Source organism: Lynx canadensis, chromosome C1, assembly GCF_007474595.2.
Source record: "Lynx canadensis isolate LIC74 chromosome C1, mLynCan4.pri.v2, whole genome shotgun sequence".
In the NCBI taxonomy this organism is placed as follows: Eukaryota; Metazoa; Chordata; class Mammalia; order Carnivora; family Felidae; genus Lynx; species Lynx canadensis.
Window position 1 is genome coordinate 6,271,734 of NC_044310.1, and position 69,363 is coordinate 6,341,096.

Genomic DNA, 69,363 nt, shown 5'->3' on the forward strand with positions numbered 1-69,363 from the left:
TGGCCAGCGCCCACCCCTGTTACTGCCGTGAGCTTGAGTCTGAAGATGCTCTTTCTTGCCAACCGGGTCGAGGGAAGCAGCACCGAAGCTTGCTTTTGTTCCGCTCAGACCTTGTCAAGGTCACCGATGACCTCCGTGTGGCTGAACCCAGGGGCCGCTTCCAAGTCTCCCATCTTGTTTGACCCATCAGCATCATTTGACGCAGCTGGTCCTTCCCTGATCCTGGAAACTCTTTTTTCCTTTCCGTTTGGGTTTTTGGACGTCAGTGTCTTGCTTCTCACCTACTTCACTGACCGCTCCTCAGTGTCTTCCTTTTCTAGCCCCCACTCTCTTTGTGTTGGGGAACCCCAGGACTCAGTGCACCGACACTCCCTCCCTGGGTGATCTCGTCCAGCCTCGCGGCTTATCGATTTCATCCGTACACTGATGACTCCCAGGTTAATATCTGCAGCTATGACCTCCAGGCTCTGATAGCCGACAACCAATCGAAAGTCTCGAGGGTATGTAATGGAAAGCTAAAAACATGATATAGACCAAACTGAAGTCCTGACTGCTCCTGGCCTCCCTAGGCTGCTCTCTGAAGTCTCTCCCTTCTCCATGCAAAGCAACCCCAGCGCTCTGGCAAAAATCCTTGCAGTCCATCCTCGACCGCCGTTTCTCTCCCCCCAACATCCAGTCCATCAGCGGAGCCTGCTGGTTCCACCAACATGCGGCCAGAATCCAGCCCCTTCTCTGCTTTTCTCATCACGTTTATCGCTTCCACGCTTGTCCGAGCCACTGTCATTCTCTTGCTTGGGTAACTGTCACAGCCCCCTAGCTGGTTTCCCTGGACCCTTGCTCCTGAAAGCCCGTCCTCAGCACAGCATCCGAAGTGACCCGTTTAGAATAAAGTCTAGTCCCGTCTCTCCCCCAAAGTGCCTCCTCACCTTACTGAATCAAAGCCAAAGTCCTTTCTGCGGCCTAAAAAGTTCAAATGATCCTGGCCCCAACTGACTCCTGACCCCATTTCTCATTACTCTTTCTTTCTCTCTCTTTCTCTCGCTTACTCTGTTCCAGCCGCACTTGCCTCCTCACTGATCTTGGAGCACACCAAGAAGTCCTCTCCCCTGCCCGGAGGCCACAGGAACCAGACTAGGGCCCTGGCGCCAGCGCTCGCCATCCTTAGTCACCATCGTCACCATCACCAACGGTCAGTGAGAACCAGAGGCTGTAACCACTAAGCCCATTTCCATCGCGGGCCCCCAATGTGACATCAGAGACAACAGTACTAAGGAGCACCCTCGGCCATGGTTACAACACCCATGTCCTACAGCCCAAGGGCCGTGGAGGGAAAAAGTGGCAATTCTCTCCTAACTCAGAAAATATTAGCATAAGCACTTTATTTCTGATGCAGTAACTACATTATTCTACTGATCGATCAAAAAGAAAAAAAAAAAAAAAAAAAAAGAGGAAAAGTGACCGAGCGCCAGTAGGAAATGTGGATTGTTCTACAGAAGAAAAGAATCATCTCATTGAAGGGGGTGGGGCCTTGACCTAGCGGAGCCGAGGGTGGGGGGGATGCTAGGGAAATGCCAAGGATAGGCGGGGCTCTCATAAAACCGGGCAGATGGTAAAAAGAGCCAGGAATTGGTGGAATGGACCACCCACCGAAGGTAAGTCTGCTCTAAAGCATAGCTGAGCTCAACACAGAGTCAGAAAGCTACCCTCATCCCAGGATGTATAAGTATTTCCAACATGAGGACCCTGAGGCTGACTCCCACCAACGATGCGGCTCCTTGTCCCTAGGGGACCCCCTTTATCTCTACGCAGCCGCACCCAACTCACATCCTCAGTTCTTTGGCAGCTTCTGCCAAGTTACGTGTTTGTGGTCATTGCCCCATCCGTCGTACGTGTTTGTGGTCATTGCCCCATCCGTCGTAGTTAGCAGGGGATCAGCCTCACCCACGTCTTTCTATAAATAGGACGGACGCTTAGCACAGCCCTCACAAGACCGTGTGGCAAGCATCTGGGTTTCTGGCTGGAGGAGATAAAGGCACTCACCGGACTTCTTCGCTGGAGCTGTGTTTCTCCCCTAGCCTGGAAGGAAGGCCTTGGGAGAGCAGCCACGGTTGGCCTTCGGGAACCTAGAGAAGCCAAGACGCGATGCAGGTCAAACCGAATGCAGGGCCAGGTGCACAGGGAGGGAGCCTGTGGGTACCTGTGGGCCGCGGTGTCTCTCAGCGACTTTCTCACCCAAGGGTGATTTTGCCAACGGGACACCTTCCCTTGAGTCAAGTCCTTGCGGTTCTCAGGAAATGTCTGACAGAGCCGGTGACTTCCAGAGACCCACGCGCCCTGGTGTCTCCGACAGAGACAACTTCTAAGGCGAGAGAGAGAGAGGTGGGTCAGACCTAACACCAGCATGGGGCTCAGGCTGCCAGGCTGAGCATAGGCTCCAAGTAGAGGCTCCATGGTGACCTGGGTCCCTTTGAGCCCGTGGGGTAGGCTGGTGGGGTAAAGGCAGTGGGGGGGGGGTGCGGGGGAAGGGGGTGGCAATCAAAGACAACCTTGGCCAAGTTCACAATTTTATCATAAGCCAGCCCTATCTTACCCCTCCTGTTTTGAAGATAAACCAAATTGGCACTTAAAAAAATTTTTTTTCCCCCCAGTTTACTCCCTATTGTGAAATAAGCACATTTGTGACACCAAAGGAAGCTTGGTATCTCTGGGACCTTGAACAGACTATTTGCAACATGTGGGCTGCAGGGCAAGGTGACCTTTAGACCACAAAGGGGCAATGGCTTGAGTGTGGCCCAGCCTTTCGGAGGACACGAGACACCCAGGCCACTGCCACATTGTAGGGGACCTGGGAAGTTGCAAAATGAAGAAGTGTCAAAATAGGGTTAAAAAAATGCATATTTCAAACACTTGGTATTTTAAAACAGAATGCTTTTAACAAACACACACCGCCCAAACACGAGAGAACTGTACTGTTTGCAAGCATGGATACAAAGAGTCTGCAAATTCTTTTGAACGTGGAACCCACGTTCTATGATAGACCCCGAAGCAAGACACCCCAAGAAAGCAACCAATGGGCGCTGACCCCGGCATTGGAATCTGAGCCCCAGGACTGGATGAGTCCACTAGCCCTGCTTCCGAACTCGAGTGATCTATCACACTGGCACAACGTCCCAGCATCCACTCTTGACCAGGAAAAGGCAAGATCAGAACTGTCGAATGTATCGCTGAGAAGTGACCCCTGTCCCTTGGTGCTTTGCCACCGTATTTCCATATGGTGAAATTGCTACTGATTTTTAAAGGCAGGGACTACACCTTACGCGGTTTGTACCCCAATTCTCACATCAGTGGGTGCCTGACGAATATTTCTTGGGTTGAAACAATTTAGCAGAAGGCGTGATCAAGAATTCCTTGGGAGAGATACAGTAATCCTCGCTTATCCGCTGGTCATACATTCCAAGAACTCCAACGGATGCCTGACACCTTGGATGGTTTATCCAAACCCTGTATACCCTAGGTTTTGCCGATGCGTGTGCACCTGTGTTAATGTTTAATTTATAAATGGGGTACAATAATAGCTAGGGATATAGTAGAACAATTATGAGACTATAACCGTAATCAAAGTTATGAACTTGGTCTCTCTCTGTCTGTGTCTCCTTGCCCTGGACTCATCCTTGTGACAAGGGGAGATGATACAATGCCTACATGATGAAAGGGGGGAGGGGAATGGCTAGCCTTAGGCTACCTTTGACCCTCTGGTGATAGATACCTCCGAAGGAGAATCTTCTGCTTCAGGACCATAGTTGCCTGGGTAACGGAACCGCAGAGAGCGAAATCGCGGATAAGGGGGACTTCGGTAATAATCTGACACTGGCATGCCGTCAGAAAGCCGTGTGTTGCCGATCGGGGCCATTTGAGGCAGCCCCAGTCAAATCTCTTGGTTAACTTTCCCCATCTCCGGCAAGTCAACGTAAACACCACCTGTATCTTCATAAAGGCGTCTGGCTTCCGCTCTGCAGTATCTCCGTCAATAACCATATGCTGCACGCACACACACGCACTTAGAGCATCAGTCTCGTACTTGCCCTAAACTGGAGAACTGAGGAGCTGCCACCTACGTACGATCACGTGCAATCTATACAACACATTTTACCAGAGACGGGAGAGGTGATCTCATGATACGGGGAAACGGGCTGCCTTCTCTCTAGACCATTGCACTAACTCACCTCCAAGTAGCTGAAGGTCATTAGCACACAGCATTTTCCTTGTAAGGGTGTTCGGATCAGTCCTGCTCGCAACACCAAATCAGCATTAAACAAGTGGAACTGTCAGGGGAGAGAGGGGGAGCTCATCGGACAGCAAAGTGAGCTGAGACTCTCAGTAGAAGCCCCCAACCGAGGTGGGCCATAAGGAAAGGCTGGTAGGATAAGAACGAGGCAAACCCGGTGGCGGATCCATGGGGACCCCTGTCTGGGTTTGCTAACGCCTTTCGTCACTTGCCCGAGCAGGGGTGGGCACGACGCCTGACCCGCAACCCGAGGGTGTCCTGCAGGTCCTGGAGGAGGCCCAGGAGGCTCAGTTTGGTGTTGCTGCGGGGCTGTCCCATCTGTCCTTTGCCACCTTATTCGAGGATGGCCAGCCCTCCCCGCTTCTATTAATTGAGACAAAATCCTGAAAAACTCTTCTGCTGAACGCATGGAACCGAATAAAACCCCAAACCCCATTCCGCAACCCGCCAGCACCCTCCTCTCCCCCCCACCCCCCACCCCGCAGTGAGCCGCGAGCGGCTGGGCTTCCTTCCCGCGTCCTCGGGCGCCCTCTGCTGGACAAAGCCTGCGTTACAGCTCTGGTAGCCACCGGACTCCAGGGGCCCGATTTCCCGGAACTGAAAAGAGAATCGACTAAAAAGCAGCCCCGTGTTCTTTGCCTCTGGCACTTTGCCCCGTGAGAATTGTACACCAGGGGTGCTGTAACCCTGCTCAAAGGCAGAAGCCAGGGCAGAACTACCCTGATGGCCAGGAAGTTGTGCCCATGGTCCTCAGGAGCTCTGGTCTGTGTTACCTCCTGGTGCCCCCTTTCCTTACCTTGTCCTGTTTCACCTGAGTTGGGGCGCCCCATGGGTCCAGTGCTGACGATTCCATCCTTGTCCCTCGTGCCAGGTCCATACATCTCCCGGGGGCTCCCAGGTCTGCCTTGAGCCTCCGGTGTCCTTGGGCAAGTCGGTAATCTCTGGGCCTCCCTGTCCTCAGCTCTGAGCCTGGGGCTGGCACCAGATGATTGCTAAGTATCTTCCATTTGCGAGGCTAAAGATCACATGCAGAAAGACGGGTTCTGATCCTTAATCAGATTTGCAGTGAATGAGAACAGCAGAGAAATTGCTGACTCCGCATTGGGTAGAAAGCAAGAAACGGCCAGTGGGCAGTGCGGTGGGTCAGGGTCTGGCCCTGGAGCCCCAGGATCCCGGCGTCACCTGGTCCTCCCTGCCTTCAGGATCCTGGGTATCGTCGCCTTGCCGGGGTGGACACCCCCGGTTGAAACCCAGGCCCTCCGTTTACTCTCATGACCTTTTCCTGCAGGAACCGCAGGGACTCCGCTGGCCAGTTGGCTGTGCCTGGAGGGTGCAGGCAAGTCCCCTGGAGAACCGCCTGTCCCCACGTCCTTGACAGGAAGACTGGCAGCCGCAGTGCTGTGCCCGTCCCAGGCTGAGTAGGGCTCCTGGTGTCAGTTCTGGGGCAGCCGTGGGCCTGGACGGCCCCCCCCCAAAACTGGTGGCATCAGCACAGAGCAGGATCTGCGGACCCCATGACCCCTGCCATCTCCTCCTCCCCCTCCCCTTCCCCCATCTCCTTCCTTCTCCCAATGCAATGCAGGCTCCGAGGACAGCCTCCGAGGTGGGGACACGAAAGACAGTGGTGGCCACCAGCACCCAGGCTCTTCCTGTGGAAGTCCAGGGTCCAGGGCCGTGAGAGACACCGGTCTCTGAATGGTCCCACGACCATGAGCAGCCCCGGAAGAGTAGGCTTAGGTGCGCAGCGTGACATCACTTCCCATCTTGCCAGGCGACGGGGCGTTTGCCAGGAACAGGCCCCCGGGGACCAGTCGAGCAGCACTTTCGTGCTGCTGGCATAAAGGACGACCTGTACCAGAGGCTGCTATTCTGGGCAGAAGGTGCTGTCTGAACCCCCTGGGGCTGCCCTCTCTGTCCCCCCCAGGCCCCCGGCTCCTGCCATCTCAACCTCTCCCATCACCCAGGAGGGTCAGCGGCCGCTGGACCCCGCCCGCATTTGCTGGCGAAGCTTCCCTCTCTGCAGGATTTCCTCAATGTCCAACTTGAACCTTCTGCCCCCAAGTTCATGGCACTGGGGGGAAAGACCTCCCAGAAATCCCGAGCGGGAGCATTCAAGAATGTGAAGGTCCCTTCGCTCTCACACCCAAGAAGATGCCTGGGTTGGGAGGCCCTTCCTTACCCCCCCCCACCTGGGAAGGCAGCCTCGCTTTCCAAACTGGCATCCACGACTGGGAGGAGGAGGTCCGGAGCCGGGGCCCCGATCACCGCTCCCCTCGGCTCATCTCGAATCCTGCACCCTCCCAACCCTTCCGAGGCGGCAGCACACATCTTCCTCTTCTGTGCAGACTTCCACATCATGCCCCCCTGCTCGGGGGGCGCTGGGGATCCGGGCGCCCGTGGAAACGGCCCATCCGAGGATGCATAAAGGCGGTCCGCGCAGGAGCCCCCTTTGTCGTCCTTCCCACCGGGGAAGGCCGCCCGCTGCCCCGGCCGTCAACTCCGATGAAGTAGAGTCGCGAGGAAAAGGTGGTATAAATAAAGCCAGAGACTCCCTCCGCGCACCAATCAGGACCCGGTCCTGGGCCGGCGCCGGCTGCGCGCAGCCGCCGGGAGGTGGCCGTCGGGACGCGAGCGAGAAAGAGGAGCGCCAGCCCGCCAGCCAGCCGGGGCAGTGGCGCAGGGCCTCTGCCCCGCCCGCTGCTGCAGCCCCGCCGCGGCCAGCACTGCTGACTTGGCCCGGGTGGCGGGGAGGGGGGAGGGGGGAGGCGGAGGGGGGGTGCCCGCAGCCGCAGCTTGGTTCCAACCGCCTCTGCGCCAGGGGGACCTGGAGAAGCGGCGGCAAGGGCTGGGCCGGCCGAGGCGACGGACAGGGTGGGAGAAGGGAGAGCTGGAGAAGCCCTGAGTCAGCACTGGCGCATTGCGAGGAGCCCGGGAGCCTCCGACCGCCCGAGACGGAAGAGATACACCCCCTTCCAGGCGCGGCCCCCACCTGCCTCAAGGACCAGCTAGCCTCATTTCCCCTCGACGATTACTGGACCACAGTGTGCCCTGCTCTAAGGACGCCGGGGGATGGAGAGGGAGAATTCTCTTTAAGGAGCAGCCCAGGCCCACAGTCACCCCCTAGATGTTCCTGTGGGGTCAAGTACAAGGCCACGGGGATCTGACCCGTGGGAGGGCGGGGGAGAATCCTCTCCTCGCTCCCACCGTCTTAACAGCCCCGGGGCGAGCGGGTCTGACATGGGGGTCTTGGGGGGTGAGCGGCGATCGTGGCCAATCACGTGGGCTTTTCCGCCTGGCGAGACCTGGCGAGCGCTGGCCCCTGGCCGTCCTCGGACGGCTCTTGTCTTACCTCTTCAGCAGCCGGCTCCCTTGTCGGCCGCCTGAGACACGAGGGCACCCAGGGGCCTGCAGGGGCGGAGGCCCTGTCCCCACCTACCCGTCCCTGAGGGGCTCCTGACCCCTCGGCTGCTCCTTCCCTGACTGCCTTGCTGTGGTCACTCTGGCCCAGATGGCACCTGTCTGCGAGAAGGGGTCTCTTGCAGTGAGAAGCCCCTCACACGGCTCACCCGGGCAGCGTATGTGGCTCATTTCACAAGCCCCGGCGACGTCCAAGTGCCCGGCTCAGGGTCACCTGCTCCCCCTCGGAACACATGTGCGAAGGGCCTGTTTCCCCTGACCTCCCCGTAGGGGACCAGAGACTGGTCCACTTGGATGGCCTGCCGGGGGGGTGGGGGGCACAGAGGCACTCCTTTGCAGCCATTGACTAGAGGCTTTTCTCTTGGCTGATTCCAGATAGAAGGGAATTAATTGCACATCTAAAAGATGCTCCTTTGTCATCCAGGCCGGGGCAGGGGCGGGGGGAAAACCCCGAATGGGAGAGGGGTTTGCCAGAGTTCACCAGCTCTGTTCTCCTGTTCCCCAAGGTGGCAAGGCCACCGACACCTTCTCCCGCTGATGAGGGAAAACTCAGCAAGGTTCGTCCAAATGGCTCATCCTAGCAGCTTGGGGGGGGGGAGGGGGAGCCCTGCCTGACGCACAAATGAGGCTGCATCTTCAACACCGCACACAGAATGCGTGACCTCGAAAGACCCCGGAATGCGGGACACTGGTGACTCATTTTGGGGTGTACCAGGCTAGGAATCTTTCACATCCAAGAATGCTCATCCGGAAAGATAAAGTTGCTCCGTATCCCCGGTGGGGTGGGGGGGGGGTCCTACAAACACTGCCTCCCCCCCTCCCCCCCGGTAGATTTAGAAGCAGAGGTCAGAGATGGTTTTAAATATATAAGGAATGTATAAAAACGGCCGGAGCAAGACAGAGGGCTCTGAAGGACGGAATGGGACCGGCCGAAGCAGAGAGGTAGAAAGACATTCCTAGTTTGGGGGGTGGGATGCTTTCACCGCAGAGAGCCTTTCCTTTTCCAGTCTGGGTGATGACAGCCAGGGCCCTGTAAACTATTTGTCCGTGAGCGCGCATTTCCCCAAATGCCCACGGGGTTTGATCAGGGCACCTGTCGTGCCCCAAGGAGCCGTGACTCTAGTGCCCGCTGCCCGAGGGCCGGCAGGGTTTTCTCAGGATGAGCCCTCCAGTCTGGCTCCTGTCTACAGCAAGAAGGAGGACACAATGCAGGAACCCACGGAGGTCATGGCACCCTGCCAGGCTCAGCCCAGTTGCTGCTTCAGGGGCTTGCCTGGATAATGTCTATCTATACGTTACCCAGAGAGAATTTCTACCCGTGTAATTTATATATAGTATAGCTACAGTCTGTATGTTAAATTAGAGAGGTTTGCTGCACATCCTTAGTGCTGATTTCTTGTGAGACTGAACACGTTTTTGGCGGCGGGGGGGGGGGGGGGGTTCTTGCTGATTTTCTTTTTGGTGAAAGGACACCTTTCGCTCTGGGAGGACGCACAAGGGCCTCGGCCCTTCCAGCTCCCGGGACCCCCCGGGCGGACGCCGCACGACATCACGGTCAGTGTGGACCCAGATCCAAGCCCTGCGTGTCCGGGAATGCCGAGCCAGGAGTGCTAGCCCGGAGCTCCGGCCGGCACCTACCGAGGCAGCACCTGTCTCTGGGGCGGCCCCTTGGCCAGGCGGGGAGGAGTCTGGTCCCGGAGACCCGAGCTCGGGGGGCCTCGGGCTGCCTGTTCCTCCCCCCAGAAACAGCCGCGGCCCAAAGTGTGCTTTTCGCTGCTTCTCTGCATCCCCTCTAGACCAGCCCCCAGCGGGCCCCCCAGCCGCCTGGCCACTCCAGGCACCATCCGGTACCTACTACTAAAAGCAGAGGGAATCCATCCGGTCTCAAACGCCGCCGCAGCCTCTGCCCCCGTGATCGCCCCGTAGTGATTTATTTGCATTTTGAGTTTCCCTCCAAAGCTCACCTCAGTTTACCCAGGAGAAGCAAACCTCCACCCCCAGTGAATACGGCGGCTGCGTTCCCGAGGTTCAAGCCAGGCTGGAAAGATCACAACAGGGAAGGACCAAATTCCTCAGCTCGATTCCCCATGACTTAAAAAGCCAGCTAACCAGACGCCAACCCACGCGCCAAGACCAGGAAGGACTAAGCTTAAACTCATCAGTAAGTCGGCGGGGTCCCTTGCCCCAAGCATGTGGGAGAGGGAAACCAGCCCGGAGTCAGGTCCTGACTGTGCTTTTGGATTCTGCCTGGGGCTGAGCGCTCCCCAGGCTGAGCAACCCAAGGGCTGACCCGAGAGTGGGTGTCCCTTTCTCTCTCCCCCTCCCCTCCCTCGCCCCCTCCTCTCCTTCCTCCTCCCCCCCCCCCCCCCCCTCCACCCCCTCCTCCTCCCCGAGCTACCTCCTCCCTTTGCTGTGGCTTCTGCAGTCACTTGAAGGAGAAAGATTTCGCAGTACGGCATTCTTAAAGCTGCAGTGCCCAAATTCTCCTTCAAACCCCAAGTGTCACGGACATCGGCTCACTCGCGGGGTCCTTTGCGGACGGTGGGTGGGCAAGGAGAGGGGGTACGGGGCGGGGGGGGGGCTGCTTAGGGAGGCCGGGCAGGTGGGAATCGGAGACTCAGACTCTAGCAAGGGTAAAGAGGAGAGGCGGACTGCACCGTGAGAGCCTCTGCAGAGAAACCAGGTTGCTGGGACCGCAGCGAGACTGCAATGGAGTAGATTTTTTTTTTTTTTAACCGTAAAACCCCCACCGAAATTTCCTCCACAAACTTACATTCCTCGCAGCCTAATTCAGACACGAGGCGCAAGCCATGAAACCAACGTGAGAAAGAAACTCATTAAAAAAAAAAAAACCATAATCCGAACAGCGTTTGAAAATTATCTTGGAAAATTTACCCCCCGTGAGCGCGCCTGACTCAGCTTTCCCTGCACTGCTCGGCTGGAAAGCCATGCGGGGAAGGACCTGGAAGAACTTCACGGAGCCCAGAGTTCCGCAAAGTGCGGGGAGAGGGCTGAAGCTTCTCGGAGGAGAAAGCTTTTTAAAACCCAAAGGAAAGGGGGTCTTCCCGCCGGCTGTCTAAGGAGCTGGTGAAAGGAGGCGATCTGGCATCAGAAAAACCAACACACCCCTCCCTGAAAGTTACCTCTTTCCTCTGCTCATCAGCTGCTGTGCTCCCCGGATGCCGGCAAGTTGCAGACTGCTGCTAGGGAGGCAGGACCCGAAATAAGAAGTGTCAGCTGGGTCCCTGCACCGAGATGATGCCCGGACTCAACGCTGCAGGCGGCTGGGATGGTCTGTCCTCCTCCCCCCCCCCCCGTTTAATTTAAACCCCTGACACTACAAGATGCCGGCTCCTACATCTCCAAAGAACCTCCTCCCTCCCCACACTTCCTCACGACCAGGTCCAAGGCTTTGCTCCACCTCCCCATTTGTTTCCCTGAAGATGCTTTTCTTGCAAAAAAACACAAACACACACACACACACACACAACAAAAAACAAAAAAGAACAAGAAGACTGCAGAACCCTTAATGCCTTCCTTTCTGGGACCACATTTTGGACAAGGTGGGACTTGTTCCAAAGTTTGAGAATTACAGCCTGATTCCCCGGGAAGGAGCACAGACCGGTGACCGGCTGCTTTGCTCCAGACAAGTCCACACCATCACTTTACTAAAAAAGGACAGAGGAAGACCCAGGGTACAAAGAAGAGGAAAATTCCTCTCTGTCCACGGGCAAATTCTCGACAGTTCAGAAATCTCTATTTTCTGCTTGCCTTCAAGAAAACCCCATCTAAGAAATTTGTGTTCACGTGAAATGTTACAAGATGGCCACGAAGTGTAAATGGTGTCCTGACCTGTCTGTGATTCTTGAAGTTTTTGCTCCTGCCTCTCTGCACGTTGCTATCGTTTAAAATTGAGGCAGGGATTTAATTGGGAAAATTCCAGGAGAGAGAAGCACTTTAAATGCAGATATGGTTAAAATAGCGCATCCTAGTATAATCCACGAGAGATAACGCAGCGTAGATAAACCGAGAAGTTGAAGAGGGTGTGGGGAGAAGTAAGTCTTCCCAGATTTTGAATTTAATGCAAACTCAGAGTCTGGGAAAGGACAACAGAGGAGAAAGTCGGGGGCAGGGCGACGAAGTCTCACAAATAAATAGTTCGGGAGGACCAATGGCATCAATTCCATGTACATTTCATCACTGAAGTGAGACGCTGTGTGTGTGATTTGTTTCTAAACGGACTAGGAGGGAAGGCTCTGTTGCCTGCGTCCTGCCTGGGACAGGCTCGGCCATGATGCTGCAGTGCCACGGCCACCGCGGGCACCGCATCCTGCCACCCTCACCCACCTTCCTCGCTCCGGGGCCTTGGCACACAGGTAAGGCTGTGCCGGCAGGCAGAGCCAAGGACCAGCCGCAGTCAGGCTGCTGGCACTGCCCTCCTCGGTGCCGTACCCCTGGTGGCCGTGGGGGGCGGCCGCAGACGCGTGGAGTGTCACAGTGGAAGGGACCCCAGAGAGCGCGCAGCCCGATCCTTCCATTTCACAGACAGGAAGGCTGAGGCCCGGGAAACGGCAGGGCCTCACCCATAGTCACCTTGCCAGTAAAGTACAGAACCGGGACGAGAATTTGGATCTGCGGATCCTTTGATCGTCCCCCTGTGCCTGTCATCGCCCTCTCTAAAGTGACCCATCTCCCTCTGCCATTTCCTCACTTGACCTTGAGGACTCCTCTCTGCCCTGCCACTCACTTCCCTACCCGCCCCCCCCCCCCCGCCCCAGATGATCTGCAGACTTAGCCCGACGAATTTCAAGCCTTTGAGAGCAGTGGTGGGGAAATACCAAGTCATTTTCTTGTCTCCGGGGACAAGGCCACGCATAAGGCTTAGGAACCAAAGCAAGCTTTCTTCAGTGTAGTCCGGTTTCGAGACCCGGAATATCATCTTCGTCAGTCTGCTAGGGCTGCTGTAATAAATTGCCACAAAATTGGTGGCTTCAGACCATAGAAAAGTGTTGTCTCACAGTTCTAGAGGCCCCAAGTCTGAAATCAAGATGTTGGCAGGCTTGCTTCCTTCTGGAGGCTCTGAGAGAGCCCCATACCTCTCTCTGCTGGCTTTTGGTGGCTGATGGCAATTCTTGGCTTTCCTGGCTTGTGACGCACCGCCCCAATCTCTGTCTCCGCGTTCACGTGCCCTTCTCCCTCGGTGCCTTCCCGGCTGTTTTTGTCTTTCTTCTGATGAGGACGCTTGTCACTGGATTCAGGGCCCACCCGTATCGGCATGGTCTCTTTCTGAGATCCTTAATTCCATCTACCGATGCCCTTTTTCCACGTGAGTTCATCTTCACAGATTCCAGCGGACAGCATCTTGTGGGGGGGAGACGTCGTCCAACCCGCTACCCGGTCCAGCGAAAGTTTTCCTACGAGAACCGGCAGCGGTGAGGTGCGATGTCTGCTACCGGAGCCCGATGCGGGGCTCGAACCCACAAAACCGCGAGAGCACGACCTGAGTCGAGGTGGGACGCGCGACCGACTGAACCCCCCAGGCGCCCCTGACTTATCTATTTCTTCCAAGAGCCTTCTGAGGCAGGTACTGCGTCATCGTCCCCGAGTTACAGCCAAGGAAACCAAGGCACAGAGGAGTGCAGGTCACACTAAGTGGCCGGATTTAGGCCCTCCGGCTCCAGAATTTGTGCTCCTAACCACACTTCAGCTTACTCATGCTGGGGTTGCACACTCCTCTCTCTCTCTCCCTCTCTCTCAACTTGACACCATTGATTTTCCATCCACCCCACGTCTCAGATTTGTTGCTTTTGCAGATATTTATGGGGCACTTTTGGATGCGTGCTCTGTGCCGATCTACAGTCGGACACCCGGGGTGGGCTCGCAGGCTTTCCACGCACGGGACTGGGCAGAGCAGTGTGCGGGGTCACCCTAAGAATGGAGGGGGGCGGGGGGAGACGCCACGGCGCATCTCACTGTGCCACTGGTGATGAGCAAAACGCCTGCCGGGTCAGTAAAGACCATGAAGCAAGCGTTCGTTTTTAAATCAATAGGAAAGAAGAAACGTACGAACAGTGGCGGTCTTTTGGAGCAGCCAACATCATGGGTCCCGTGTTTTACCTTGTCTTTCCCGTGGTGTTTTAGCAAATCCGACGATTCTTCCCTCCCCCCGCCCCCCTCCCCCCAAGAACACGTTTCTAACACACAACAGATTTCTTCTTAGCCCCTAAAGCCTTGTATCTTTGGCATGCAAATGACCCCGTCAACTTTGACCTTGAAAAGCAATACGCGTAGGTCTAGCTCCTCACAGGGTTCCCCCCATGCCAGCCTGGCCTCTCGGGGGTGGAAGGCAGATACAGCCCCAGTGCTCTCCACTGGCCGCCTTATGTGAGGTCAACGGGCGACAATTCCCTTTCATGCTCAGCGACAACGGGAGAAAACCGGGTTACGTCTGTGGAAAGTGTTCTAGCTGGCGGTTCTTCTAAAATCTGACTCTGGAGTTGACTTCAGGGTCTTTCCCTTTTTAGGATGAGGTAGAACCCCTGGGGAACGGGGAGGGGAGCAGCGCTGCCTGGAGATAAGCTCCGGATTGCCATCTGACTCAGGAGATTCCCTACGTCTTAACTCACAAAAAGTCCCTCGACCTTTGCCTAGCAAATCATCTGGGTTGGGACCAGGGACGTCCAATGCACCGCAGTGGTTTTTCTTCCCGGATGAGTAAAGCCTTCTGTGATGACTTCCATGTGCTTGGCCTTTTCTCTCCCCCACACAAACCCACCATCACCAGGGAGGGGGTCCAAGAGGGCGGCTTCTGTTTTCAACAGGAGATAAAGGCTTTTTCCGCCTCGACTCTCCTCCGCCGTGCGTGTTGACAACCGGGCCGTGTGGAGTTCATTCCACCCTGAGCTGTGCCACGTGGGGGCCCGGGGATGACAGAGCCAAATACATTTCTGATCGGCGACAGCCCTTCTGTCCCGAACGGAGACACTGCCTCTTCCTCCGGCTTCTTCGTTGTCCGCGACGGTATGACAATCTCCTACCCTGCCAATCTGCCTCCTGGCGTGTTGAAACAGAGCCATAAACGCCCGGGGATCAGACCCGCCAGCTTACAGACGCCCCACGGGGATCTTCTCGCTTGTCCGTTTTTAAAGGTGTTTGGGGAGCACACGCCGTGCGCAGAGCAGGGAGGGGACACCTCCATCCAGCTTCTGTCCACCCTGGACTAAAGGTGACTTTGCTCGGCACCGATCGTCGATGTCTTTCGGCCAAGATGCTGCAGGTTCACTGGCTTACGCTGACCTTCCTCCCGGGAGCGTCCGCGTTTAACAGGAGGACGGAGACCATACCTGCAGAGGGCCGACAGGGGCATTTCCAGGCCCCGGAAGCCGGAGAAAAGATTCCGGGGCGAGGAAGCATTCCCGGGGTCCTTGAAATTACCACCCTGGTTATGGAAGCCACATCTTTTGGTCTGTGCCCAAATGCCCCCTACCGGAGAGCCCTTCCCTTCTGCCAAACAGCACACTAGGACCACCCCCTCACTCTGTTCCTTGCCCCGCTTTGCTTCTCTTCACGTCTTGACATGGTACACTTATATGTGTGTTGCTATGTGTCCCCTGCCCTGGAATGCAACCTCCCCCAAGGCGGAGAGGTTGGCTGTTCCATTACTGCTGGGTCCTCAGCACCAGATCAGGGCCGGGCATGGGGTAGAGGCTGTATGCACACCTGGGAATGAATGAATGAATGAATGAACACATTCCCTTTCTTTTCTCTCTGTGCCCCGTGGGATGCTTCATCCACTCCAGGCAAACCTATAACCTTCACCACCTGGCGACTTCTGGTGTTCCTGCCTCAGAGAGACTTGGCTCCCCAGAGGCCCGAATTGTGGCCTCTCAGGTGACACCCTTGGGGGTCAGCCCTGCCATTTCCAGCGCGGCCGGGAGGAGCGGACCTTCTCTAGACGCACAGCCCCTCTGAGCTGCCCCCCATCTCAAGGTAAGTGCGAACGCCTCCCTGGGGCCCAGGCCCACCTCACCCACCCCCGGCCTCCTCTTGGCCTCCCTCCTTCGTGCCGGGCTGGGCTCCTGCAGCATTGGCCTCCTTTGGGTTCCTTTAAATGCCCCCTTGCAGTTCCCTTACCTGGAACTTTCTCCAGCTGGCCCCTGCCCCCCACCCTCGGAGCCTCTTCTGACCGGTTCCCTGGCCCAGCGCCTGTCTCCCGGCTCCTCACCCCTTCCCGGACAGCACCCTCCCCCCCCCCCCCCCCCGCAGCCTGGCTCACCGCTGCCTGTGGTTGGTTCTGTGGTTTCTTCTTCTCTTGGGTTTCTGTCCCTGTCACGGGAAGGACCGTGTTCCTTGCTGAGCTCCCTGACATCGATAAGGACGGCAACAACAATAATAATATCTGTTGGATAAAGGGAGGAACTGTGGCACGCGGGCACTCGGCCTGCTGCCGTCTTTCCAGAACCTTCTGTTTCCACACCTGTACTAGTTTGCTAGGGGGCTGCCTTAACAAAGTACCGCCGACGGGGCAGCTTAAACAAGGGAAATTTATTTTCTCAGTTCTGGGGTCTGGAAGTCTGAGATCAAGGCATCCGCAGGGGCCGGTTTCTCCTGGGGCCTCTCTCCTTGGTTTACAGATGGCCGTCCTCTCCCCGTGTCCTCACGTGGTCATCCCTCGGTGCCCGTCTGTGTCCTAACCTCCTCTTCTTATAAGGCCACCAGTCAGATTGGGTCAGGGCTCACCCCAACGGCCTCATTTTAACTTAATCACCCCTTGAAAGACCCCGTCTCCGGAACAGCCACATTCTGGGGTGCTGGGGGTCAGGGTTTGAGCACCTGAATTTGGGGGAACAGATAACAACGCCCACAGCTGTCCACTGGCACCACCCACACTGGCTGGGCATGTGTCCTCACGCTCTCCTGTGACTTCAGCGCTCGGCCCCCCCGGCCTCCCTCCTGCACCCCCTCTCAGCGACCTCCGCATCCCTGTTGCTCATGTTTTACTCATAGAAGCTCTCTCCTTAGATCTCTGTTTCTCCAGTTTGCTTAGCCGGTCGCTGAGCCCACCGCACGACAATTACCCCATCTGCTGAGGGCCTAGGGAGGGCCAGGCACGGCCCCAGCAGTTCCCACAGTTAAGCCTCACATAACCCACGAGGCAGCTCTAATTCCCCCCCCATATTATCTAAGCAGGAATCCAAGCTCACATGGGTTGGATGAGCTGCCCCCGGTGACTCGGGGTGGGGGTGGGGGGACCTGGGGTCGAACCCAGACTTCCGGTCCCGGGGCGCGCCCCTCTGAAGGCGGTGTTCGTCCACGGGTTACCAGGGCACATCACCAATGAGGACAGGGGTAGGACAGACATGCCTGTTGGAGCAACAGACAGGGCTACCGACAGACTGATGACCAAAGAAGATAGGGAAGCATTAGGAAGCGTGGAATCAAAAGGAAAAGCATGGCAACCTGGGTCCATTTCACAGAAGGGCTGAAAGCCCGACACGCCTCGATAGGCCCCCACAGCGTCACCACACACATCAGCATGAGTAACAGCAGGAAAACAGTCTGTTCCGTGAGGGCTGGCAGAGTTAGCAAATAAAAATGTGGGACTCCCAGTTAAATCTGAATTTCAGATGAACATCACATTATTATTTAGTATGAGTATGTCCTGTGCAATACTGGGGATATGCGTATACCCAAAAATTATCTGTTGCTTATCTGAAATTCAAATTCACCGGGTGTCCTGTGTTATATCGAGCGACCCTAGATGTTCACCGCACGCTTGGTTTAAAAAGGCAAGAGAGCAATGCATTCCAGAAAGATGTTCTTCCAAAATGGGTAAAATAAAGGGGCGCCAGGGTGGCTCAGTTGGTTAAGCATCCGACTCTGGATTTCAGCTCGGGTCATGATCTCACAGTTTGTGGGTTCCAGCCCTGCATTGGGATTCTCTCCCTCTTTCTCTCTCCGCCTCTTCCCCATATATTCTAAACAAACAAACAAACAAACAAACTTAAAAAAAAAAAAAAACAAAACCCGGGGCATCTGAGTGGCTCAGTCAGTTGAGCGTCCAACTTCAGCTCAGGTCATGATCTCACGGTTCCTGGGTTCGAGCCCCACATTGGGCTCTGTGCTGACAGCTCAGAGCCTGGAGCCTGCTTCGGATTCTGTGTCTCCCTCTCTCTCTGCCCCTCCCCTGTTCACGCTCTGTCTCTCTCTGTCTCAAAAATAAATATAAACATTTTAAAACATTTAAAAAAACCCAAAATGGGTAAAATAAATACATTGGTGCTTACGTGATCCTTTATGACATGTGTAACAGATAAGAACTGTGTGAGTGACAGAAGCTGCAACAAACACAATGGAAATTTCTCTTGCACGTTAAAAAAAAAATTCTAGGGGCGCCTGGGTGGCGCAGTCTGTTAAGCGTCCGACTTCAGCCAGGTCACGATCTCGCGGTCCGTGAGTTAGAGCCCCGCGTCGGGCTCTGGGCTGATGGCTCGGAGCCTGGAGCCTGTTTCCGATTCTGTGTCTCCCTCTCTCTCTGCCCCTCCCCCGTTCATGCTCTGTCTCTCTCTGTCCCAAAAATAAATAAACGTTGAAAAAAAAATAAAAAAAAATTCTAGAGGTTCAAGGTCCTGGGATACCTGGGTAGCTCCACAGGGTGACCACGGACCTGGGCTCCTCCTCTTTTTCTCTTCTTCTACTCTTAGCCTTCCTGTCTCACAGGTGCCTCATGAGCCAAAAGAGTTGCTGAAGCTCCAGTTGTCACATCAGCATTCTGGGCAACAAGCAAGGAGCAGGAAGAATACGAAAAAAGCACATGGCAGTCAGGAGGCCATTTTTAGCTGCAAAAGAAGCTTGAAGTGCAGTGTTATAACTGTGCATGGTGCCTCACTGAATAAAATCAAGGGTCTGTTACTAGAAGAAAGGGAGAATGGATACTGGGTAGGCAAACGGCTCCATAGAAAACTGTGTCCTCTCTCCTGTCTGTTAGGGCCCTTGGCCTTTTCTGCAGGAGGAGGTTAAGGGCCCACTTTTTAAAAATATAGGCAATTTTAACTTGCCTACTGTTTTGTTTTATAGACTCTCCTGGTTACAGTTCTAAGCCACCAAGGGCACAGTTTAATATATCAGAAGAGTAATAAAATAAAGCACCGGATTGATTTTTTTTTTATACCTAAAATCTAATTAAAAAGGATGTTCTTAAGGAAAAGAGTAGACTCTTTGAAGGCTAAATACCTGGTCTCGGCGGAGCTCTCCCCACTTCCCGTGCTTAGATTTCAACTGGGGCTGCGTCCAGATCCTACCATGTGCTGGGCAGGGTGCGAGGATGGGGGGCTGGAACGACGGGTGAGCATTCCCGGAGGTGATAAACGCGCGTGAAATGGTCCGAGAGGGTGCCTGGGTTGCATCCTCAGTAGGTTGGGTGAAGAGACTGAATCTGTGTGCCTGGGAAGGAGGGCCCCGGTGGAATCATTAATATTCCCGACAAAACTCATCCATGGCAGAATTCCAGTCCACTGAGGCCCCGTGCGGGCCACGCAGACCTTCATTAACCCCGAGCGCTCTTACCGGTGACTGGTGTTTGGGAGCAATTTTCTGCCCCCACCCCCCAAAGTCATGTCATGATCTGCATGGGTCCCTGAAGTTCTGCTGAGAATTTTCTACCTTTTAGATTTAGTATTAAGCAAAGCTCTTAAAAGATGAAGGAAAGAAATCCGTGCTTTGCCTTCCATCTTTGGTCATGAAAAGCGTGTGTAGAGGGATGTTGTAGGGGACCCCGGCTCCATTCAGTCTTTAGAGGCCACGATCCACCCCCCCCCCCCATTCCAGCGCGAGGTGTGGACAGCTGGACCACTTTGCACCCGGTATTTCAGCCGCCAGGTCGAGGAAGAAAGAGCAGGCAGCACGTTTGAGGTCAGAGAAAGAAGGTTTTTTCCAGGGATCAGTGTCTTGTGAGTATCGCCCCCTGGTGGACGAGCAGGGGCTTGTTTTCCCCCTTCCCTCCCGCTGCCTGGAAGGATCTTTAGGAGAGAACTCACAGGGCAGGCACCTGCCCCCCCCCCCCCCCCCCCCCCCCCGCCGAGGGCCAGGGATGCAGCCCTCCCCTGAGAAATCTGCATCTGGCTAAAGCTGCCCCTGGCAGTGACGTTCTTTCCCCGACCGCTGGTCCAAGGCGGGAGCTTCCGGAGACCAGGCGTGGGTCTGGGAGAGTTCGGAGATCTTCCCGGAAAGATGAGATAGGAGAGCCTGGAGGGGGAACCAGAGGGAGAGCTCGGATCTCCAGGGGCTAGGGGTGGAATTGCCAATAACAAAAGACCAGCTAGAGAAAGTGTTTTCACTAGAATCAAAAGAACAGCAAGGGTGAGCCCTTCCAAAGTGCCCGGTTTGGTGGCACCAAAAGCCTGCTGGGGCGCCCGGGTGGCTCAGTCGGTTAAGCTTAAGTGGCTGACTCGATTTCGGCTCAGGTCGTGATCTCGCTGTTGGTGGGATCGAGCCCTGAGCCGGGCTCTGGGCTGGCAGCTCAGAGCCTGCTTGGGATTCTCTCTCTTTCCTGCCTCTCCCCTGCTCACTCTTTCCCCCCGCCCCCACCTCTCTTGCAAAATAAATAAATAAACTTTATAATTTAATTTTTAAAATTTTTGTTAAGTGTATTTATTTTTGAGAGAGAGCACGTGAGCAGGGGAGGGACAGAGAGAGAGAGAGAGAGAGACAGAGGATCTGAAGTGGGCTCTCTCCGCTGACATCAGAGAGCCTGATGCGGGGCTCGAACTCATGAACCGTGAGATCATGACCTGAGCCGAAGTCGGACGCTTGACAGACTGAGCCACGCAGGCGCCCCTAGACACAAAAGCTTTAAAGACACGCCAGGGTTAATGTTGCAATTGCAGGGAAACACGATTAGCACACCGCGCATTAGGTAGGGCTCCATTTACGCTTCCCGCCTCACCTCTAAATACCTGTTTGGGCAGAGCCGCACCCCTTAGGGTCCTATTTGCAATGTGGATTTCTTCGAGTACCTGGGAGCCTCGCTCTAACATTACCCTGGAACTTATTACGGATAAACTCACTTGGGGCCTCATCCATGCAGTGCTTAATTCTAGAAGAATTAGGAGAACATCACTCTTGTCTTACCCAATTGCCTGCGTTCTGGGAATGTAGTGTTTCAGAGACCCCGGCATGTGCTTGAATTTCACGTGCCTTTTTATTTTGTGACAGGGACTCACATGTTCTCCCACGCTGGACTGGTCATCAAGGCAAAGTGTCTGACTTAAACTAACACATAATTCGCCTTTTACAATAAAACTGCGGCTGGACAGGCATTGGTGGGGCGTCGGGAGGGACAGGGAGCACGGGAGACGGGGGCTGGGCCCTCGAAGAAGTTCCCATTTCTGCCACATGAAAGCTGCCCCAGTCCTGGCCGATGTCAGCCTCTGGGATAAACCTCCCTGTGCCCGACCCTCTCCAGACAAAGGTAGAGGGGTGGCTGGCCTGTCCTAATCCTGGGGTGCAGGAGAGACAAGTGGGCACCCTAATTAAATGCTGCTCTATAAGCCAAGTGCCTCTCAGCATCTTGTCCACAGGACGCTGCCCCAATGTGACTTAACGTTTCTTTTTAGTGACTTTGAAAATTGTGACAACAATTTACCATTTACCACTTAAATCATTTTTGAGCGTACAATTCAGTGGCATTACACATTCACCACCTTGGGGTGCCTGCGTGGCTCAGTCAGTTGGGCGTCCGACTCTTGGTTTTGGCTCAGGTCCTGATCTCGTGGTTTGTGAGTTCGAGCCCCTCACTGGGCTCTGCGCTGTCAGCGTGGAGCCTGCTTGGGATTCTCTCTCTCTCTCTCTCTCTCTCTCTCTCTCTCTGCCCCTCCCTCTCTCTCTCAAAATAAAGAGATAAGCTTTATTTTTTATTTTTTAAATTTCTTTAATGTTTCATTTCTTTCGGAGAGAGAGAGATAGACAGAGCTCGAGCCGGGGAGGGGCAGAGAGAGAGGGAGACACAGAATCTGAAGGAGGCTCCAGGCTCCGAACCATCGGCACAGAGCGCGGCGCAGGCCTCAAACCCACGAACTGGGAGATCAGGACCTGAGCTGAAGTCAGATGCTTAACCGACTGAGCCACCCAGGCGCCCCTAAGTAGATAAACTTTAAAAACAAAAACAAAACAACAACACCACCAAAAAAACCATTCACAATGTTGAGCAGCCATCACCGCCAACCAATTCCAAGACTTTTTTCCTGTCCCCAGACAGAAGCTCGGTCCCCATTAAACTTCCCCCTCCCCTGGCCCTGGCACCCGTCATTGTGCGTTCCGTCCCCTTGCATGTGCCTGACTTGGGTATCACGTGTAAGCGGAGCCATACATTATTTGTCCTTTTGTGTCCGGCTTCTTGCACTAAAACACAACGTCTTCAACATCCATCCATGCTGTGGCACGTGGCAGAATGTCCTTCCTTCTCGTGTCCGAATATTTCCGTGTAGGGACAGGCCACATTTCATTTATCTGTTCATCCGTTGACTGACACTTGGGTGGTTTCCACTTCTTGACTGTTGTGAATAATGCTGCCATGGTCGTTGGTATACAAGTGTCTGAGTCCCTTCGTTTGGGGATGTACCTAGAATTGGCATTGCTGGATCATATAGTAATTCTATGTTTGACTTTTTGAGGGACCTCGGAACCTTGGAACAGCAGCAGGTGCACTGCTGTACGACCCCACCAGCAACGCATGACCGTTCCGTGTTCTCTACGTCCTCACCAATGCTTGTTACTCTCCCCCTTTGTTTGTTTGGTTGGTTTGGTTGGAGTCTTCCTAGTGGGTGCGAGTGGTACCTCACTGTGGTTTTGATTTGATGGCTAATGATGCTGAGCATCTTCTCATGTGCCTATTGGCCATCATACATCTTACCATCTTCTTTAGAGAAATGTCTGTTCAAGTCCTTCGCTCATTTCTGAATTGGGTTGTCTGGTTTTTTTGTTGTTGTTGTTGAGTTGTAAGAGTTCTCTCTATATTCTGCATACTGATCCTGTATCGGACATGAGATTTGCAGAATTCTCTCCCATTCTGCAGGGTGTTCTTTCACTCTCTTGATGGTGTCCTTTGATGCACAACCAAATGTGACTTTTTGCATGTGTGAAAAGAAGGTTCATCTGACAAAGGTCTGTCAGCTGCCAGCTGTGATATATTAATTAATTCACCCATTTATACACGTGTTACGGAGAGTATTTAATACAAATATGTGCTGAGGAGAGCCTGGCGCTGGGTGTTGGGGAGAGATTTGTGTTCCTAAGGTATAGTTGCCACTGGAGAGTTCACCTTCAAAGTGTTTAGAGTATAGTTGACAAGACACTTGCCATAAAAAAGAGGCTAAAAAACAATGACAATAGATATTTGATCAGTCTTTTTTTTTTTTTTCGGACAGAGTGAGGGGTGAAGGGCAGAGAGAGAGAGAGAGAGAGAGAGAGAGAATCTTAAGCAGGTTCCACGCCCAGCGTGGAGCCCCACGTGGGGTTCGATCTAACGACTGTGAGATCATGACCTGAGCCGAAATCAAGAGTCGGATGCTTAACCCACTGAGCCGCCCAGGCGCCCCTGTATGATTATTTCCAATACGTGAATTCCAGTTGATGTGATGGGGCTATTCAAACATCAAGGGAGGCTGGGTAGGGAAAGCCACTCAAGTCCTTCATCACCTGGCCCAAACCACACAATCAAATTTGTCACCAACAATCAATATTTCCACCCTCACAGTCGATGCCGTGGGGCATCTAAATTATCAAGAACTGGAGAATGTTAACTTAGGTGTTATAACATCCCCCACTCATCTGGTCCCTTACCAGGTGGAGGTTATATTCTAGGGAGAGACTCCTTTCTAGCTTTGTGACAGGTATAAATACATCAGCCTATACCATCAAATCAAACCACACAGGAATTATTTTATGTCACGGGTGCTGTCCTTCAACTCTTGATTCAAAATAATATGAGAAGTTATTTACTGTTATATGTAATGGAACTTAATGAAATACGATCTTACAAAACAAGAAAGTTAAAAGGCATTTATTTACACGGTCAAAAGAGCATATGTTTGAAAGGCTCCGTCTTAAATTCCTATGAAGAGATTTTCTAACACAGATAAGGTGGGTTCAGGGGAAGCATTATATTCCTGGACTATGGCAGCAGAGGCCCCCGCCATGGAAGTCACGGTCTCGGAAATGGATATAAGTCCATGGAGAGCAAAGACTTCTAAATGGTTACTATGAACTATGTATTCGTATGTATTCATAGGTACTATGTAGTATGCAATATTTTTTTAGCAACATCTCTGTGATTTTAGGCAAGGTCCGCTCATACTTCAGGGAGCCTAATGCCACTGACTTTGACCTGTCAACCTTCCCTACTTGCAGCTGGCCTTCCCTACAAGAGTTTAAGCTCCCTGGGGGATAGCTATGTCTCCTGGCCCCCCAAAGACTTGCTTCAACAGTGAGGGACCCAAATGCTTATACCAAAAGCCCCCCTATCCTTGGGGATCCTTCCTCTCTCATCCCTGTGTCTAACCCATCAGCCAATCCTGTCAATGTCCTCTCCCAAGCTTCTCTCTACGAAACAGAGGAGCCCCCCTGATGCTCTGACATCTGCAGCCTGGCTGGCTCTGGAAGGACTGCCCTCCCAAGGCTAGCCAATTCCTAGAGATCGCAAACGATTTACCCTGGAGTGTGCATTGCACACACAAACCCACCAATCCAGAGCCTACACTCCCATCCACCTCCTCCGTGAGGCTTTCACACTTGAGGCCACCTGCTTCCTGAATCACCGGGAACCAGGTACACAGCGAGGGGCAGCCCCCGTGCCCCAGAACCTGCCTCAACTATTCAAACTAGCCAGTCCTAAGCCTGTGGACCCTGCCTTGCCTATGCTTTCCCGCGGGAAGGTTTTGTGCACACTTTCCCTGTCTCCCTCTGCCTTCTGACTGGCCCTGGGGCTTCCTCACGTGGCCCTGTGTGGACAGCACAGGGGTCCTCCTTCCTGGGAACCGTAACAAACTACCCTGCCAATGACCTCCTAATCGGTTGGCCTTGCCATACCTGAGTACTCATCACACTTTTTTTTTTTAAGTTTATTTATTTATTTTGAAAAGGACAGAGAGAGCTCTGAGGGGCGGGGGCAAGGGCAGAGACAAGGAGGGAGGGGGAATCCCAAGCAGGCTACGTCCACGTGGTCGGTGCACAGAGCCCGATGTGGGGCTCGAACCCACGACACCGTGAGATCACGACCTGAGCCGAGATCAAGAGTCGGATGCTTAACCAACGGAGTCCCCCAGGCGCCCCACTAATCACGCCTTTCAAAACCCCCTGGAGCTGTGCCCCCCCCCAGCCTGTCTGGACCCTTCGATGACCCCCCACCCTCTCAATGTGCTTCTCCTCTAAGCCTGTGGCCCAGGAACCCTGGGGACTCTTCCAAAACGAACACTGATCGTGTTGCTCTCCTCCTTACGATTCCCAGAGCCCTCTGCTGTATGTTAGAAGAAAATCCACATTCCTCACGGGCGCCTACCACCAGTCTCAGGCCAATTCTCGCTCGGTGGTCTGGCCACACGGGATCCCTCCCAGTTCTTCGGAGATGCCACGCTGTTTCCTGTCTCGGGGGCCTCTGTACTTTCTTTTTTACGCCTCCCCACCACACCCCTCCGCTTGGAGTAGAATAGAAGCTCCTCGAGGACAGGGGCCTTGGTCACAGTTGCCTCCCCTGAGCCTAGACTCCTGGCATGTCGTGAGTACCGGACAGATGAATGAGGGGCGCCTTACCTGTATTTCCACGGCTGCAGAGGGGAGGGGTGGAGGGGGCCCGATGAGTGTGGAGGTATCCCCTGCTGTGACCCTGTAGCCTCCTGGGAGCTGCTGGCTCACCAGAGGCTTCCAAACTCCCGGCCCCAGACAAGACAACTGCAGCGTCAGGGCTGGGAAAGGCAGACGGTGCCTGCTTCCTGGAGAGGCCAACGGGAAGCCGGCCTTTGTCTCGTGAGGTCCTGCTGACCATCACGTTTCCCCTGCAAGGGTGCCCTGTCCTTCCCCAGACCCCAGGCTCCTCCGGCGCCCGCTCCAGAAGCTTGGCCGTCCCCACGCTGCAACCCCACTTGGCCCGAAGGATGCGATGCAGCTTTTGTTGGTGCAGAGATGTCTGGGGCGGCTGCCAGCAGCCTTATCTTTTCATTTCATCTGCCAGCCAAGAGCTCTTCTGTGCTTTTGCCTCTTGAAGCTTGAGGCAAGAAACCCTGACCTTGATTGAGCACCGGAGCCCCTCGCTTTGTTGCTCAAGGTCCCCCGTCCTGGTTCACATTCAGGTCGGCTGCTCCCCAGCCCTCTCTCTTCTTTTCCCTCGACCCCTTACCTCCCAGGCAGCCTCAAAACAAAATTTGGGATTTTTTTTTTCCTGAGACCTGGCTCAGCCACTAGTGACATCATTGGTTTACCTCTCTTACTCAAGGGCACTGATGTACCTCCTCAGACTGCTGACTGCCGCCCGTCAGGTGGCTGCTTCGAGAAGACACCCTCAGAGTGACTCACGGCCACGCGCCAAGTGGAGGGGCCGCCAACACCCGAACCTGGTAGGGCTGGCTCCCCACCTTCCACCACATTCACTTGGCAAGCATTTTTTAAGGGACTATTATTTGCCAGGCATCGGTCTGCCAAGGGTCTGTCTCACCGGACTGGGCAGGGACTTTGGTCACGTCAGCATTGCACAGCTATCCAAACAGATGTTTCCGGAGCATCTTATGAGACAGTCCAACAAAGCATCCTGGGAAAACTGGATGTCCACATGCAAAAGAATGAAGTTAAACTCGTTGCCTCTCAGGTCATATACAAAGATCAACTCAAAACGGACCAAGAGTCTGAATGTAAGAGCTGAAACTATTGAACTCTTAGAAGAAAATGCAAGCCTATATTTCCATGACATTGGATTAGGCAAAGCCTTTGTAGAATAGGACACTGAAAAGGCAAGCCACCAAAGAAAAAATAGAGCAGGTGGACATCATCAGAATTACAACCCTTATGCTCCGAAGGCCACCATCAAGAAAGTGAAAAGACAACCCACAGAATGGGAGACAATTTTTGCAAACCATCCATCTGGGAAGGAACTTGTATCTAGAATATATAAAGAATTCTACCAACTCCATAATAAAAAGATAACCCAATTGACAAATGGGCAAAGAACCTGACTAGGCATTTTTGCAAAGAAGATAAACACGTGGCCAATAAGCCCATGAAAAGAGACTCAACGACAAAAACCATCGAGAACACATAAATCAACATCGCAGTTAGATCCCAACTCACGCCCACGAGGATGGTTAGAATCAAGAAGTCAGATGATAACAAATGCTGGCAAGGAGGTGGAGAAATAGCAACTCTCCTACATTATTGGCGGGAATGTAGACAGACCGGTGTAGCCACTGTCGAAAACATTCTGGCAGTTTCTCAAGAAGTTAATTGTCGTGTTACCATGCGACTGGCCGATTCCACTCCTAGGTATGTATCCAAGAGAAATAAAACCAGGTCCACGGAAAATCACGGATACATATGTTCACAGCAGCGTTATTCAAAATACTCCCCAAGTGGAAATCCCCATCACACAGATGTCCACGAGCTGATGAACGGATACACAAAATGTTGCATTCCCATGCAATCAAATATTATTTAGCGATAAAAAGAAGGAAGTATCGATACATACCACAACATGGATGAACCTTGAAAACATTATGATGCTACACGTTATTTGTGTGTGTGTGTGTGTGTGTGTGTATCATAGAAAGACACAAGAGGCCACCCATTATATGATTCCACATATATGTAATGTCCAGAATTGGCAAATCACAGAGACAGAAAGTGGATTAGTGGCCACCTAGGGTTGAGATGGTGGGGGAGAAATGGAGAGTGAGGGGTAACAGGTACATGGTTTCTTGTTGGGGTGATAAAAATGTTCTAAATTGATCTTGGTGATGGCTGCCCCACTCTGTGGCTGCTAAACACCGATGAATTGTACGCTTTATTTTTTTAACGTAAGTTTATTTATTTTAAGAGAGAGAGAGAGAGAGAGCACAAGCCAGGGAGGAGCAGAGAGGGAGCGAGAAAGAGAGAGAGAGAATCCCAAGCAGGCTCCACGCTGTCAGCGCAGAGCCTGATGGGGGGCTCTATCCCACAAACCGTGAGATTGTAACCTGAGCCAAAACCAAGGGTCAGATGCTTAACTGACCCAACCCCCCAGGTGCCCCTGAATTGTACGCTTTAAATGAGTAAACTATATAGTATGTGAATTATATTTTAATGAAGGTATTTGTAAAAAGTCATGTGGTAAAGATCCTGGACAATCAAGAGGGTTTAGGAGTCTGGAAAGTTCTAGTTGGCGGTAGGCAGAATAATGACTCCCTGAAGATGTCCAGGCCCTAATGTCTGGAACCTGTGCTCATGTCACCTTACACGGCAAAAGAGACTTTGCGGATGTGCCTAAGGATACGGACTCTGAGATGGGAGGTGATCCTGGGTTATCCAAGTGTGCCCAATCTAATATATGGGTTCTAAAAAGTAGAGGCCCTTTCCCAGAAGGGTCAGAAACATGAACCCCAAAACGGAGGCGAGATCAAAGCACTCAACCCTCTGTGGCTGGCTTTGAAGACTGAGGAAAGGGACCATATGCCAGGGAATGTGGTAGCTTCTGGAAGCTGCGAATGGCCCTCAGCGGACAGCCAGCCAGGGAACGGGGATCTCAGTCCTAAACCACAAGGAACTGACTTCCTGAGGCACCCGAATGAGCCAGAAAAGGGCTGCCCTGGAAAGGAACGTAGCCGCCCTGCAACCCTGTGGTTTTAGCCCAGGGAGACCCACGCTGGACCTCTGACCCATAGGACTGTAAGATAATACGTTTGCATTGCTTTCGTCACTCAATGGTGGTAAGTTGTCACCGCAGCAATAGAAAAACAAACATACTGTTTGTAGCTACTTCATGCGGACGTCACAAAGCCCGTCCTTAGGGGAGAAAAAGCGCTGAGCTTTCTCATGTCTGGGGGTGAAAAACTCGACTTGTGGCTGCAAATCCACAACACCTGCTCTCCCCCTCCCCTCCCGGTGCAAAGAGCAGAGTGAACGAGCAGAGCTGACTTGGCGAGTCGTTCTGAAAATAGAACCCGCCACGTGATTTTCTTCCTAACTCCACAGACCTCTCTCGTGAGTCATTCATCTTTCTGGGCCTCACTTTCCATGTCTGTGAAGTGAAGCGGGCTGAGTTAACCCTGACTCCTGCCCACCCCACAGTTTAGGAAGATGAAAAAAAAAGAGCTTGGCGAAGAGAGCCCCACGGTGCTCTTTGACAATTCAGAAGCCACAGACACCGTCTGGGCCGCAAGATGCCGGTGGTGGGTGGGGGGGGGGGGGGTTGCTCTTCTCTTCCGGCTTCCTTCGGAGGGTTCTGGGCACACCTGGCCCCCGGTGATGTCGCCTGGAGCGTCTCGTAGCTGCCGGCAGCACAGAAATGAGCAAAGCTTCGGGTTGGCAAACGAGCAGAAGCCAATCACGGGCCCTAATGGACAAGGCTGTAGATTTGTGGGTTTGGCGGGGGCAACGCGCTTACAGCTGGATGAGACCAAAGTGTTTTCCTGATGGAAAGAAGGCAAAGCGATGGTCCAGGTCAGACTAGGAGGTATGGAGTTGGGACGAGCAGCTGTCGGTGGGGAGGACAGTTGTAACATCCTTGGCTCATTTCATCCTAGGTGCAGACCCCGCCCCCCTGACACCTAAGGGGACGCGCGAATATTCTTAATGGGCTGCTAACGGTTGACTTGCCTGTGGGAAATTTTTTAAAGGTACCTGCAGATCACCCTTATGATGGCTGTACAGGGACCCAGGAAAGGTCCCCTTGGCTCATCTCAGTCTTTGGGCACCTGCGATCTTCCATAATGCCTCCCTCAGCCCCGGTTCGCACAGTTGTGGGAGGACACGGCGCACCTAGGGTTGCAGAACATGGGAAGGGCTCTTGGCCAAGAGTCCTGGTCTCTCCCAGACTGTTTTGCCTGGCCCCTCCCCTAGACCCTCCTGCCCACATCCAGCTGTGGAGGCAGCCCAGTGGGTACCTGGCTCCTCCATGCCCCCGCCCAGGTCCCACCCGAGCATACCGCCCGAATTCTTTGTGGAGGAGCTCACTGCAGGCCCCCAGATGGCCCCTGGCCTTGATGACAGTGGGGCCCAGCCCCTTCCAGCTTCCCAGCCTTCCTGGAACCCTCTTGCCCAATATCCTGTGTGGTAACCAGGCCTGTTGGCCCCACACAGTTTTGCTGGCCACTGCCAAGTTCCTTCTGCTCGCTCTCAATGCTCTACCTCTCATGGAACCTTCATGAAAGAAAAAGCTGCTACAAGCTTTCTTCTCTGCAGTCAGAATCCCCTCTCCTGGGTGCTCTGCACTCTTCAGCAGAGGTGACCATGCATTCTCCTGTCCCTGCGGTGGGAGGAAGGTGGGTCTGGGGAAGGGGCGGAGCTAAGGTGCTCTGGGAGTAGGGATGGGGGGGTCTACATCCAGGAGGTGGTCCTGGGTAGCCCTGCCTTAATTAGCCCGAGGTCGCTCAGGACCTTCACTCTCAGGAAGGAGCAGCTGCCTCTCTAATGGCTGGGGCGCCACTAGGGGCCCTGACAGCCTGTAGGGCTGGGAGAAAGTAGGTACGAGGTTGCTGCAGGGTGAGGGTCAGATACTGCATGACACTGGCGAGGACGGGGGTAGAGGGCTCACATGCCATCGACTGGGTGCTGACAGAAGCAGCTGACCGTGTTATCTCACGTATCCACCTCACCACCGCCCTAGAGAAAAGGCCATGCTCTCATCGTCCCATTGTACAGACGAAGTAACTGAGCCTCCGGTTTGTGTCTTCAAGGTCACACGGGTGTAAGCAGAGATTTGAAGCTGAACGTGGAGGCCCGGCAATAGCGTGCTCTCCGACCCCTATATCACGACTTCTGGGCTCTGAAAGTGAGCCGGACCAAGCTGCTCATTGTACAGACGGAGAAGAGCGAGGCCCGAGGAGGCAAGTAACCTGTTCCGGGTCCGGCAGCTTCTGCCAGATGCTGGGGAGGACCCGGCCCCCCGGCTGCCAGGCTTCCTCCGCGACACCGCCACTTCCTTCCACTATTCGGGTGTCTCAGAGGGCAGCCCCTAAAGATGCACTGCAGAACCGCAGAACCCGGTGCGGAGGGGCGGCCGGCCGCTTGCCCGCCCACTTCACTCTGAAGTCCCGCCCTCTCTACGCTAACCAAGAAATCATCCGAGAGGCTCCGCCTCCCCCCACCCCTCGGTCGACCCCGAGCCGGGGGGCGTGGTCTCGCCTGCGCCTCCGCCCCTCGCCGGGGGCCTGACCGCGCGCGCGCGCGCGCGCGCGCGCCCCTGAGCCGGCCTGACTGCGCGGGCGCGCGCGCCGAGGCCGCGGTGGTCTGGGGCCCAGGCCCGCGGGGCCCCCGCGCTCCCAGGCCCGACGCGGCTCGGGTGGGGCAGGGAAGGGGCGGCTGGGCCGGCCGACTTGGCCCCCCGGCTACGCTCGGAGAAACCAGAGCGCGCGGCGGCCGCGCGGCCGCGTGGCCGCGTGACGCGCACCTGTCGGGGCGGGGCGCGCCGCGCCTGCGGAAGAGGATGCGCGGGGCCCCGGCCTGGCCCGAGCCCGGCCCGCAGCGCCGCGCGCCCCGCGCCGCCGCCGACGTTTCCCGGAGAAGCGGCCGGCTCTGACGGGCGAGATGAAGTAAGCTGCCTCCCCCGCTTGGTCTCCGGCTCCTTCGGCCGCGGGCGTTGTTGACAGTCGGCCGGCGGCGGCGCGCTCGCGCCGGGCCGCGCCGGAGGTCGGTGCGGCGGCCCCGCGGCCCGGCCGCCTCGGGCTTTCGGCCGGGCGGCGTCTCCGCGGCCACCGCGCGCCCGCCCGCCCGCCGCTGCTCGGACTCCGGCGGGGGCTCAGCGCCGGCCCGAGTTGCCTCCCAGCCCCGCTTCCTCCAAATAAATTGTCCACTTCCTCCTCCGCAGAGCCCGTGGCGGCGGGGACCGGCCAGCCCCCTTGGCGGCTAGTTTGGAGGGGCCCACGGCGTCCCTTTCTCTAGGCTTTTCTGGAAGTCAGCCCGGTGAGAGGAGGAACCCCGTGCTTTCTTTCCCGAGATCAGCTGGATCTCTGGCATTCGCCCTCCGGTTTCCATCAGCGTTTGCGACACACGCATCCAACGAAGAGTTTTCCAGAAGTAAACCTGTCCGCCTCTTTGAGAATCAGGTCACTTCAGCCTGAATGTTTGGTTGGAAATGAGAACTTCTGGAAAGGTCATAAACCTAAATTCTTTGCCCACCCGACCGCCTGTCCTCCCAACGGGGCGCATGGCTCGTCGAAAGGTAGCGAATTGGGGGAATTGGTGTAGAATGGGCAGATTTTCAGTTAGTTTCCACATTCTCTGCCCGGATCGAAGGCGGATAGACGTTTTGAGTTTATGAGGCTCATCTTTTGGTTAGTTTTAGGAACACTCGAGATAAAAATGCTCCCTGCTTGGCATGAAGAGAGCTCATTTCTCAGACAGTAACTTTCTTTGAGGTCCGCGACTGCCCAACAAGTAACCCCTCTAGGCAGACATTCAAGTTATGTTTATACAAAGACTGGAGTTTACTAAGTTACTCTTGGGTCCGACAGTTTTAGGCCATCTGAAAGGGAAACCTAGAGGTTTCCCTTTGGTCATCAGTGGCCTAGCCACTTCTGACTTTATTGATGGAATTTGAACAAGGTGAGGTGTCGTTGCATGATGCCGCATTTCACGGTCGATTCTGCCAGAGAGACCCTAACCCACGGGCAGAGCAGGAAGTCTGGTTTTGCTTTTTGCTGCCCAGGAAGTCTGGATTTTGCTTTTTGAGAGCCTGGTGGCTCTTTGGGAGAGCTCTTACCACCATTGCCCTCTAAAATATTTTCACATCTGTAATCTGTTTTTTTTTTTGGCCCAGTGTTAAAATGAGGTGGATGATCCCCATTTTACAGCTGGGGTTCACGCCCCTATTCTTTGGGCTAGATTATAAATCCCTCAAGGGCTGGGCTGGGGACTTTGAAGCATTCTCTTTCTAGCATTCTCTTTCTTTGATGCCCCCCCCCCCACCCCCAGTGTGACTGGAAGGTCATGAAAACTGTTGATGAGCCGTTTCTTGGTATTTCTTTTTTCTGTTGTGGGATGGTTAATTCATTTTGCAGCAGTTCCAAGAAACTGGCAAGAAAAGTACCTTTACTCACGATGCTGTTGGTTTCATAATGATAGAAACAAACATTTCTGGGGTGCTTACCGTCGGCTAACTCGTGCCAAGTGCTTTATGGGGATTGCCTCATCTTGTGCTTCTTATCGACTTGTTTGCCTTCCCCGTGGTTGAGACACGAGAGAAACAGACTATTGGCACCACCGTTGATCGCGTCTCCTAGAGGGGCAGAATCCGTGTCCACACCAATGCAGTGTTTTAAATCCCACTGCTTGGGGTCGTAGTCACATGTTTTACTGGCACGTGGGACCTAAGTGCTGAAGCCAGACTGCCCGTGTTTATAGCCGATCACCTCTGAGCTGCCTGCCTTTCAGTAAGTTCTTTCCGCCCCCCTCCCCGTGCACCTCGGCTTCCCCTGTGCTCATTCTACAAATGGGCGTAGTAATGGTACCTAGCTCCTGGGTTGTGGCAAGAATTTAAAAGCTCCGATGCGTGTGAAGCTCTAGGATTCGGCATATAGTTAGATGCTCTGTAAATGTTTCTTTTATCATTACTGGTGTTGTTGCTGGGCCCGAGTACTGGGCCATAGCGCTTGAAGTCACCACTAGAGATTTCTTCCTTCGTGCCATCATTCTGATGCAGATAGCTCGCACACAGGCGACAGTGGTCTCCTACAGAATGGGATTTATTTGTCCATTCAGCACATATTTATAGTGCACCTTCTGTGTGCCAGGCCCTGTTTTGGATACTGAAGGTAATCAGCGAACAAAGCACAAAGCCCCCTGCCCCCATTGGCACTTGCATTCCTACGGGGAGGGGTGGCAGGCAATAAAACAAATACGCTTTTCACAGACGGCGTATTAGAGAATGATACGTACTGCAGAGAGAACTAGATAGAGCAGGGGCTGGGGTGGAGGTGGGAGGTTTGCAGTTTGCCAGAGTCGCCTGAGAAAGGCTCACCGAGGTGACATTTCAGCAAAGAATTCAAGTTAGCGAGGGAGTGAAGCATGTGGACATCCGCAGGGGAAAGTAGGTCAGGCAGAGCCAACGGTAAGTACAAAGGCCCTGAGGCAGGACGATGGGTGGCTGGAGCCTAGAGAGGGGCATAGTGGCAGAAGAGATCAAAGGGGTCATGGGTGGGAGGCCATAAAAAGGGCACCGAGTGCCATGTTCAGGAAAAGGCAGAAGAAACCGGAGGCCAATTAGGTGGTTCCTATAGGAACCCAGACAGGGGTGATGGTGGCTGGGACCAGAGTGGAGTGGTGGCAGGCAGGGAGTAGTTGTACTCTGGGTTAATTTTGGTGATAGAAACTGTAGGATCTGCCGAGAGATTGGATGACCCCCAAAGTTTCTGGAAGGATAGAGTTACCATTTCTGGAGGCTGGAGAAGTGGAGCAGGTCAGGGGATAAGTCCCTTCAGTTTTGAACATAGTAAGTCTTGTAGACACCCAGTGAATGGTGTCAGAGTAGCAGTTGATTGTATGAGCCTGGAGTTGAGGGGCAGAAAACCGAGACTGGAGAGGCAGATTTGGTGCCCTATGTTGGTAAATGTGTAACAATTCTGCAGGGGTGGGGCTTGGGGGGGGGGCCGATTTACAGCATTTGCCGGTATCTGTGGTGAAATATTCCTTCCCCGGCCGTTTCAAGCACCGCATCGTAGAATATCTTCGCCTTACAGACATAGTAGACGGAAACAATGTCAAGAACCCAGGTTAATAGTAAAATACAGTAAAATAGGAAATGGTGAACTGAAAGTATTTATTACCTTTGACTATAACTTTTTGGGTTATAAATTGGTACGATTTAGTTTTAAATTTTTTTTGAAAGAGAGCAAAAATGCAAGTGGGGGAGGGTCGAAGAGAGAGGGGGAGCAGAGGATCCCAAGCAGGCTCTGTGCTGACAGCAGAGAGCCCAGCGCGGGGCTTGAACTCACGAACCATGAGATCTGGCCTGAGCCGAAGTCGGACACTTAACCGACTGAGCCACCCAGGCGCCCTGATTTGGTCTTTAATTTAATGGCTGTGTTTAACAACTGGTTGAAAAATTCCTAAAAATTCAGCAGGTGAATCTTGCGTGCAGGTACAGGGCGGCTCTAGCACACCTTTGGGTCATAGGGACCCAAGACCCCTGAGAAGGTGATAGGAATAAGGATTTTCTGAGATCTGGGGAGGAAACGCCCCAGAGCCCGATCTTGCAACTCTTGTCCCTGACCCTTCCCAAGGGGCCCGGGAAGGGAAGAGTCGAGGCCGCAGAGTAGCTGAAGGGTTTGACTGGTTTGGGTGTGTCCTGTGCAGATGGGCCGGGACCTGGAGAGTTCGGGGAAAACACTGGGGTTAGTGACTGGAGAGGGCGCTGGGCCCCTCCCCTCGCACTCTGGTTAAAAATGATCTTTAGTTTGAACTCTTGTTTTACTCCCACACATTCTTTCAAAAATTCCAAACTCCTGGGCTATGATTTGAAGAAGACAGGCCCCTCCTTCCCACTTGGCAAACAGAAGGTGGAGGTCAAAGGTGTCGATGTGGCATTGGGAGAGGGGACAAGGCCGCCGCAGCCACTGACCTTTACCTCTCCGCTCCTTGCCCCTGCCCCGTGTCTGCTGGGAATAGCAGACCAGTGCCACTCCCCCTGTGGTTTACCAGCAGCCACCCTGCCACCGGAGCGGGTCAGGCATAGCTGCGGGGCTGCGCCCCACACCCGCCTCTTTCGCTTGGACAGAAACAAAGACCGGAAGCAGATTCTGATCCAGACCCCCAGGCCCGCCAAGTCGGTGTTCACAGCTTTGGGAGCGTTGGCAGAGCTGTTCTTCCAAAGGTGGACCGCCCAGGATGCCGGGCGGGAACCCCTCAGATCGGACTCGGGGGGCAGGACTGCGGACACGGGCCCAGCAGTCCTGACACCCAGACGAGCCTGTCTGGAGAAGGTCCTCTGCGCCTCCCTAGACGAGGCCCCGCGGCACCGCACGCGGTGGGGTAGTGTGTGTCTGGCAAGTATCTGAGTGTCGTAAATGACACTGCATCCTTCACACACTTCGGTTAAAGCTTCAAGAGTCTCGTCTTAGCTTTGGAAGGGCACGTGGTCATCAGCTCTTTGCTTCCCGTTTCAGCGCCCCTCTCCCCTCCCCCGAGGTGGGCGCCCGGCTGCCCTACAGGAAGGCGGAGCTGGGGCCTCTCCCTGATGAGAGAGGGGTTCTCTCCTTTCCTTGGAAAACCGGGATTGGGGGGCAGCAGTCAAGTAGCGATCCTTCCGCTAAGTCTCTTCGTCTCGTAGGTGGGGCAGGGGGGCCTGGCCAGGACAGATGGCGCCTCGGTGAGAGGTCATCGAGGTGGCGTGGTGATTCACGGCAGGCGCTGGAGAAGAACCACCACTCAGCCCGACACGCAGTCCCGCAGGCTGCCCTTCCCGCGCCGGAGCTCTGCAAATGAAACTTACTTTGTTTTTTTTTTTTAATTTTTAACGTTTATTTTATTTTTGAGACAGAGAGAGACAGAGCATGAACGGGGGAGGGGCAGAGAGAGGGAGACACAGAATCTGAAACAGGCTCCAGGCTCTGAGCCGTCAGCACAGAGCCCGACGCGGGGCTCGAACTCACGGACCGAGAGATCAGGACCTGAGCCGAAGTCGGCCGCTTAACCGACCGAGCCACCCAGGCGCCCCAAATGAAACTTACTTTGAATGAAAGATACAAACGGTTCATGGCAGTATTAGCGGTTGGACTGTCACGTCCAGGCTTTTTGGCTCACTTCAGGTGTGTGATTTTAGGAGGTGCCTGTAGGCCCATTCCTCTTGGAGCAGGCAGAGAGGCAGGGGGAAGTGCTTCAGAAAACCCCGCAAAAGCGGAGCCGTGCCGCGCGAGGGCGGTTTAGACCGTCGGTGGGTGTGTTGGAGCCGTCTGGTTTCCCTGTTGCCTCACCCCTGCTCCAGAGCTGGGGCCCTATTCTTGACTTTGTTGGGCTTCGGGGATCCTGTTTATTTCCCTGTTGGGACAGCAAGGAGGATGACCGTACTGGTCACTGTCTCCCTCCCCTCGGGGCCGGGCGTAAGGACCGGTCTGGGGAATGTGCCGTCAATGCCCGAGTTGGTTCCTCGGGGCTGCCTGCGGGGCTGAGCTCTGTAGCCGCTGAGCTGCGCAGTTCTGTCGGGCAGCGGTGGCATTATGCCCCCCCAGGAGCCAGGAAGCGCCTGGCACTGAGCTAGGTTAGTTAATGTCCGCTTAGCGCTTTGTCGCCTGCGTCATCTAGGCTAATCGTCACAAGCCCCTCATTTAGTTCAGTGGTGTTAGCCCTGTTTTATAGTTAGGAAACGTGGACCCAAACTGACTAGGAGAGTTCATTAGATCACACAGCCAGGAGGTGGTCTTGAGCCCTGGTCCTCTGACCCAAATGCCACATTCTTCCACTTGACTGAGGAAGCTGTTCAGCACAGTGACTGGAGGCTCTGGCTTGGGGACACGACAGTTCTGCAGTCTTCTGGGCTTGGGGGAGAGGGACTGGTCCTTGGGGCTCCCTCACCTGCCCATCCAGGCTCTCTGAGGTTCCTGACTCCTCCTCTTGTCCCCGGCACTTGTCAGTCCGGAGCCCTGGCTCCGGGTGTGGGATCAGGAGCTCTGAAATGCAGCTCGCCAGCTGGAGGCTCCTCCTTCTCCAGGCTGTTCTCCGGGCTTCAGATTTCTCACCGCCTCTCTCCCGCACTGACCTTGCAGCTCTGTCTTCCCTCCAGACTGGCGATTGCCAGCTGAGAAGGAAATGCGTAAATGCGTGAAGGGCCAAGGACAGGGATTGGGAAGCGGAGCGGAAAGACTGGTCCTGTGGCCCATCTGGTTCGGGAGTGAGTGCACAGGTTAAGGGAGAGTGCAAGGGGAAGGCTGGAGGCCTCGCAGCTGGTCTCTTTACCCTCCACATCAAGCTGAATAGTGGAAACGTCTGGTGTCCTGTAGATTCTGACGCACATCCTGTCGTTGGAGCCTCATCTTGGTTTGGCCGCTAACTGCAACATCAAAAGAGACGAGGAGGAGGCAAAGGGAAAAGGGGGGGCTGGGGAGTGGGCTGTCAGAGGGTGGCCAGGTCCCTCTCAAGATGGGGGATGGTACAGGGATGCAGGAAGGTAAGGGGGCTAGGTATCGCCTCACACCTCCGTGTCCCTACCGTACAGCCAGACTCGAACCTCGTGGTGGAGGGTGGTGTTGACCCTTTATCCGGGAACACCTGCTGTCAGTCATCTTGGTTCCCTGTTCAGTGCTCCAGCGCCCCGGGCTGGGCCCGTCGCCCCTTCAAGTTCTCAGAGCCGAGTAGCTGACCACGCCTACTTTCCCCCCTCACTTCTCCCTTTCCCTCAAAGCACTGGCCTCGGTTGGAAATCAGAGAACGGGAGAGCCGCGAGTAAGAATTGCACACAGTAAGCCCTACAACCTTGGTCAGAACAGAAGGCAAATGAAAGCAGATCCTCCGGCACATTCGTGGCGGGTCCGAGGCCTCTTGCCTTTCGTACGTGTCAGCGGCTTTAAATTAGCCTGAAAAGCAGCCAAGACACGAGGGAGGATGCAGCACACACTTGCTGTGTGTCAGCGCGGGGGCCAGAGAGCCTGGTGCCTGTTGGGCTCCCTCCTTCCTCATCTTCCTTCACCGTCTGAGCCTCAGCTTTTCTCTCTGCAAGAGGGAAACTATCATGGCACCCACACCATTGGCTCTTTTGCCTGCACTCAGTGGGATCTTATGCACGGAAGCGCTCCGTTCAGGGGCGCTGCTGTCATTAACATACCCTAGTGACGACTACCACTTACGTAGCGCTCGGGGGTGGTGGGCGGTGTCCTAAGCATCTGATAAATATTAACTCATTTTCTCCTTCTAATGACCCTGTGGTATAGGTCGCTGTCACCCCCATTTCAGATGAGGAACCTGAGGTTATGAGAGATTAAGTAATTGTCCAAGGTCAAACAGGGAGGAGTTGAGCTAGGATTCCACCTCGTTTGGTTCCAGACTCCGTGTTGTTATTCACTGTGCCGTAGGAGATATTAGTAATCGTTCTGGGCCCGGAGCCCAGCAGACACGAGGGAAGCCAAGCGAGGAGTGACGGGGGTGATCCTGTCTTCTTGTAGTTCCAGCCGTCACCCGAGGGCCGTCGACCATTCCCGAGCTCGTGGGCCTGGTGGCCTGTGCTCATGGATGAGGTTGGCGTCGATCTTCCAGTGGGCGGCTCCAAATCCTGCGGCAGCCCTGCGGGCCTCCCCGGAGCCTCCTGCGGCACCGCGGTCCGTCTCTAGCAACTGGCCTACCCCCTCCCCGCGTGCAATCCCTGTTTACGGGGCAGGCTCCCTACGCACCAGCTTCCTGGCACAGAAGCCAAGTTGCTGAGGAGGGAGCAGCGGGGAAGCCGTGGGATTATAACATTTTTCTGAGAAACGTGGTTGTTTCCTGCCAGGCAGGAAATGTTTGAGAGCCTGGAAGTGTGTTTACCTCCATGTCCCAGCCACCTGAACCATGTCTGATCTTTCCTTGTTCCTTGTCTGTCTCATCTATGCCCAGGCACCCTGGCTGTTGGAAGATGCTCACAGTGGCGATGTGCATGGCCCTCCTGGGGTGCCTGCAGGCCCAGGAGCTCCGGGGACACGTCTCCGTCATCCTGCTGGGAGCAACCGGGGACCTGGCCAGGAAATACTTATGGCAGGGGCTGTTCCAGCTGTACCTGGATGAGGCGGGGAAGGACTACAGTTTCAGCTTCCATGGGGCTGCCCTGACGTCCACCAAGCAGGGCCAAGCATTCATAGCCAAGGTCCTGGAGTCCCTCTCCTGCCCGGAGGACGTGGCACCCGACCGCTGCGCCGAGCTCAAGGGCCAGTTCCAGCGGCTGAGTGCGTACCGCCACCTGGCGACGAGTAAGGACTATATGGCCCTGAGCAAGGACATTGAGGCACAGATCCAACACGGGGGCCTCCGGGAGGCCGGCAGGATCTTCTACTTCTCGGTGCCACCCTTTGCCTATGCGGACATTGCCCGCAACATTAACAGCAGCTGCCGCCCGGGCCCGGGCGCCTGGCTGCGGGTTGTCCTCGAGAAGCCCTTCGGCCATGACCACCTCTCAGCCCAGCAGCTGGCCACGGAACTCGGGGGCTTTTTCCGAGAGGAGGAGATGTACCGGGTGGACCATTACCTGGGCAAGCAGGTGAGCTGCAGCCAGGAGTCGGAGTGAGCCGGGCGCGGGGAGACCCCACCGGCGGAGCCACACTGCTAATGTGGGATTAGGCCTGAGCCGTCGTGAAATCCGAGGCGCCGTGGTCGTCCCGAGGGCGGGCAGGCGGCGACAGGCTGGAGGAGAAGCAGGGCGGCAAGGGGCAGGACTGCGTGGCCCTGGTCCGCCTGTCCAGCCGCGTTCTCGTCGCTGCCCTGCATCATCTACACGGGTGGCCCCAGGACTCTGGTGTCGGCCTGGCTTCCACGGGGTCCCGGTGGGGAGACTAGAATTAACTTATTCCACATCCGACTGCCTTTTTTCAGTATCCGTGTCTTCCTGAGTTCTGTTTTGAGCCGAAGGCTGGTAACAAGGTCTCACACTGCGTAGGGACCCTAAGTCCATGTTCCTCAGCCAGGTTCTGTGGCAGAGTGTGGGGTGGCCTCCTGGGTGATGCAGGCTGGCTGGCCACTTCACTCTGGGCAGGCCCTTGGAGCGCCTCTGGAACATCTCTGCCTAGAAACCCCGGCAGAGAGCACACAGCACGGCGCCCTCTGGTGCTGACCAGGCTGGTGAGCCCAGGGCCACGTGGGTGGGCACCTCATAGTTTTCCAGGACAGAGGCATTGCTTTCTGTCCAGCCCTGTTTGGAGCGGCAGCATCCCCAAAGAATGGTCCTCAGACCAGTGTCTGACCTGGTGAGGTTTTCACCTGTTCCTGGGAAAATGAGAAAAGAATACTGAATGCATTCAATCTAAAGCTTTTCTTGCTCCATTTTTAGTGGTGAAAAGATCTCTTTCTTTTATTAAAAGTCGATGGTCATAGAAGATAAATAATCTGCAGTACTTTTTTCCTCTCAAAATAAAAAGCAGGTAACCCTGCGGAGGTCACTTACAAGTTTTTGGAGTGCGCGTGGAGCTGTGAGGCCCCAAAGCCCAGGGACTGTTGCATCCTGGGAGCGTCTCCTCCGAGCAGAGGGTAGAGAAGCGTGGGCCCTTTCTGGGAGTCAGGATTCCTTCTTCACCCTGAGAACCAGCGCCCAACTGGCCTCCTTTCCCGGCAGGCCGTGGCTCAGATCCTGCCTTTCCGAGACCAGAACCGCAAGGCCTTGGATGGCCTCTGGAGCCGGCACCATGTGGAGCGGGTGGAGATCATCATGAAGGAGACTGTGGATGCCGAGGGTGAGTGAATGGCCCCCGCGCTCCGTGGCTCCCCGGCTTCCGCCGGCCCTGTGCCCGGTGAGATGGGAGGGCCGGGGGATCTGCCCAGCCTCTGCGCCCCGGCTGGTGCTTCTCGGAGGGAAGTTTCCGCCGGTATATGTGGTGTTCCTGCGGGGCCTGCTGTGGCCCAGCTCTGGCCTGTGCTAATCCCCAGGGCAGAGCCCGCCTGGGCCTCGCTGCCCTTAGGGAACGCAGGCTGGGTGAGTAAACTTGGCCTTATGTGGCCAAGACCTTACGTGGGTGTGGTGGGGCCCATCAGAGCTGCCCCAGGGCTGGTACCGGTGGCGCCCTCTGCCCAGATGCTTCTCCTCACCTCCTCCTCGCCTCCCGTCCCTCCTGTTCCTTCCCAGCTCGGCCGTCACTTTCTCAGGGGGCCTTCTTGACGAGCTCCATTCCCCTCACGCCCTCGGAGCACCACGTGCCTCCTTGGTCCGCCCTCCAGTCTGTTCTGTGTCCTGTCCGGGTGTGCCTCTCCCACCGGACCGAGGGGGTCAGGTGCCTCCTTTCAGGCTCCTGGCGTGCACGTCACAAGCGCTGAACGAATAATGAATGAGCAGCGTTGACCGGGGAGCCTCTGGCCTGTCTCTGCTGGGTGACCTCAGCACATCACTCCCCTCAGCTGTGAGATGGGCGGGCCGTATAGAAGACCGCTGCTGAGGCTCTGCGGAGTGCTGGCCTTCTGTGACTCCCTCCACTTTTTTGAGCCTTGACTGTATTATGGTCAGAGCAGTGGTTCTCAGCCAAGACCATAAAAGCTAATTCTTCTTGTGTCCGTCCCCCCAGTGGCCATCTGAGGTGGGTCCTATTATTAGCTTCCACGTACGGATGCGGTTTGGTGATGTGCCCAAGGTCACGCGGCAGGAAGCGGTGGGGCCGGGTCCTTGGGGTGAGAGGTCTGGCTTTGGCACCCAGGCTCCGTAGCAGTGCGTCTAGCTCATCCCGCTGGCTGCTGTCTGCGGGGCCGAGGCCACTGTCCTCGGCCCATGGTGTGCCCCTGGGCAGAGAGGAGGGCAGACCCCTCGGGCCTGGCTGGGGGTCCAGGAGGTCTGTCTCCTGTTTGCCTGTTTCTCTTTTCCTTTCTCCTTCCCTTGGTTACTCTCTCCAGCTTCCCTCCTTTCCTCTTCAAACATGTATCTGGTGCTGGAGGCTCCGTGTGAGGGCCATGGCCATACGGAGGGCAATGAGGCACAGCCTCTGCCCCCCCGACACCTCTCGCTGGGGGGAGAGGGTCTATTAGGACAGACTCCAAAATGACTGATGCAGGCCGACAGTGCCGTGGGAGGCGGGCAGGAGCGGGGGTGCCGGGCTGGGGCAGTCGGGCAGGGCCCCGTGAACCCAGCCTCTGAGGGCATTGCCGTCCTCGAGCGGAGCTGGGTTTCTCCATTCCGGAGCCCCTGTCAGGACACTGACCCTCTCCCCGCCGCATTGAGCCTTCGTGGGCCTCGGGAACCCGCCCCAGCATTTCCGTTATTTCCCGTTCTGTCCTCAGCAGGGGCTCAGGCTGTGGGTTACCTCCTTGTGCCGCTGTGTGTCCGCCGCGCTCGTGGGGGTGCGGGCTGGGCCCGGCTCCTGCTTCACCGGCAGAGAGCTGAACTTCAGATCTGGTGCTGAGGGCGTGGGATGGTGACAGGGTGCCGCCGTCACCTTCTGCAGCCCAGCACCAGCCTCTGCCCAGACTTGGCTCAGCCACCGGCAGGGCCGGGACACCGGGACGCCTCCCCCGCTTCTGGCGGCCCCTTCCTGTGCCCACCCTGCTCTGGGGAGGAGCGGTGATGGCTGGGGTTACCAGCTGGCACCATCGCCCCGTATCCCTTCCAACCTTCCACCGCATTTCCCTTTCGATACCTGATGTCACTTGCAGGTCTCTTTGCGGGATCCCTAGGGAGCCAGGGGCTGAGCAGACTGAAGGCCTGCTTACCCAGTAAAGATACTTTTGGGTTTTGGAGAAAGGAAAAGAGAAGGCAAGGCACAAAGGCAGACAGAGGCCCGGGCAGGACTGTTTGCCAAAGCACGGCCGGAGGCAGGGAGAATCTAGGTTCGGACAGTACCAGACAGCCGCGGCCCAGGAGGGTGGGCACGGTGGCCCTGCCATCAAGGCTGCCGCGTGGGACCAAGGCCCAGGCCCAGCAGCCTCGGGACGTGGATTCGGAGGGGAAGGGGGTGTGCTGCTGCCACGCCCCGGAGCACAAGGCTTTTGCCCTTAGCTGGGCCCTGTGCCTTCAGCCCAGAAGCGCAGAGACACAGGGCAGGGCAGGCAACTGGGGCGGGGGTGGGGGGAGGGGGGATTCTATACCCGCCCCCCCAGGGGCTCTAACCCGTAAGGGTGTGGCCTGCCCCGTCCTCATCGGAGATGCCATCCTGGGGGTTGGATCTCCCTGGTCGGCCTGTCCGCCCACCAGTCGCCCGTCGCACTAGTTCAGGCTGGAGAGAGAGGACAGGAGACGTGGGCCCCGAGGCTGTGCCCCTGTGGCCAGTGAGTCCCGTGGCCAGCACATCTGGGCCTTGGCCGTGCCTTCCACAGTTGGGATGGGAAGCGGGCAGGGGGAGGGGCTGGCCTCCTACTGGAGGTCACCGTGCCTTGCTGTGGGTCCTCGTGGGTGGCCGGCCAGCTGCTACGGTGGGACTGAGGGCGGCCTGGGAGCTTCCAAGGTGGGATTCAGAGCGCAGCAGTCGGCGTCAGGCTTCAGAAGGCCAAAGTGCAGTGGCGGTCTCCCGTCGCGGGGGGCAGGTGCCGCTTCAGCTGTGCGGCGTGGGGAGCCTCCAGGGTGGCCCAGCTCCGGGACCCTCAGGGATGGCAGGCTACACTGCCATTCGAGTGCCGCAAAGGGAGGGGGCTGCACGCCGGGCCTGGGCCCTGGAAAGGGACTTCTGAGTGGCAAGGTCGTTTGGATGTCCCGTCCCCGCCCCTCCCCCGCCGCTGGGCCCCAGTCCAGTCATCCGAGTGGTTGAGGCTGGCTTCCCCAGCTCCCTCTCTCCTTGGCCCTTGAGTGGCTCTCTCCTTCCCTGCTGCAGCCTCTGGCCCAGAGGAGTCTGCTGCAGTGTGAAGGCTGCCGCACAGGCAGGAGGGAGAGAGTGAGAAGGGGAGGAAGAGAGGAAAAGCACTTCCTTCCCTGGCCCCAGGGCCCCCTCCCCAGTCGCACCCAAGGTGCCCCGCCCCCTCAGAGCCACAGAAAGCCTGGGGGGCCGGATCTCCTGAAGCAGCACCATGGGCTATACAAGGAGTGACCTTGGCTGTGTGGAGATGACCCCTGCTGGCCCTCATGGTGGCCGCCGGGAGGCTCTTCTGAGGGGAGGGCTGCATCATTGATGGCCCGAGGGACAGCTGTCCAGGCTGGGCTGCCCTTTATTCTGGGGGCGCCGGGATGGGATCCAAGTTCTGTGGCACCTCAGAACCCAAGCTTCTCACCCCTGTGCCTGTGGCGCAGTCCGTGCGGGCCCTCGGCAGTTGGCCTTATTGCCAGGATGTGCTCAGGGCATCTCCGCGCCCCTCTGCTGCCCTGCTTTCCCCTCTTGGTGGAAGGCTTTTCTTTTCTTTTCTTTTCTTTTCTTTTCTTTTCTTTTCTTTTCTTTTCTTTTCTTTTGTTTTTATTTATGTATGGATGGATGGATGTATAGATGTATGTATGTGTTTATTTATTTATTTATTTTAAGATTATTTATTTTGAGAGAGAAAGCAAGCAGGGGAGGGGCAGAGAGAGAGGGAGAATCCCAAGCAGGCTCTGCTCTGTCAGCTCAGAGCCCCACGTGGGGCTCGATCCCACGAACCGTGAGATCATGACCTGAGCCGAAATCAAGAGTCAGACGCTGAACTGATGGAGCCACCCAGGCGGGCAGAAAGAGGGACACTTCTCGAGGGTGCTGTAACTGCCCCTGGCGGGGAGGGTCCCAACCCCCCGTTCCCACACCGGGGAAGGAGCACAGGGCACGCTGACCTCTGAGGGTTGGAGTGGCCATTCAGTGCCCCTCACGCAGGGACCGAGGCAGCCTGGGTCCTCCCAGGTGCGCACCAGCTGTCCTGCCCTCCGGCCCCGGGCCCCCCTTTCTGCAGGGCCGTCTGCAAGGTGAGCTCAGGGCGGCTGGCAGGCCTCCTGACCGGGGAGAGCGCCGGCAGACCTGCTCTCTCCTTGGCCCTCCCTCCTCTTTATTTTTAGTTCTCCCTGAAGGTACGGGTGGGGATCACGGCTAGCTTTCAGTTTTGTGGTTCTTAAATCTGTGTTTTCCCGGGAAAATGTGGATCTCCCGCAGCGTGGAGGCAGCGGGGAGGGGGATTGCGGTCCCCGTTCTGAAGGGTGCGATCCTCAGCACGTCTCTGAATGACAATGACGATCTCTGTTGCCTCTCTCTTGGGGTTGTTTGGAGGCTTAAATGAAATCACATACATGGAAATGCTTTACCAGTGGAAATGCTGCTCTCCTTGCAAGTCGTCAAGGAGAGGAAGCTGCCTCTCTCTCTGGGGCTCCCTGGGACTCGCACGTGACTCGTGCCGGGTTACGCGAACACCCGTAGTTGGTCTATGATGCTCCTTTACGTCCAGCCTTCGCCTGGTTCATCTCTCTCTCACATATGGATGTGAACATGTGTTTCAGCTTCCACCTGTCAACAATCTGTAGAGTGTATACCTTGTAGTTACTATTTCTGTGAAATTTCGGTTTCTGTCACAGAATATGGATTGCTGTGTTCTTAGGCATTTCACTTTTTGCTATTTTATTTATTTACTTTTACTTTTAATTTTTTTAACATTTCTTTATTTTTGAGACACACACACACACACACACACACACACACACACACACACACACACAGTGCAAGCAAGGGAGGGGCAGAGAGAGAGGGAGACCCAGAATCTGAAGCAGGCTCCAGGCTCCGAGCCGTCAGCACAGAGCCCGACGCGGGGCTCGAACCCACGGACCGTGAGATCATGACCTGAGCTGAAGTTGGATGCCTCACCGACTGAGCCACCCAGGCGCCCCCTTTTTGCTATTTTAAATAGTACTTTGCAGGCTTTAAAAATTAAGATATAATTCATATATTATAAAATTTACCCTTTTAAAGTGTACAATTCAGTAGCTTTTAATTTATTCACAAAATTGTTTGACCGCCGTCATCCTAGAACACTTGTGAGCCTTAAAAAAAATATTTTTTCCTTTGAGTGTACTTCTGAAGTGGAATTACTAGCCAAATGGTGGAAACTACGTTACAGCTCATTACATCTCATGAGACCGTTTTCTAGAACGTATCCAACAGTGGTGTTCGTACCTCGTGTTCCTACAGCTTTGCCTGCATTGGTGCCGATATCCCTCCTGTCCTCGCCGGTGTGGTGGGTCTGTGGGAGCTTTTGAAGCACATGGGACTCAGCTTGTCTTGCCTGCCGTGGGATGCTGCCCCCCGAGGGTCTGAGGGGTAGCCCGGCTAAGGGGCAAAGCGGTGGGCCTCCCGTGCTTGTGACCTTGTGATCCTGGGTAGCGCTGGCCTTGAGCCGTTTGGAAGCCAGGTTTGTGGTCCTGGTCCTAGTTGTCCAACCCGGTTGAGCTTTTTTGTGTCCTTATTCAGACACCAGTGGGTTTTTAACCCTCAACTTTTGATCTAGGAAAGGATACCAGGAGTGAATAGAGATCGTTTTCAGGAAGAATCAGTCCACAGTAACTGGTGGAAAACCGGAGTGGTTGGCATCCGCAGGGGAGCTGGTGCCCCGGCTGGACCCCTGTCCTGCGGTCGGCTGTGTGGTCTGTCCCGGAAAGGCGGTTCTGAAAAGGCAGAGCTTAACCGGGAGGGGCTGCAAGTCTCCGGGCTGTGCTAAACACGGCCGCCCCTGAAGCTTGAAATTAAGGAATAAAGGAAGCTCTCTTTTACACAGCGGGTAGTAAACCTGTGAAGTGCATTCTCCCCGGCCTTGAGAGAGGATAAAAATAGGAAGAGGGCTACTTAGGGATTTGCTAAACTAATGAATGGTAAACAGATAACAGGGCCCTTGAAGGACTCTGCTGTGTTCCCTCCATCAAAAATTCATCTGTTCTCCAAGCTTTAACTATCCTCTTTATACTCTTAAATCTGTAATGCATTGATTGCAGGGCGCACATTTTTTTTTTTTTTTTGAATATTTGAACATCTCTGAAGTTGCATTCACCGTTGATGGGGCACCATAGCTGACGTGGTTGGCAGCCCGTCTCTGCTTCTCAGCGGTAGTAAAACCGTGATGCTCTTGCCATCGTCGGCATTTTGGGCTTGATGAAATCCAATATGTCTCTGGCACTCATTGCCTACCCAAGCTCTAGTCTTAAACCTCTAGCTGTCTTCTTGATATGTGCACCAAATGTCACCACTTTCAGACTCAGCAGATTCAGAACTTAAACCGCCATCGAACTTTTCTCAGGAAACACCACTTGCGTTGTCTAACTTCTTTATCTCCAAATGGTGACTGTTCTCTGCGTTGCCAGCTGCTGGTCCTTCTTTTGCAGCTCCTATAATAATAAAAATACTAGCCGGTATCTCCCGGCACTTCCCGCGTGCTGGGCTCCGTTCCAAGCCTCGTAGATGTGTTGACTCGTTAATGCTCGCAGCAGCCCTGCGAGGGAGGGATGGGACTGTCCCTCTTTTATGTGTGAGACAGAGCGGCTCTCGTGGGGCTGCAGGGCTGAAAGATGGCAGAACAGGTGTTCGAACCCGTACCTCCTGGCTCCACGGACCACACTCCAGAGCCAGTCACCATGAAGCATGTGCTCCTCCCCCGAATAACGTCTTTGTCTTTCCCGTTACGTCATTTGCCCTAGCCCTGCTTCCTTCCCTTAACTGCCCCGAACGCTGCCTTGTCGGACCAGTCCCCTTCCCTGAAAGTTTGTCTTGCAGCTAGACCGGAGACGGCCTGATTGTCCCACAGCACCTCTGTTACGGTTCTCCTTCCTGCTCTGACACTATTTGAAAGAGTCGTATTTGACATACAATTCACATATGACAATGCACCCATTTAAAGGATCCAGGGCAGTGGATTTGTCAATTTGAAAGCATTTTCCACCCCCCAAAGAACCCCTGTGCCCCTTATCCTCATCCACATGCCCCTACCCCACGCGGTCACGAATCTGCTTTCCGTGTCTACGGAGCTGCCTCTTCTGGACGTTTCGTATAAATGGAACCACACAACGGGTGGCCTTTCGTGTTTAGCTTCTTTCTCCGGGTGACGTGTTTTCAAGGTGCAGCCATGTTGCAGCGTGTACCGAGACTTCATTTCTTTTTTATCGTGAATGATAAAATTTTACATATCCATCGGTGGATGGACGTTTGGGTGGCTTCCTCTTCTCGGCGATTGTAATAATGCTGCCGTGAACGTCCGCGTACAAGTGTTTGTGTGGGCGCGTGTTTTCACTGCTCTTGGGTGCACACGTAGGAGTAAAATTGGTGGAGCCTACGGTGATTCTGCTTAACTGGTTGTGGTCAGGAACTTTTAATAGCTCCTCAGACCTCCCAGTCTAGCGTCCAAGGCCCTTTCTGTCTGCTCTCGCTCGATGTCTGCTGTTCCGAGTCACAGACTGGCTGCTTCTGCCAGGGCGGGCTTACGTTGTCGTATGAACCGTGTGTTGGGGCCTCCGTGGCCCGGCCCCAGCAGGCATCGGGTCCCTGACCTTTGACCTAGATCCATGCTTCCAGAGCCCAGCTCAGGTGGCTTCCTCCGCTCCACTCCTGAAATCCGCTGGTGCTCATGCCATTCAGCCCCCTCCCGAGTTGCACGTTCACTTGTATGGTTGTTAAAAACTGGGAGTGGTAGGAAGTTAAAAAGGAGGTGTTTGCGTGGTAAGAATTGCGGGCTCTGGAGCTAACTGCCCAAGTCTGATCGCATTTTTACCTCTTTGTCAGCTCTGTGGCCTTGGACGAGTTACCTGACTTCTCTGAACCTTCGTTTCCTTGTATTTTTAAAATTAAAACGTGTATTTTTTAAAAAATGTGTATTTATTTTTGGGAGAGCGCAAGTGCGGGAAGGGCAGAGAGAGAGGGGGACACAGGATTCGAAGCGGGCTCTGCGCTGACCGCAGAGCGCCCTGTGTGGGGCTCGAACTCACGAGCTGCGAGATCACGACCTGAGCCCGAAGTCGGACGCTCAACTGACTGAGCCACCCACGTGTCCCTTAAAACTTGTATTTTAAAAGTAAGACCTGCTTATATATCAGTATTGTGAGGAGTAAAGGGACTGATGAACACTGTTATTATATAGTTATTATCTGTTCTTGATGTCCTTCTTCTCAGCCGTATCGTAAGAACTTTGAAGACCAGAGCCCTGTGGGGCTGGAGGAGCTCAGGCACCGTTTCAGCGGGGGGGCACTTTGGGCATTTCGGTTGGCACAGCTGGGCTGGAGTCTCCCACTCTTTCAGGGCTTAGCGTGGCCGGGGTTGCACCCTCAAGTTCTGGCCGAGAGCAAGAGTCAGACTCCTGCCCCTGAGGACAGAGGTGCCTTCTGGCCAGCAGGCTCCTGGGTCCATTTCTTGCCCCGCGACACGGGTGCTCCGTCGGGCGTGGCACATTGGGCTGAATTCAGGGCACGTTCCGCCAGTCATGGCCTGGCCCTCCTCGCCGCCCAGCTGGCAGGAGCACGCGCCACGAGCCTGGTTGGGGCAGGTGGCTCAGGACTGGTGCCGAGGACCCTGGGTGGCCCCTGTGAGGGAGCGTGCGGGGCCAGCCAGGTCTGAATTAGGGGCCACTCTTTTTGCTTGTTTGAATTAAATATTAACTAGATCAAAAAGAATTCATACTAAATATATGTAGGACGTGTAAGAACTACGATATAACACATCGAGTGTACCCACCAAGCCGTTTTTTCAAAAGTTTATTTATTTATTTTTGAAAGAGAGGGAGAGCGAGCAGGGGAGGGGCAGAGAGAGAGGGAGACACAGGATCTGGAGCAAGCTCCGGGTTCCGAGCTGTCAGCACAGAGCCTGACATGGGGCTCGAACCCACAAACCATGAGATCGTGACCTGAGCTGAAGTCAGATACTTAACCAACTGAGCCACCTAGGCGCCCCCCAACCAAACCATTTAAAAAATTTTTTTAAGTTTATTTACCCAGAGAGAGAGAGCACAAGTGGGGGGGGGGGCAGAGAGAGAGGGAGAGAGAATCCCAAGCAGGCTGATATGGGGCTTGAACTCACAAACCCTGAGATCATGACCTGAGCTGAAGTCGGCCGCTTAGCCGACTGAGCCACCCAGGCACCCTGTTTTTAAAAAGAGCTTTATTGTGTCTTTCCCCAAATTCTGTCCCATTTCCTCCCCTTCACTATTCCAGATCTGGGGTAGGTTACTGTCTTCGTTGTTTGTGGGTAAGTCTGATTCCGTAAACAATATATTGTTTCATCCTGAAGGAGAGGCATACCGTGTGCATGTGTGTGTGTGTGTGTGTGTGATTGTGTGTGAGTGTGGGTCTTTCTGCCCCTTTATCCTGCACCCAGGATAGTCTTGTCAGATCTGTCTTCTCATGACTGACTCTTTTCAGATGTTTCTTATCCATAAAACCCATCCGTTGAATTTCTGACTTCCAACCGTACTTTTCGTTTGTTGACGTGTTTATACTAGTCGTTTCCTATCCTGTTTTCAAAATTTTTATTTTATCAAAGCAATCCTGTTTCTTCCTCTTGATGTGATACTTTTGCGATTGATTCGTGATGACGTGTAGATGTCCGTTTTCTCTGCTGCCCGGTGTTCCGTGGGTGCAGCTGCGGGGCCGTGTCGGGTGCGGGGCCAGCAGCAGTGGGCGGACAGGTGCGGCGCCTACTCTGCGGGAGCTCCTGTGCGTGGCAGGGGGAGAGACGGACGGACACTGAGGCAGTCAGCGGGGCTTGCGGAAGACAGGGCCCCCGGACACCCCCGGGGGTGCAGGCCAAGGGGTCAGTACAACCCTCCAGAAGCCGAGACTTGTAGGGCATTAGGAGTTGCCAGGCAAAAGAAGCAATCCTGAGTTCTAGATGATTCACACAAAGCCTTTGACGGACGATTGCCCCTCCTGCCGTGATGGCAGACTCTCTCTGTCCAAGGCTCTGAAACGGCCTGGGCGTTGGCCGGTCGGCGGAATATGAACCATGCCGTGTGAGGGGTTGTGCATTTGAATCCGAAGCTCTACGCCTGTTGGGTTGTGTGTATCCGAGGCACCGATAATCAGACCTCGTGCTGCGTCCGGAGGATATTGTGGAGTCGACCGTGGGCTCGGCCGGCTCCCGACTGTGCTGGGACGAGCCCTAGACGGCTGGCTCTTCCCTCCAGCGTGGAACAGGGATAATCGTGGGCGCTGCCCCTCGGGAGCCTGTGGGCAGGCGGGGGGCTGCCGCCGCGGGGCTCTGTGCTCGGTGTTGTCTGTGTCGCTCTCCTTCACCCTCACTGTCACCCTGTCCACCTGACAACTCGGCGTCCTCCCCTGGATGTCTTAGTCTTCAACACACCCAGGGGAACTCATGGCTTCCCCTCCGCCAGACTGTTCCTCTCCCCGTGGCCCCCTACCGCTGCCCATCCTTGGCTCAGTCCCCAAACCTAGTAGTTCTCTTGTGCCTGCCCCCAGCGGTCAGCAGGTCCCGTCACTTCTGCCCCCAGAACAGATCGTCCACTCCCTCCGGCTCCTCTGCTGCTACATCAGCCCCGGCCTGGTTGCCTTTCCGCTGGGGCAACCGCACAGCCTCCTCCTTGGCCTCCTTGGCCTGCACCGTTCTCCCCGCAGTGGGCCAGGATCTTGTCTCTTCCTGCATCAGTCTCCCCACTGGCTTCCTCTGAATGTAGACCCACGTGCCACCAGCCCCTGCCCTCCTGGCCTCTCCGTCTTGCTCACCTTCCGTTAGGCCCTCCCAGCCGAGCTCTTTCCCGCCTCGGGCTGTCTGCGCCCGAAGGCTTCCTCGCCAGTCTTTCCCTGCTTTGGGCAGTGCTAACTCTCCTGCCCTCAGAGGACCCGCCCTTTGCCCTCTTCTGACTCTCTGTCTGTAATTCCTTCGTTGACTTATTTTTTCCTCCCTCCCACTGAAAGCTGAGGACAGGGACCTCCTCGGCCCCTGCACCCTGCCTGGCACATTTGTGCCCTTGGTAACGGGGTGGCACCTGTTAGCCCCACTTAATGGCGGGATGCAGGGACAGACCCAGGAATCGGGTAATGCCCAGGACCATGCTAGCAGGTGGCAGCCAGAGCCCAGAGCCCAGGCGCTCGCCTCGATGCTGCAGCCTCCTGCGGGGCCAGACCTCCCTCCCAGCTGACGCCTGGGGAGGGTCGGGAGTCCGGCCACAGATCTGCAGGTAAATGCAGTCTGGCCTTCTCCGGGACCAGACCCTTCCCCGTGCAGATTCCCGGGAAGGCCCAAAGGTTTGACAGCTTCACTTAGAGTGTTCAGAGACACCCTCTTTCCTTCTCTTAATTGAGATTTGCTCTGACATAAAGTCATGTTTGGAAGTTCTACGGACTGGGGGATGAAGACGGCAGGGGCAGGCGGCAGGGGCAGGGGGCCAGGTGTGCCTTGGGGAAGTCTGGCACGTTGCCCTCTTTTTTTTTTTTTTTTAAGTTTATTCATTTTGAGAGAGAGAGTGAGCATGAGTGGGGAAGGGGTGGAGAGAGAGGAAGACAGAGAATCCCAAGCAGGCTCCACACTGCCAGTGCACAGCCCATCGCGGGGCCCGATCCCTGTGAGGGTGTGACCTAAGCTGAAACAAAGAGTCGGACGCTCAGCCGACTAAGCCCCCCCCCCCGCCCCCATCACCGGGCGCCCCGCTGACTGTTCCTTACAGCCTCTGATTCGTCTCTGCTGTACAGGCCGCACCAGCTTCTACGAGGAGTACGGCGTCATTCGCGACGTGCTCCAGAACCACCTGACCGAGGTCCTCACCCTCGTGGCCATGGAGCTGCCCCACAACATCAGCAGCTCAGAGTCTGTGCTCCAGCACAAGCTCCGGGCCTTCCGGGCTCTGCGGGGCCTGCAGAAGGGCAGCGCCGTCCTGGGCCAGTACCAGGCATACAGCGAGCAGGTGCGCAGAGAGCAGCAGAAGCCGGACAGCTTCCGCAGCCTGACGCCGACCTTCGCAGGTGGGCTCGGGGGCTGGGCGTGGGCAGCCGCCGCCGGGGGCAGCTTTCCAGGCTCCAACACGCTTCGCTTTGGGTTGGAAGGGACCTCGGGTGGGGTGTTCACGAGGGTGCTTGTCGGCAAGGAGGAGATTCCTTTGCCTCTCCGGCCTCCCCCATCTTAAAGCGGTAGGTCACCTGTTGGGTCCATGCGGGGGTAGGGCACCCGGTAGTCATCTCGGTTCGGGCCACGTCCACACACACCCGCAGGGCTCTCTGAGCCGGGTTCAGACCTGGCCCCCCCTTACATCTAGCCCCCCAGTGAGGCTGCGGTTGTGTCCGGGCCCAGCCCGGGCCCCCTCCAGCAGGCAGCCACCCTGCGGCTCAGACAGATGTCCACCGGCGACGTCCCGTGGACAGTTCCACGGGCCCAGGGCGTTCCTGGAGAGGGCTGGCTCCCTAATGCTGCGGGCAGTAAACTCCACTACGAGAGCAGTGGCTGTTTATTGGGCACTTACGACGTGCCAGGCACTTTTTGTACGTTACCTCGTTAAATCCTCGCACGCACAAACCCGCAAGGCAGGTACGATTATCATCCCCATTTAAAGGTCAGGAAATGAGAGGCTCGGTGAGGGTGGCACAGACTTGCCCAGGGTCGTGCAGAGAGAGGACTTGGGAAAACCAGGCTAGGAACACAAGTCGGGAGCACGCTCAGCTTCTGGTTCTTACGGCCGTGACGGCGCCCTGCAGGCCCCTTTACCCGCACACCACCCTGCCTCAGGTACGCCCGGGTGCTCTGCGGACTGGAGGGAAGCGTTCCTTCCCGGCAGGAGTCGGGGTTGGCCCGACTTCGCCCCCACCGTGAGACTTTGGTTGTCTCTCAGGGGGACTGGGACTCTAAGGTACCTCACTCACGGAGGCGGGAGTCCGAGGTGGCCCAGAGGCTGCGTTTCGAGCGCTGGCTGGCAGGAGAAGATGCTGGAAAGGGTGGACATAGCAAGGTCACGGGTGCTCCACAGGCTGCCTGCAGGAGGGGGCAGCAAGGAGAAGGGCTGGCGGAGGTGAGGAAGGGAAGGCCGGCGCCCCGGGAAGTCCTCGGTTCTCTGTGCCAGAGCGTGAGCCCTGCCGTCCCCTGTCACCTCAGGCGTCCTCGTTCACATGGACAACCTTCGCTGGGAGGGCGTCCCTTTCATCCTGATGTCCGGCAAAGCCTTGGACGAGAGAGTGGGCTACGTTCGCATCTTGTTCAGGAACCAGGCTTACTGTGTCCAGAACGACGAGCGCTGGGTCGCCGACCAGAGCCAGTGCCTCCCTCGGCAGATCGTCTTCTACATCGGACACGGTGAGCTGGGCAGCCCTGCCGTGCTGGTCAGTCGGAACCTGTTCAGGCCCTCCCTGCCCTCCGAGAGCTGGAAGGAGCTGGGGGCCCGGCCGGGGCTCCGCCTCTTCGGCCGCCCGCTGTCCGATTTCTACGCCTACCGCCCCGTGAGGGAGCAGGACGCCTACTCCGTCCTCATATCTCGCATCTTCCACGGCCGAAAGGACTCCTTCGTCACCACGGAGAACCTGCTGGCCTCCTGGGGCTTCTGGACCCCCCTGCTGGACAGCCTGGCCCACGAGGTCCCGCGCCTCTACCCGGGAGGCGCTGAGAACGGGCACCTGTTGGACTTCGAGTTCGGCGGCGCCCAGCTGTGCTTCTCGCAGCGGCAGCCGGAGCGGCTGGTGCCGGGGCCCGGCCCCGCGCCGATGCCCAGCGGCTTCCAGGTTCTCAAGGCCAAGTACCGAGAGAGCCCGCTGATCTCGGCCTGGCCCGAGGAGCTGATCGCGAAGCTGGCCGACGACATCGAGGCCACGGCCGTGCGGGCCGTGCGGCGCTTTGGCACGTTCCACCTGGCGCTGTCCGGCGGCTCGAGCCCCGTGCCCCTGTTCCAGCAGCTGGCCACCAGGCACTACGGCTTCCCCTGGGCCCACACGCACCTGTGGCTGGTGGACGAGCGCTGCGTCCCGCTCTGGGACCCCGAGTCCAACTTCCAGCACCTGCAGACCCACCTGCTCCAGCACGTCAGGGTCCCCTACTACAACATTCACCCCATGCCCGTGCATCTGCACCAGCGGCTGTGCGCCGAGGAGGACCAGGGCGCCCAGACGTACGCCAGCGAGATCTCGGCCCTGGTGGCCAACAGCAGCTTCGACCTGGTGCTGCTGGGCATGGGCGCGGACGGGCACACGGCCTCCCTCTTCCCGCAGTCGCCCAGCGGCCTGGACGGCGAGCAGCTGGTCGTGCTGACCGAGAGCCCCTCCAGGCCGTTCCAGCGCATGAGCCTCAGCCTGCCCCTCATCAACCGCGCCAGGAAGGTGGCGGTCCTGGTCATGGGCAGGGTGAAGCGTGAGATCACCATGCTGGTGAGCCGCGTGGGCCACGAGCCCAAGAAATGGCCCATTTCAGGCGTCCTGCCTAGTTCCGGCCAGCTGGTTTGGTACATGGACTATGAGGCGTTTCTGGGATGAGGGCCCCAGTGGCCTCTGCTCACTCCCGCTCTCGCTCTCCCCGTGCCGTCCCCTCTCCTCTGTCCCGCCACCTGCCCTGGCTGCCCGGAACCCGATGCCTCGGGGTTAGGCCGCCAGAGAGGAAAGGACGGCCTTTGACGGTCCCTGTCCCAATCCCTTTGACGGTCCCTGTCTAGTTGTGGTGGGTAGACACAGATGCAAGGGAAAAACGGAGTTTCTGCTCTCGAGAAGTTTCCGGTCCTGTTCAGGAGAGAAGTATCCACCTTAAGAGCATACCTGTGGCCTTTCCCCATGAACACCAGCAGCACAGAACCGGGCAGGGGGGAAGGCTCCCAACTTCGGCAAGAATGCCGTGATTAGGTTAACCCAGGAAGGCTTCCCGGAGGGGGTGATCCTTGAGCTGGCTCCCATGGAAACAGACTATGGATGGTAGAGAGAAGGGACACAGGTGTCCACCGGGTGCAGAGCCCACGCAGAGCAGGTTGCTGGGAACTGTCCGGAGACCTCGAGTTGGCCGAGTCCCCGTTTCTTCTGTCCCCTCCTCCCCTTCTTCCTGAGCCTCTGACATTTAGCCTTCTGCTCTGGCCTCTTGGTGGCTGTCTCTCCTGCTCCCTCTGGGTTCCCTTCCTCTCGGTTCTGACTCTGACGATGGTGGGGTCTTTTCTCATCGCTCGGTCTCTCTGCTGCCCCCCAGAGGGGTGAAGGATGGTAGTGTTACACAGCACCAAACACAAGGAAGTTAAAAGGTCCCAGAAATGTCGCAGCTTTCTCTGCGTCAGGGGAGGTCCCCGCCTGCTCTCCCTCCTCCAGCCGGCCCCCTGCCCCCTTCGCGATGCACGGTGCGCAGAGATGATTCGGCCATTCCAGGGATCCCTCACTTATGAGGGTCCTCTGTACCGCAGGGGACTTCCGGTGGGCGTTTCCACTCTCAGTATACCCTCGTGCCTTACCAGGAAAGATCCAGTTAAGTCTTTCTCTGATGGTGACACATCATATGTGGGGAGAGACCCCGTGCAAACGGTCTCCACCATCCAGGTGCCCTGACCTGAACAGACGGGAGTCAGGCCCCCTCGGTGGGGCAGCTGCGGCCTTCTCGGGGACATGGCGGGTTCGCGGGGCCACGGGGGGCGGGGGGGAGGGGGCAGGCGTCCCGCCGACTGTGCTCCCTCCCAGTGGATGATGCCGGACGGAGCGACCTACTTGCTGTCCAGCGGCCCCTCCCTCTAACACGCTGTGAAAGAGCTGGGAAAAGAAATAGGCAGCTTCTCTTTAAGAGGAGGGTGGCTGCTCTGTGCCTGGTTAGCGGCGGGTCAGTAATGCCTGTTTTTCCGAAACCCCCAAGGTTCCGGCGGGGGAGGGCGGGGGAGGGGGACGGCGGTGAGTCTGAAATTCTTTTAAAAAATATTCTCACATATTGAATTTTTATTCCAGCTTCCCGCAGAGTCATGCCCCCAAGACAGGACTGTAAAGGAATGAGACCGATGTTTCTGTGACTGCTGTCTTGTTTTAAAGTCACACGTTGTGTCCGGTGTGGGTGGCCCACAGAGAGCTTTCCTTGGGGAGGAGGAGCCCGGCCAAATCTATTTCTCTACTTCTGATTGTTTACACTTTCTTCAAGGCGATGGATTTAAAAGAATTCTGGTCTCGCTTTGAGATGCGTGCGTGTGAATCTGGTGCCTCGGAGGGGGGCTCTCGATGTGGAAGGCTCTCTTCTTAAAATTCCCCTGACCTCCAGTGACCCGTCCAGACAGGACACCTCTCTTCGCACCAACAGAGCTCCCCTTGGCGAGGCAGAACCCCAGTGCCGGGTCGGGAAGTCTCTCTTTCTGGAGGGTCGGCATTTTAGCTTTTAGGCACCTGGCTGGCCAGCGGGCATGAGAGGACGTGGGTGGCTGCAGGCCGGGTGCCACCTGTGGCCACATGGGGGCGCTCTCGCGCCATCCCTGCCCTCTCCACGTGTGACCAGAGAGGAGCCCCTCCTAGCAGTTCCCGGGTGCGTTTCTTCCCATTTTCACGTTCTGCCTCCCTGGGCTGCTGGCTCCGAGCACCGCCCGTGTGTTCCTTGGGAACTTCGTCCTCTGCGGCTGCAGCACTGAGAGAAAGGGCCCCCCACGTGCCCACGGAGGCCTCCAGGATGTAGGGCCAGCAGGCTTCCGATGTCACCATTCTGAATTACAGTGAGTCGGTGCGGGGGTGAGCCCAGGACGTCCGGTGCTTGGAGGAGGGCCCTGCCTCAGAATGCCCCCCTGCACCTGTGTGCACGGGATGGGGGCGGGCAGAGGGCCCAGGATCCTCTTCTCCACGGTCAAGTGCCATCTTAAAAATCACACCAGCAAAGGCCACCAGGAGACACAGCCAGTAACTCCGCGTCTGCGTCTCCCTTTCCCTCCCTTGTCCCTGTGCTGGGAAGGAGCCGTTCTCAGAACCGGGCCCCCGGGGGGTGAAGGCCTTCACCCTCTCTGGACCCCGATCCTCAGCAAGAAACACACCTTCCCTGGGGAGTCAGCCGTCACTCAGGCTTTGCTCGCTCGGTCTCTGCTACCCTGTCAGCCACCCCGTGAGGCAAGTGGAGGGGTCCTTGTTTACTGATGGCTTGGAAACTGAAGCTGGAGGCCTCTGATGACCACAGGGGTGCTGGCCCCGTGGCGCCCCCTCCTGCCCAGAGCGGCGGGTCCGGTTCCGGAGCGGCTCCCTGGGGAGGCAGTCAGCGGCCCGTGTGCCCTCGCTGTCGCTGTCGACCTGGACGAGGCGAGGCGGAAGGGCCCCTCCTCGTCAAATTAGCATCTCTAGAACGAGCATATTACCATTTGTTGTGGGGAAAGAGTTGAGGGACTTTCCAGGTGGTTGTAGGCTGAGAGTCTGATTTTGATCTGGGAGCAAAGGTTTCTGCTAAACGCACGTGAAAATAGTCGCGTCTCGGTGACCCTCCCTGCTTCTTGTCTCTGCAGACAGCGGCTTCTTCCCCCCCCCCCCCCCCCCCCCCCCCCCCCCCCGTTAGCCGCAGAATCCAAGCTCTGCCAGTGACCTGGCTGGGAACGCTCCTCCAGGGGAGTGCTCCCGAAGGCACAGGCTCGTGTCCCCGGGCCCAGGGCGCGCTCCTGCTTTGCCTGGGTCCCTCCTCTCCCCGTTGGCACAGAGAGCTGAGGACAGTGTGACAGAGAAAGGGAGAACCTTCCACAGAACCGTGTGTGTGTGTGTGTGTGTGTGTGTGTCAGGGCGGGGTGTTGCGTGCAATTCAGTTTTCCGGAACAATTTGTTCCCATAAAAACATATGCAGCCTCACATAAGCAGACTCGGCATCAGTTTTATCCAGTTCGATTTTGTCCTCAGCACCCGGGACCCTGCAGAATTCAGTCCACTTGAGAGAAGCTGCCTGGCAGCGTGTTCCGGAAGGAGCGCTACCTGGCAGCATTTTCGGGAAGGAGCAAGGCACAGGAAAGGCTGGTGGCGCCCTGGGTGGCAGGCTAGCACCATCCGCACGCGCTCACCCTTTGAAACACAAAGGCTGGAGGGGCCAGGGCCTTAAGAGGGCGGCCGCCTCCCAGTGTCGCCAGGCCGGCTGCCGGCCGGCCGCATGCTTACCTGTAGCCTCTGCTGCCTGTCCCCCTCCCGTGCCCCCCTGGCCACCCTCCAGGTGGCCCCTCCTGGAGGAAGAGGGTCAGGGCCCTGCCTGCCGTCTTCCCTCTGCCAATCGGTGGGTCACCCAAGCCACAGTCCCCGCGGTCTGGCGTCCGCCTCGTGCTGCCGGCCTGGGGCTCAAGGTGGGCGCCGCATGGTCTTGGATCCCCCGCCTCTTGGCGCCCGGTCAGCTAGAGCAGGGCGCCGCCCCCGTTTAGAGCTGCCTTCCCTCCCCTGGGGAGCAGGAACCAGGGAGCAGCTTGTGTTCCCGAGGACCTGCCGCGGCCGTGGCCGTGGCCGAGGTCCTCTCCGGGGCCTACGCTCCCACCTCCCGCACCGGCAGCCCGTGGTGGGGGGTGAGCGTGGCACCTGAGGCCCCAGGCCCGTTGCTACGCAAGGTGCAAGCTCAGTAATGCTGTCACCAGCACAAGACAGGGGCAGCGAGAGATTTGAGGAGGCATTTCCGAAATCCTAGCAAGCTGGGGAGAACGATCCCTTTGGGGGAAACTTCCTCTCCAGCCGGCTTCCGGGGGCGCATCTGTTGGCAAAGCAGATCCCCTGCCCCCTCCCGGGACGTGTCCGCGCCTCTGTGTCTGCCCGGAAGGCTGGACGGGGCGGAGGTCTAGGTTAATTGTGCTTCTGCTTACTTGTTGATTCCCAAGGCCGGTCTTTGCGCGGACCTCTCGTGCTGCTCTCAGGTGTTCGAAAGGAAGCCTCTGCACCTTGTCTGCCCCTCTGGTGTAGGGCCGAGGAAACGCATTTTCTTTGGCCGAGAGCCCAGGGGAGCATATTTGAATGTTAGCTTTGAAAGCGGAAGTGTAAACAGACACGGCCCAAATTTGTCCAGTTTGGGTCTTTAGCTGTACCGCTACGTAAGCCTAGAAAGGTCAGTCGTAAAACGTCATGAGATTCGTAACTGGGAGAGGCCAGGACCCTGGGTTAGCGCTGATCGAGGGCCCCGAGGGCACCCGCCCTGAGGTCTGCCCTGACCGCCTGACCCTCCCGGGCCCTTCCTCTTGGAAGAACAGGGCTGAGCGCAGCCGGCAGGGCCTCCGCTGGGCCCGAGAGCGGTCGCTGCCCCGGAGTGCAGGGCTGCGTGCTTCCAGCCGGGAAGGCCGAGTGGGTCCGGTGCCAGCGAGAGACCTGGAGGGGGTGTGGGGCCGGCGCGGGAACCAGGGCGTGATGCAGTCTGGGCCGTGTCCGGGCACTCTCTGTCCCACACCGGGACACTGGGTCCTGGGTTTCTGTGCCGTGGGGGGCTCCGTTCCCAGAGGGACTGTGTCCCGCGTGCGGTGGGGAGACTGCGGGCACGAAGGCTCCTCTCCGCCAAGCAGCAGGAATGTGCCCTGCCTTTTTGTGCAAAGAGAAACTGCCCCTGGTTTTTATGGAAATAGTGGCCACTTAAAGATGTCTCAGACCGTGAGACACATTCAGAACCAAGTTTTTAAAATGACTTTTTGTATGTCAGACGTGACACTTATTTTTTAAACAATAAAATCGTTTTGCCAAAACCCTTGTGCTCGTCCTTCCTCTGGGAGATGGAGTGGGGTGGGTTACGGACCTGGTCACGGCACTGGGTTTGTTCTGGCGGTGGGGGAGGGACAGTTAGGTCCTGGGGGTGAGGACCTGCTTACATCCTTACGTCCCCACTGCAGACACGGGCTTGTCTGGCCCCACCAGGTGCATCCCATTTGCTTGAGGGCCCTCAGCACCCCCCGCCATGACTGGATTTCATAGGTCCCTAAACGGTCCCCCTAGCATTGGTGGCAGCGCGACAGGTGGGGAAGACCTTGCCCAGAGGGAGCGTGTTGTGGTGTCTGAGGGGGCGGCACCAGGAGGGAGCATCTCTGAAGGCCGCAGGGCCTGATGGCGTTGTTGGTCTTCTCGTGCCCTCTGCCTGATTTTCACCTCCAACCCGTGCCATGTTCCCAGGAACATAAGGACTCTGGGGGAGTCAGACGAAACTCCAGAACTACTGGGGGTACAGGAGCCAGAGATTTGCTGGTTGTGGGACCCAGGCAGATTTGGTGACCTCACAAGGTGGCACCAGGAGCCGCAGGCACATCCACAAGGGGCGAGGTCCCCAGGGACCGAGAGGCACAGGGGACAGACACACGCCCAGAGTCCCCAGGGGAAGAAGGGAAGGCCCGTGGGCGGTAATGAAGGCTGGAAACCAGAGGCCGTAGTCAGTTCTTGACCGTGACTTAGCCTGGGAAGTGCGCAGAGAACAGGCTTCCTGAGGTGGGGGGTGGCCCTGAGCTGGGGGACAAATCAGTGTCGGTTTCCTACTCTCTGCAGGGAAGGTGGTGCCGTCCTTCCAGAAACACGGGGAGGCAGGCTCCCCGCCTACTGACACCTGAGGCTTCGCTGCCCAGCTAGTGTCTGTGAAGGCGGTCCTGGAGAGTCACCCATACCTGCTCCCCCCCCCCCACCCCAGGGAGCCTCCCTGGACTGTGTCCGGGGGTCCTGGCGGCTCAAGACATCCAGTGCCCACAGCCGCAGCGACTGGTTCCAGGGGTCCTGTGGCCCAAGTCGGTCAAATCAGAGTGCATCCAAGGACATGGCCAGAAGCAACTCCCTGTCCCTAGACCCCAGCCTGAGGGCGTGTCGCCCTGGAGCCGCTGGCAGCCATCTGCCGACCACGGGGGGCCGAGGGCTTCACCTCGCGAGAACGGGGCTGTCACTTGTGGTGGGGAACGCAAGAGCCACTGCAGCTGGGGGTGGGGGTGGGGGGGTGTCCCAGGAAGCCCAGCGGGGGCCCGATGCCGACCCGACAGGCGATCCGGGCCAAGCAAGAGGGCAGATCCCTCCGTGTGGGACCGGGATTTCATCAGTCGGGGTGCCCACCCTGGCTCTGGCTGGCCCAGCACTGTGCTGCTTTGGCTGTTGGTTAGCGCTTCATCTGGACCGTTCCTCCTGATTGGCCAAAGCTTTTTTTGTTTTGTTTTGTAAGTTTATTTATTTATTTTTGTTTTGACAGAGAGAGAGAGAGAGAGAGAGAGAGAGAGAGAGAGAGCGAGCGAGCACAAGCCGGGGAGGGGCAGAGAGAAGGAGCGACAGAATCCCAGGGAGGCTCTGTGCCTGTGGCGGGGGCTCAAACTCACGAACCGGGAGACCACGACTTAAGCTGAGATCGAGAGTCAGACGCTTAACCGACCGAGCCACCCAGGCGCCCCTGATTGACCAAAGCTTTTGGAAAGCAAGTCAGAAGGGCGGGAGGGAGGGCTGTGCAGACAACAGAAGGAGGTTTTGGTGGACACGCTCAGGAGGTGCTGGCCTAAATGTCTCCTCCAGAGGCCCCTACCGGCTCTGTGGAGCCACTGCCAGAGCCCTGGAGGCCGTCAGCCTGCCTGCCCGGCCCCCGACAGAAGGGGACTGCCCTCTGTTCTCTCCCCCATCTGCCCAGCCGTCCCTGACCTGTCCGCTGAGGACCCAGACCGCAGAGGCTCTGGGTGTGTACCGTGCAGGCGGTGTGTGAATGAGTGAATGAGCGAATGAATGAATGAATGAATGAATGAAGGGCAGTCAGGAAAGCAGGGCAAGAATCGTCAGCTGGAAGGGTTCAGGGCTTGTCCAGGCATCGTCGTCCACAGGTCACCAGACATCGGTGCCTCCCCCCGAAAGGAGGTGCTGAGCGGGGTCATCTCGGTAATGCCGGGAGGCCACCCCAGCAGGGGCCTGGGGGAGAGTCACCGAGACAGGCTCGGGAGGGTGTGCTGTGGGGCCCCAGACAGGTGCCTGTGGCTGAGGAGAACGGGGCTGGCGGCTGGGATCACGAGGCTTCCACAGGGCGCGTCCAGCGCACGGGCCTCCTTGGTGGGTGTGGCACGCAGAAGGGAGCCTGGTGGGTGTCATCATCTCCAGGGGGGACCGGATCCCCTCCGTTCACAGTGGGCCGGAGTGGCAGCGGCCGCAACGGGGGCCAGAATTCGTGTTGGCACCAGGGAAGATGGGCACGGGCTGACCCCACGCCTGGCACTTTCCCACTTACTGTAGGTGGAGAGCAAGACCGGGAGGTCCGTGCGGCTGCCGGGCCTTGGCAGGTGTGATGTGCCTGCTCTGCCTCACCCACCCCTGCGTCCTGCATGGACACGGCCCCTCCCCTCTCTCATCCCAAGCCCTGGGCCTGTGGCAACTGCCGATGTATTTTTTGTTGGAAGAAGCATTGTTGGAAATAATCAGTTACGCCCTCCCTCCACTCCATGTGCTTTTATTATTATTTTTTTTGCTTATTTTTTGAAAGCGTATTTATTTTGAGAGAGAGAGAATGTGAGTGGCAGAGAGAGAGAGAGGGAGAGCGAGAGAGAGAATCCCAAGCAGGCTCTGCACTGTCAGCGTGGAGCCCGACGCAGGGCTCGAACCCGTGAACCGCGAGATCGTGACCGGAACCAAAATCAAGAGTCAGACGCTTAACCGACTGAGCCACCCAGGCGCACCCCATATGCTTTTATCTTTAACTGAAAGAGAAAATAATACAGAAAATCACAAAGATAAGAATGCTAATCTATACAGATTGCCTCCACCCAGCATTAACCACTGCAAGATCTTTGCATATTGGCTTTTTTTAGAGAAAAACAAAATCACACATATTTTTGTATAAATATCGCATGCTTGTTGTAACTGAATTCTAACAGTGGCGAAAAGTACCCAAAGAAATGTAGGGGGACAAAATTCATTTCAATCCCCCAGAAACGAGCGGAAGTGCTTCGAGGTGAACTTCTTGCAAGACACAGATACAAATAGAAGAGATAAAAAATATTTTAAGGGGCGCTTGGGTGGCTCAGTCGGTTAAGCATACTCAGGTCATGATCTTGAGGTTTGCGATTTCGAGCCCCGCGTCTGGCTCTGTGCTGACAGCTCGGAGCCTGGACCCTGCTTCGGATTCTGTCTCTCTCTCTCTCTCTGTCTCTGCCCCTTCCCCACTTGTGCTCTCTCTCTCTCTCTCTCAAAAATAAATAAACATAAAAAATTTTCTAGAAAAATGAGATGCTTTTCTTGGAGCTCATCTCAATTTCAATAGTGCATTAATAATTTTACTTCAAACTCAAGGGCTTACTGAATCCACATAAATATTTTTTTTTTCCACACAATACCTACACTTTCCACAAAAGTCTCTTTAACGTTAGAAGGATGTGAAATGTTTAAGAGGCTGGAGTTCTCACTGATTTGTGTGTGTGTGTGTGTGTGTGTGTGTGTGTGTGTGTGTGTCTCCTGAGTGTGCATCCTCCCTCTCTGTGCCCCATCTCATCAAGGCCGGGGCCCCCCCGTGTGCTGGCTGCATGAATCCCTCTGCCAGCACTTTCGGGGGGTGCCGGCTGACCACGCAGCCCTGCACAGCCCAGCCTCAGGGCGCCAGGCCCCAGAGAAGGGGTGCTCAGTTTAGACACCGGGCAGCTACTGGCTCAAGGCTCTGTTCCCGCCCAGGGCATCCCGCAGGGACCAAAGCCTCTTCTTCATGGAGCTTATGCTCCGCCTTCTCTTGAACCGTCCACCTCTCCTTTTCTGGGGGGTTCGTACGCCCATCTTTGGGAAGCCCCCCCACCTCCTCTGTCAGCTCTCACCATTTTAACACACAGACCGTTCGGAACGAATGGATTTCGTAGTGGCCTCCTAGCTACGTCCACCTGCACTGCTCTGTTAAAAGTGCTCTCGATGGTCACTAGTGACCTCCACCAGCTTGGAGCTCGTGGTCACAGGAAGCTAAGAGGCCATTGCCACCGCACAGCAGCTAACACAGCGCGAGTGAGAGGCCTCGTTTTTCTGATGAGGTTCCCTAACTTGCCCAAGGTCACGGCTATCAAGTGGTAAAGCCCAAGGTCTGTCCGGCCCGAGTCTACACCCTTAACTACTGGGTCGTCTCAGAAGCAGGTGCTCCGGGGACAGAAGATGCTGCCATTGGGCAAACCAGCGGCTCCCAGCCAGTGGCCGACCCGCGACCAGTCCCCAGCCTCCGTCGGACTCCCAGACGCGGGCTCCAGCTGATAGGGGGGCCCCACCTTGGCCGGCTCAGCTCTTGCCTGCTTCCCCCGAGAGTGTGATCCACAGTAGAGAATGTCGTTAAGCCAGGGTGGTAGCCGGTGGGGAGGGTTACCACCAAAGCCTGCAGGCTGCACCAAACCGGGGCGACTTTGCCTGACGGCCAAGCGGGGGCTGGGCCGGAGGGTGACTCCCCATTTCTACTGCTATTATTTGCTCCTCGTTTATTCCCTGTGTTAATTGAATCACGGGGGCTGCAAAGCTGAGGTCTCTTCCCTTTCCCACTTCCAACCGCGAGGGAAGTAAATTGGTAAAGGTGAAACTTCTCCCCCTTGGATTTCTAGTTATGGATAAAAAATACCACACAAAAGACATGAAATGGGGAAAAATTATCCACGATGCCTGCCTGCCACTCTATCTGTTGTTTTCGCGTTCGGGGACCCCTCCTGGGACACGGGACCTTTGCCATCACAGGGGTGTGTGTTCTGCTTTATTGTATGCGTGTATTTTCATGAGCATTCTCTGTGTTTCCTCACGGTCTTCGTACTTCGTTTCCACGCGTGCGTCACATCCCGAGGGACAGCGGCGTCCGGATGAACGTTCCCCGTCCTCTGTCACTGAACACGGATGTTGAATCTAGCATTTGCCTGCTGGAGACAATGCTGTAACAGAAGGTATTCATGCGGGGGGGGGGAAACCCCAACTTGTTTATTCTTTTAAATTTACAGAAATGTGGGGTTTAAAATGCCCCGGTAAACATGGATTACTTTGTAATTGGAAAACAAACTCCGATAGGACAGTAATTATAACCACGGCAATAATCAGTGGCCCAGAAAGAAAAGGAGGGGAGAGTTTGCAGCCAGGGCACCAGATCCCGAAACCCTCCTTCAAGAGTCTTGAGCCCCTGGTGCTACATTTTGAGTTTTCCGGGGAGTTTGAGATTCCCGGGCCACCGGGTTACTTTTTACCTGAATTGTGGCTTCATCACGGGCTATTTTCTAATTTAAAAAAAAAAAATTTTTTTCAAGTTTATTTTGAGACAGAGAGAGAGAGAGAGAGAGAGAGAGAGAGAGAGAGAGTGCACGCGCACACGTGTGGGAGGGGCAGAGAGGAGGAGACACAGAATCCCGAGCAGGCTCAACACCATCAGCACAGAGCCCGACGCGGGGCTCGAACTCACGAGCCCGAGAGATCATGACCTGAGCCGAGATCAGACTTGACCGACTGTACCCGCCAGGCGCCCCTTCGTCACCGCCTGTTTTAACCTTGGGTTGCAAGTGACGGAAGCCCAAATTCAAACCAGTTCTGAAAGAACAAGGAGCTTAAAGCGTTACTCGTCGTTGAGTTGAAATTCTGATTTCAAGCACGGCAGCCTGTGCTGTGTGTGCAGATAGGATTTCCTGTAAGGGAACCGGGGCTGCCTACGGCTCGCGGCACCGACTGGCTCGAGATGCCAGAGGGAGAGAGGGCGTGGGGCTCGTGGCTCCGCCTGGGACACCTTGGGGAGGACTTTGTGTCCAGTGTGGGGCCTTGTGATGACAGCACCAGGAGGTGTCTGCGTGGATCCATCACGCGGGCCGAGCCCGTGCTAGAAAAGCTTCCCATTCCTCGGCGCCTATGGGTCCTTAGAAATCGGGGCCGCCTCGTTAATAGCAATAACCGTCTTCGCAGTTATCCCGTGTTCCGGAGAAGGAAACGTCCGCCACGAAGGTTTGCTAATTCTGAAGTTACTGCAGAAGCAGCCATCCCCGCCCCGGGAAACCCAAGGGTGGTGGTTGCCAGCCTCGCAGGCAGGCGGCCTGCTCGACGCCCACCCCTGCTGAGCGCAGAGTTCCGGGGGAGACACTCAGAAGTGGCCTCGGGTCTCTCGCACACAGACGCAGCTCCCCCCGCCCCACCACAGGAAACTGCCGGAACGACTCTCAGTGCCTCCAAAATGCGGCCTCCACGGCTTCTCGTTCTCCGCCACGGTTCGATTCCTTGCAGGTGTTATAACTCAGGGCGCCGTCACGGAGAATTTTCACAGACCCCAAGATGCGGCTGGGCGGGGGGCTGCGGCTGCGGCCTCCCCTCTGAGGGCCGCACAGGAGGGCCTCTTGGTGGCGAGCTTCCAGAGAAAGAGCGCCCTGGTGACCCCTCCACCAACAGGCTTCCTTCTTCCTGACCAGGGACTCCCTCGTCGCCCTCCCTCCTCCCCCTGCCGGCTCCGGGCTGCCCCGTCCTCGTGCTCCAGCCCCGGAACCCACTCAGGACCTCCCTCCGGCAGGTCCCCCAGCCCAGCAGAGCGGCCTCCGAGCCCCTTTCTGGGGCCCGATCTTTAGCACAGCTCGGTTTGCTCCCCTCTCCATCGGCCTCCCCCCTACCCAATCTAGGCCCCAGGATGTGGGTCTACACGGGCCGGATCTCCAGCCCCAGCCGGTCCATCAGTAATGGGACGGGAGAGGGGTGGGTAACTTACCGCCCAGCTGAGAAGAGTGGCCGCGTCCTTGCAGGAAGGTCCCAGGGTGCATGCAGCATGGCCTCTGTCTGTTCCCTGGGGCTTCAGTAGCTGTTCCTTCTCACTTGCCCTTCAGGCCCGGGGGTGGGAATGCCCCCCGCCCCCCCCAGCCCCGACGCCGTCGGCAGCCCAGGCCTGCACCAGCCCGCACGCTTTCCACCACGGGCTGGAGCTGGCGGAAAAAGAGCGTTCTCTCCTGTGGCTGGGAGCTGTTTGTGTGTCTTCCTGGGGAGCAGGCAGCCAGGGCTCCTGTCCCAGAGAAAGAAGCCAGTTAGACAAGAGGCACAGAGGGTTTCCAACGTCCCTATCACCCCCGAGGCTTGCTCCTCTCGTCCCCGCTCCAGTTTTGTGAGCCAATCAGTCTCACTTGTTTTCCAGCTTAAACCAATCGGATTGGATTGTTGTCATTTGCAATGAAAGGATCCTAGATAATACAGCGTGGATAGGAGGCATCGTTCTAGAACCAAATTAGAAGCCTGATACTAGAGGGCCTTACGGAGGACACAGGCAGAGCACTGGGCCCCACCTGGGGGTCAGGAGGGCTTCCTGGAGGAGGAGGTGCCGAGTCGAGTCTTGAAGGCTGAGTGGACATCGACCTGGAAAGGAGGTGGGGGGGCCTCACGGGGAATCCCAGGCAGGAGGCCTAAAGCAGCCCGAATTGGGTACGGGGCCACACGCAGTCCTGTGCCGCTGGAGAGGGCAGTCCCAGTGGTGAGTGCGGGCAGCAGAGGTGACAGAGGCCAGACCCTGAAGCCTCGAAGGCCAACCAAGGAGCGTGGACCTTTTCCCAGGTCGTTCCCGACTTCTCAGACTGGATCACCACACAGAGTTGGGGAGACTTGAAGACACAGGACAAACAAAGCACCATGTTCTAGAAAAAAAAAAAAAACTGTGCTCCCAGAATTGAAGGAAAATATTATTATTGTTTTAAAGTTTATTATTTTGAGAGAGAGAGCACGTGCGCACATGTGAGGGAGGGGCAGAGAGAGAGAGAGAGAGAGAGAGAGAGAGAGAGAGAGAGAGAATCTCAAGCAGGCTCCGCACCATGAGGCGGGGCTTGAACTCACGAACCTTGAGATCATGACCTGAGCCGAGATCAAGAGTCGGATGCTTAACCCACTGAGCCACCCAGGAGCCCTGGAAGATATTATTTTCACCCTAAAACAACCCCTGGAGCAAAAAAAAAAAAAAAAAAAAAAGCCGAATTCCATCCCTTTCCGATATAAAACCCGAGACTTCAAGAATAGTCCCGCTTGAGGTGGGTGAGGGTGGTTTGAGGGAAAACTTCGCGAATCACTTCCTGGGCGGTAGGGGCCCTTGAGGAGTTTCCAGCCCTGGAGGGGTCCCACCAGGTGGCCGTGGCGTGAGGGCCCAGGAAGAAGGGGGTGGGTCCAGCTGCCAAAACAGCTCACACAAGGAGTCATTCGTTCAGTCTACAGATACCTATGA

At 56.3% G+C, this 69,363-nt stretch overlaps 1 protein-coding gene and 1 long non-coding RNA gene across 6 annotated transcripts; one reads left to right on the forward strand and one right to left on the reverse strand.

Annotated features, from left to right (window-relative positions):
* Nucleotides 1–27,903: 27,903 nt before the first annotated feature.
* On the reverse strand, nucleotides 27,904–31,376 carry LOC115522226. The gene is made up of 3 exons (XR_003971289.1): nucleotides 31,323–31,376; nucleotides 29,555–29,692; nucleotides 27,904–29,343 (listed from the first exon to the last, which is right to left on the reverse strand). It is a non-coding gene; the product is annotated as an uncharacterized LOC115522226 (long non-coding RNA).
* On the forward strand, nucleotides 30,073–60,576 carry H6PD (hexose-6-phosphate dehydrogenase/glucose 1-dehydrogenase). 5 transcript variants are annotated; one of them, XM_030327884.2, is made up of 6 exons: nucleotides 30,073–30,195; nucleotides 30,610–30,759; nucleotides 39,449–40,085; nucleotides 41,154–41,271; nucleotides 53,070–53,339; nucleotides 54,460–60,576. In XM_030327884.2, exons 1-6 carry the CDS (start codon nucleotides 30,164–30,166, stop codon nucleotides 55,821–55,823), a joined length of 2,571 nt encoding a protein of 856 aa, XP_030183744.1. In that variant the 5' UTR covers nucleotides 30,073–30,163; the 3' UTR covers nucleotides 55,824–60,576. The 5 variants fall into 5 exon arrangements, with proteins under 5 accessions (XP_030183744.1, XP_030183745.1, XP_030183746.1 ...); XM_030327885.1 differs by lacking the exons at nucleotides 30,073–30,195; nucleotides 30,610–30,759 and adding an exon at nucleotides 30,766–30,918; XM_030327886.1 differs by lacking the exons at nucleotides 30,073–30,195; nucleotides 30,610–30,759 and adding an exon at nucleotides 31,382–31,464.
* The last annotated feature ends 8,787 nt before the right edge of the window (nucleotides 60,577–69,363 follow it).

Bases quoted from the DNA above. Each gene is read 5' to 3' on its own strand.
- H6PD (XM_030327884.2), top strand. From the start codon at position 30,164: ATGCATTCTCCTGTCCCTGCGGTGGGAGGAAG. The intron at 30,760-39,448 runs GCAAGTAACCTG...ATCTATGCCCAG, and splicing joins GAAGAGCGAGGCCCGAGGAG to GCACCCTGGCTGTTGGAAGA. The intron at 41,272-53,069 runs GTGAGTGAATGG...TCTGCTGTACAG, and splicing joins GGAGACTGTGGATGCCGAGG to GCCGCACCAGCTTCTACGAG.